The sequence below is a fragment of the Tasmannia lanceolata genome, unplaced genomic scaffold (assembly GCF_043159265.1).
Source record: "Tasmannia lanceolata isolate RefF3 unplaced genomic scaffold, GAP_Taslan_0.1 ptg000003l, whole genome shotgun sequence".
Taxonomy (NCBI): domain Eukaryota; kingdom Viridiplantae; phylum Streptophyta; class Magnoliopsida; order Canellales; family Winteraceae; genus Tasmannia; species Tasmannia lanceolata.
Window position 1 is genome coordinate 34,497,613 of NW_027518680.1, and position 72,089 is coordinate 34,569,701.

The 72,089-nt window shown below is 37.4% G+C and overlaps 2 protein-coding genes across 2 annotated transcripts; both read left to right on the forward strand.

The window, feature by feature from the left end:
• The first annotated feature begins 25,774 nt into the window (after positions 1-25,774).
• On the forward strand, positions 25,775-28,242 carry LOC143869731 (uncharacterized). Its single transcript, XM_077376291.1, has 3 exons — positions 25,775-26,454; positions 26,497-28,155; positions 28,209-28,242. The coding sequence occupies exons 1-3, from the start codon at positions 25,775-25,777 to the stop codon at positions 28,240-28,242; spliced, it is 2,373 nt and encodes a 790-aa protein (XP_077232406.1).
• A 2,320-nt stretch (positions 28,243-30,562) lies between these two features.
• On the forward strand, positions 30,563-58,185 carry LOC143869732 (uncharacterized). The gene is made up of 4 exons (XM_077376292.1): positions 30,563-30,661; positions 30,782-30,902; positions 31,041-31,603; positions 57,952-58,185. Exons 1-4 carry the CDS (start codon positions 30,563-30,565, stop codon positions 58,183-58,185), a joined length of 1,017 nt encoding a protein of 338 aa, XP_077232407.1.
• Positions 58,186-72,089: the final 13,904 nt, after the last annotated feature.

Here is a 72,089-nt window from a genome sequence, read left to right on the forward strand (position 1 = left end):
ATGTTCATGAAGAACAATAGAGAATAATCCAAGGACTTCTAAAGAATGTCAAGTGATGAACACCTCGGACACATGCATTCCAAAATAAACTACTATGACTAGATAGTTTTATCTTAGTCATGAGAGGATATTCATTTTATGCATTTTTGGAATACATCAATTTAACCCATCAAGATTTCTTATGCATTTAATGATAATCATTAAGCACATAAGAATGGGTTGAAGAACAGCTAGGTGCATAGTAATAAACATACTTACTCACCTAAGGCAGAAGAGATGTCTAAGAAAGGATTTGAGTGGATTTTCTTAGACAAGGCTTTTAACACAATCTTGCTAGAAATGATATTCTACCTAAGTTAAATATACTAAGATCGAGCAAATGCCAAAATTGTCCTAAATAGAGTTCAAGAATGAAAGAAATGAACTTGAAAGATCAATTTGAACTCGAGGGCAAAAAGGGTGGTCAATTTTCATGAAAGCACATATATGGTTTTCACATTAAATTTTCTATTGTGGATTTACTTTGTGGATGCTAAGTTCATAAGTGATGTGATTTGCACTTAGATGGGCTTTTAGAAAAGGATATTCAATAAAGCACATATATATAGTCTAAGATAAAATATATCATTGAAATATATTTAGACTATATCAAGAAAAAGATGTGATCATTAAGCTCATGAAAACTAGATACAAAAAGTATTCATTGAATTTAAAGTATCTAGCATGAATGTGAATGATATGAACATTTTGCACAATCCCTAAACTAACTCATTCACTAATTAGTTTAAATGGGATTCTTCGAAACCCAAATCCCTTTGGTTCCATCTAAGTTTTTTTGTGGGAGTGTACCTTTTCTTATCCAAACAAACTTGTTAGATTTCACAATTCTGAGTGTAGAATTGTGATGTCCAAATCTACCACAATGAGTACAATAGTAATGATTGGTAGATAAGGAACAAATAGAATCATAAGACTTAGAAGTATGTCTATCTTTTTCTTCTTGACGTCTTTGATTCTTATTAGAGAGTTTTTCATTTATTTGTTCTTCATTTTCACAAACATATTTATATTTTTTTTAAAGTTCAATGTTTGTGATTTCAAGGCTTTTAATTTATTTCTCAGAGGCCTTGCATCTTCGAAATAAGTCAACATTTTTATTGATAAAAAAATATTCTCAATTGACTTAATTTTTCGTTCATTTTCAAACATCCATTTATTTTTTATTTTAAATTTTCAATTTGAATTTCCAACTCGGAAATTGAATGTTTGAAAGAACTTACTTTTGCAAAATATTTTTGAGAAATCTCTTTTTGACTAGAAATTTTTTCATTAGAAAAGAGACACATATTTTTCTCAAAAGTGTTTTCTAATGAGGACCAAATATCTTTTGCATTGATGCAATTTGAAATATTGTGAAAAATATTTGGAGTTAAACCACAACACAATAAAATCATAGCCTTTGAGTTCAAAGAAAATACTATCATATCACCTTCAGTGCATTTTCTTAAAAAAGAAATTCCCTCTTTAATGACATCTAAAATGTCATTATCTATGGATTTGAGATAGGCTTGCATTTGTGCTTTCCAAGCTTCATAATTCGTTCCATCAAAGAATGGAGGAATTATGATGGGTCGGCCTTTCTCAAAATCCATATGGATTATCATAGATATTTTCTCTTGTAGATTTTTTAGATTTAAAAATCTCTTTAAGAGCCTTAGCTCTGATACCAAATGAAATACAGGTGTGACAATCCAAGAAGGGGGGTGAATTTGTCAATTAGAAATTTTAGGCTTAATTAAGTGGAAGATTAAAAGTTAATCCATTAATTAAGCACTAATTAATCCAACCCTTGTTCAAATAGACAAATTAGTGAAAGCTAGGGTTTAGACATTCTAATCATGCACATTTGCTAACCCTTGTTCAAATAAATATTATAATGCAATTAGGGTTTAAACATTTTAATCAAGTGCATTTACTAACCCTTGTTCCATTAAAAACATAAACAAGTTAGGGTTAGAGATTACCAATCAAGGCACAAGATTTATAGTGGTTCGGCCTATCACAAGACCTACTCCACTCTTCCAAGTTTATCTCCTTGGGATGTCCACTAAAATGTTGAAGCCATACACCCGACTCCTCCATCTCCAAAGGGAACAAACCCTTTCTGCACGAAGCCTTTAGAGGGGACACACCCTCTTACAATGATTCACCTTTCTTAACGGGCCGAATCGGAGACCCTCACCATGTCTTCACCTTTCTTAACGGGCCGAAGAGGAGACCATTGTCTTCACAATTCTTACCAGGCCGAAGAGAAGACCCTCAACAAAGAACAAATGAAAAATGTGAAAAAACTCTCAATGCCTCTTAGATAGGCGGATTACAACATTGTACGCTCACATTCACTTCAAGAGATAAACAAAGTAAAGCCCTATGGAGTGCCTCATGAAAGAATGTAGAAATGAAAGCTCGAAGAGATTTTGCTTTTGATTTTCAAAGTGAAGCTCAAAGAGAAATGGGATTTGATCTTTCTCAAATGTTGAAAAGCTTATTTAGATAGGTTTTAATCATGTATATATAGTGTATATGAAAATATGACCGTTTGGGGTAAAACTGTAAATAACTGGCTTGAAAAAGTCAAGCAGAAAATGCCCCAACGGCTAGTTTGCCCGACCGTAGCGGTCGACCGAGCCACCGCGGTCGTCCGGGGAGGCTAACTTGTTAGCTCAAAAACCTATCCGCGGTCAACCGACCCGTTGCGGTCGTCCGAGAAGCCCAACCTGGATGTTTTCTGGATTTTGAGAAAAGCAATCCGCGGTCGACCGGATTGGTCCGGTCGACCAGCCCAATAAATTCCGAGATGTCCTGGATTTTCAGGTTCCATCCCGCGGTCGACCGGCCCTGAGTAAAATTCCATTTTTAACTTTAAAATCTAGCGATTTTTGGGCCATGGTCTTGGGCTTAAGTCCTAGGTTTTCAAAACACTTTTTTGGGTGTGTTGATGGTTTTCAAAGATATAAAATGTTAAGTATAAAAATCATTTGAAAACCTTTTGAAAGTGCATTTAAACATAAAATCAAGAGGACTCCAAATACAATATAAAAGCTGTAAACCTTGAGTCTTCTTAGAATGTATAAGCTCATTTGTACTTCCTTAGAATTCTTCGGCTTGGGTGAACATCTTAACCTTGTCTTGGCTCTTGTGACTTGTCCTCCAATCTTCAATGAATGTTGAGGTACATTAGGTGTCACCATGGCATGTTCATCTCTAAGCTCCTTCTTGACACTTGCTTAGGGAACTTGTGGAATCTTCATGATGAGCTTCTTGATTTGAACATCTTCAAATGAGGACGTCTTCACTGTAAGTGCAAGCTCTTGATTCCTTTGCTCCTTGATCCACAAGCCATGGGTTGTGAAGAGTTGTGTAATGGCGATTATGACATGAAATTTCTGTATACAACACAACACCTCAAAGCAACACATCAGTCCATAAATGCTAATCAATTAGGTTTTCTAGCATCAAAACAAGAGGTAAGGTGAATGATTAACCTATGGGAACCCTTGGGCCTACAATTACAAACCTTGATAGCTCACCAACACTCCAAGGAAAGATAAAATGTAAAGCCTATGGAGTTCCTCTCGATAAAATATGCAAATGCAAGATCAAAGAGGTTTAGCTTTTGATAGAACGTTTTAGCTCAAGGAAAATGAGTTTTTGATCTTTCTTAGATTATCAAAAGCTGGTTTAGATAGGTTTTAATCATGTATATATAATGTATTTGAAAATACGACTGTTTGGGGGTAAAACTGTAAAAAACTGGGTCGAAAAAGTCAGCCTGCACAAGCCCTAACGGCTAGTTTGCCAGACCGTCGCGGTCGACGGAGTGTGGGACCCGATCCCGCGAGAGGGGTAAGGCGCGAGCCGCACGCTCTCTCTTGGTCTCTTGTACCCACGCGAATGGCGTGTGCTTTTTATTATTGATTTTAATTACCCAACCAAGCAGGCAGCAACCAAGCCATAGGGTGCAAACAAACGTGCAACCGAGTACCCATAAGGGCAAGAGTAAGCCGCCGAGCCTAGCAAGGTGTGATTTAATTCATCTTTTCCGTGAACTTGGGATCACTAAGGCAATCCGAATTCCACCAAAGGCTCTATGGTTCGCAAGTTTCGGCCTTGAATCGCAACCATGAAAGGGAATCGTGCTCTCAACCCTTGTATAATTTAGCACGTAAGTTATAGTATCTTATTGCCTGGCATGTTTCTCAGGATTTCCGTGGACAGTGGACCTCGGAGCCAATAACATACTATAATTTACGCACTCCAATTATGCTGGATTAACACAGAAACCTATATCCTATCAATTTTAAATTACTCCAAACTTTCACAGAATAAAGATATAGATGATTAAAGCTTACGGACAAATTTACATGAATTATCATTAAGATTAGATATCAATTTCTGATTTTTCAAAATTCAAATTAGATTATAGATTAACAAAGCAACCTATAGCATATCAATTTCAAATCAACTTAAAATCTTACAGTATAAATATAATCATGATTTTAGACTACTGTATGACTTTCATGGATTTTTATTATGATTTGATGCCCATTTAAATTCACACAAAAATCAGATAAAACCAAAGAATTACTTAAAAAGCAAACCTAATGGTATCCTAAAATCAAATAAAAATTTCCAGTAGATATATAATAGATTATAGAATTTTTTTATCAAAAGTACAAAACTTAAAAATTAAATCTCCTCCATAAAATTGGTTTTTAAATATAAGAGATCAATTTGTTTCCTACGCGTTAAAACCCGTTTATTAAAATAAATTGTAAAACCTTATCAAATCTTTGCAAAATCAATTGAAAATATTTATCTAACATTCCAGTAACCTAAGTTTTTGGTTTGTAAAGAAAAATTTTAAAAATTTATTAATTTAATAAGAAAAAGAATTATGGCACGTAAAACGGGGAAGTGATTAGAAAACAGTAAAACCCATATTTATTTTAAAATAGTTTTCAATGAAAACTTCCATTTATTATTATCCTTTAATTCTGGAAAGTTTCATCAATTTTTAAAGCCATTTGGTATTTATTAAAAATAGCCAAAATTTAAAATAATTATTAATCCAATTAAATAGACTCCAAAAAATATGAAAATTTTTGGGTGATCTAAAAACCTTGTAAAACGACTGGAAACAAACTTTCACTAAATTTGAAAATGATTTGAAATACGTTTGGCTCCATTCATCAAGAAATAACCATTTTCGGGGTTATTCTTCGAAAAATAGAATAAAAAATAAAACGGCCAAACCGCGGTTGGAAATTAAGTTTGCAGTAGTTTTGTATTTTATATAAAACCCAGAAAATATCATTTTTTAAAAAGAACCATGTTTTCAAACACTTGCTTTGATAATCTAATTTAAATCCATATTGAATAAAAACAAAAGAAAACCATTTTTAAATGGAGGAAAATTAATTTTTGGATCAAATTTTGGATTTTGAAAACTCATAATCTATATTATAACATACTGAAATTTTAAAGAAAAACTCGTTGAGTTGATCCATCAAAATTAAAACCCTAGCATGCTTTTTCTACTTCACAAGGATGAGGAATCCTTACCGTTGATCGCGATCCTCGTCTCTAGGGTTGGTGATCCAAGATATACGGTTTGTCCAACCCTTTTATATGCTAAAAAAGATCCAAAGAACACTCCAGTAATCTTTGATTGTGTGATGCCTTGGAGAAGAAGAAGGAATTCAAGAATTCCTTTTGTGAAGAACACTTGAGAGAGAGATGAACACACTTCAAGAGAGATGAGGTTTTTTTTCTCTTTTTTTTTCTTGGGAGGAGAGAAAAAGGACAAATTTGGATTTTTTTTTGGATCTTTTCTAGGATTGTTTCCTTGGATTTTTATACAAAAAAGCTAGGGTTAAGAGAGAAATAGTAATTTCAAATGTGAGAGCTCCCTTTTTGGCTTGTTTCCAATTTTTCCCTCTTGCTTTCTTTCTTTCTTGTTTCCAAATTTGATTTGATTCCAATCTTAATTTCTTGTCAATCAAGACATGCTATTCTTCATTCCACATTGCTTTTTTGGAAGAAAACATTTTTTAAGCAATCATTCCTCTTTTCCTTCTTTCATTCATTTCTTTTTATTTTTCTTTTAACAAATATGATGTCACCATTGTGACATCATCAAGGTTGGGTGCTCAACTCATGTGGGTTAGCCATGTGGGGCGCCCACCATGATGGTCGACCCATATGGGTGAATCCATATGAGCTTCATCTTTGCGTGCTTTAGCCCAATGGGCCATTTCACACGGGTGTGGACCCCGATCCGAGAGAAGCGGCGGGGGACATGCCCCACGCTACAAAGTCTCACTGGATCATCCACGTGAATGGAGAGCTCTACCAAGGAACTCTCGAAAGAATGTGCCTCTCACAGCATGAGTGGCGATACAAAGGTGAGATACCTCTCGATTCGGGGACTAGCCCAGATTCGAGGCGTACCTTAAACAAAGAAGAGTCGCCATCCAAGGAAAAAAGGCAAATGGGCCCTGGATCCCATACTATGCTCTGTTGCAACGGATAACCAGAGATTATAAAAAGAGGGTTCGTGCCTGGTTACGAATTTGGAAGGTCTAAAGAGCACCTCATCCGCCCAAGTGTAAACACCTGGTCTCTTATGCCATTTACTTAATAATTTTGAAGAGTTTTGGGCGAAAATCATATGAAATGGGAATGAATATCTCCGAGAAGACGTCTATCTAATCATGCATGTCTCGGAGATGAAATCAAAGGCACACAAGATAAAATAAAAGAAACATGTGCCGCCTAAGCATAGCTAGGTTATAAGTGACATGCCTAATGGGTGTCTAAGTTCTGATGAACAAACACATGCATGACACACCAAAAAAGTATAAGGTCTGCACAATAAAGTAAGAAAACACTGCAAAACATAGAAAATGACTCGATACCATACAACCCTAAGACTCTAATCTATACCTAGGCCCGAGTCTTTAGATGATATGATGTTCATCCAAAGAAGCCTACGTATCCCCGCCTCCTCGAGAATCAAGGCAACGTAGTTCTTCGCACCTATTCTAAGCTATGATGCCTAAGACATCTAGACCTCTATCCTAGACTCGATCTAAAAGACCGGACTAGTTCTTAAAGCTTCTTGTGTGATTATTTAAATTCCAATGGATTGTAGATTTTAGGACACCCTATATGCTCTAACTAAATGCAGGTTAGCCCTAAGCTAATGCAGGTGGTTCCTATAATCTATGTGTAGCTAGGCTGTATATCATAGGAAAACAGTAGGATCTATCGCATCTTAGACCTAGTCATCAATTGGCGATGTGGATCGCCAACTGACCGGACGGAGGCGTAAAACTCCTAGCTAGGACTCACTCCTAACTCTAACACAAACAAATAAAACACACAACAAACAAACAACGAACGAGGGAGCAACTCCCGACTCAAAAACTCTCTAACTAGGACAACCTCCTAACTCTAGAGGAAGATCCTTTCGAAAAAACAATATTTTGAAAGATTTTTTGTAATTTTGAAAGATTTAAAATGCTTATTTTTAAAGGTTTGGCTGGACTTGGGATGTGGATCCCAAGCTGCACTACGTACCTCGTGGAAGAGGATCAAGCCAACGTAGTTCGGAATAGATTTCCTAACTACTCCTAATGACTCAAGATTTTTGAGATTTTTTTGTTTTTTAGATGTTTTTATTGTTTTTAAGTATTTTTGACTCAAAGGGGACAAATCCTATCATCATAAGGGGAAGACAGACTCCTGATATCCCGCAAAGGTTGGACAGCATCCTATGCTTTGCGGAGGGAAATGAACAGAATAACAACTCTGCAAGGGTTGGACAGCATCCTATACCTTACAAGAGCGGATAGAAAAAAACACAAGATTTGATGAGAGGTTGGATAAAATCCTAACCCCTATGATGATAGGACCGACTCCTGAAAGAAAAACAGACTCTCTAGCTAAGGACAGACTCCTAGGCTAAGGACTGACTCTGAAAATAGGATTCTAAGAAGGAGGTGCTAATGAGACAAAGCCTGTCTCCTAAAAGAAAAAGAGATAAAGAAGGGTGCTAGTGAGACTATCAAGCTAAGATAAAACTCACAAGTAACAAGGAAAAAGAGACCTTATGCATATTTAGTAAAGGTAAAACATCCAGCCGGGCCGGACAGCTACCTAGCCCTAGGGTGCAACAAATGTGCAACCCAATACCCATAAGGGTAAAGGGTATGTTGCCAAGCCGAGTAGGATGTTCTCCCAAAACCAAATGATGCACAAAGAGGAGGTTTAGCAAGAAAATGAGACTAGGTAAGTCTCTTAGACACAGAGGTAGGATAGAGAAAAATACTAACAAGGAAAAAAGAGACCTTGTGCATATTTGGCAAAGGTAAAACACCCAGCCGGGCCGGACAGCTACCTAGCCCTAGGGTGCAACAAATGTGCAACCCAATACCCATAAGGGTAAGGGGTATGTTGCCAAGCCGGGTAGGGTGTTCTCCCAAAACCAAACGACGCACAAAAAAGAGAGTTTAAGACCTATGAGACTAGAGGTAGTCTTCTAGAGGTTAACTCAGGTTGATTCATTAATGAGACAATGCCTGTCTCCAAAGATTTGGATCTAAAAGACTAGGCAAGTCTTTTGAGAAAATAGAATGCTATTCGGACTGTGCAAGTCCCCTAGAGATGGGCTTGGGCTAGCGCCTTCATCGCCCTTTCAGCGAGAGGGAATTCTAATATCAAAGAATTTTAACAAAATCTATAAGACTGTGTTAGTCTATCAAAAAGAGAAGAAAAGGCTACCAGATAATCGCAAATTTTATTCTAAGAATAAATCAAGTGCTAAGCAAAGAAGAATATACAATCTAATGGCAATCATAAAATGATAAATAACATTAATTAGTCCAGACCAGCCGCTGGATAGCCTAATAAAGTAAAAACAATATCAAAACACTTCAAAACCAACCACAAACCCCAATACGGGGACTCCAATGAAATCAGATGATGCCAAAGTAATCATCTGATATCATATACACATGATAATATTTCTAATCCCGCCTTGAGATCAGACAGTACTCATGTCGATAATATCGAACAGAGTAGTCATCTGATCTCCTTCTTCCTATTAACAATTTATTTAAATAAATAGGAAATGAGTGTAATAAGCTTTGAGATAATCTCACCTGAACAATCCATTTATTTACCGTCTTCAAAACCTAACTCAAAGCTTAGTATAAAAGACAAATAATAAATTTTTAACAAATCATACAAATATTTTTAAGGATATTTTCAATTTATACAAAATTTAATACATAACAGGGCATCAACTTGTGCAGAAAATGTGCTTAAACCAGTGTCTAAACAGAAGACAGAAATGTGTAGAAACTGTGCATAAACCAGTGTCTAAACAGAGGACAAAAATGTGCAGAAAATGTGCGTGAAATGAACCCCAACTATTTTTCCAACAGAGCAGAAATGTGAGCTGATCTAGTGCCAAAATAGTGTAGAAATGTGCTGATCCAGTGACAAAATAGAGCAAAAATGTGAGCTAATATTCAATCCAATGGAGATTGTAAATAACAAGATCTACCAAACATCTTGTTAACCATAGACTAAGAATGCCAGCAGATTTTACCTGAGGTGCAATCTGAGGTGGAATCAAGATCTACTCTGTTAAAACCTTTTGCCGGCATTGCACAAGGTAGCTGACCGAGCTTATTGCTGAAATTACTGATAGAGGCCCCTAAACCGCCACTCCTTCGATCAAATCCAACGAGAAAATGTTCTAGTAACTGGATCTGGTCAGCTATTTGATGTTTGATCGGACTCCTGGTGAATGACCAGAGAAGGTGAATTTTGATGACGGAGAAATTACCAGATTCCGGTGGGTGAATTTTCCAGAAACCATAGCAATTCGCCTAATTCTGACTTAGCTGAATTGAAGTACAGAGACGCCGCAATTCCAAAATCAGTGATGACAAACACAAGTCATAAAAGTAGCCAGATAAAATGAAGGCCAGAGATCAAGATGATAACGGCGGAATTGACAGATCTGACCGGAGAAGGAATGAATTCGCCGGAGATTTAATACCAGAGATAGTAGAATTAGCCAAAACTTGTGAAAATAGATTGAATCTGTGGTGAATCTCCCAAATCATCGGATCGAAAATGAAACTGATGACAAAGCCGTGATGAAGAAAGGAAGCTAGATTCCAGCAATAATCGCCGGTGAAGATGGACCTTTGATCGGAGGATATGATGAAATTGCCGGAGAGGATCGGAAAAAATGGAAAAAGATAAAGGATGGACGAGTGCGGTGGCTAACCGGAGGTGAAGGAGGTGATGTAGAGAAACTTCGGCGGTCGAATTTTATATGAAACTCATCGGAATCTAAGAGATTCCGTTCGAAAAATTAGTTAGGGTTTGGATCTGTGATCGAAGCTTGCTGGAGAAGAAGAAGGAGAAAGAGTCGGCAAATAGCCGGGGCTTGACCGGAGCTATACAGAGCATGATCGGAGTCGCGGAGTTGCCGGAACTCAAGCTCACCGGAGGAGGTGGATTTGCCGGAGAAGATGACTTCGGTTAGGGTTTGAGGTGAAAAAATGGTGGAAAAAGATAAAAGGGATGGATGTTTGGAAGAAGGGAAGAAGAAAGAGCCGGCAACTAGCCGGAGCTATGACCGGAGCTATGCCGAAATCCGGCATATTCGATCGGAGAAGGAGAAGGAGAAGAAAAGAAAAGGGTTTCACAGATCTCGTTCTCTCTCCCTCTGAAACGAAATTTTTTTTTTTTTTTTTTTAGCCTTTGATCCTTTATAAAGGGAAATGAGATATTAATGCTCCCCCCTCTTTGACTTGGGACAACCCCCTCTAGGATAATCCACCCCCCTTTTGCCGGTTTATACTAAGGCATTCCCTCGGCTCGTTTACCAGGCAAATGCGCTCGGATTTCGACGAAAATTTACAGGGACCTAGCTGGGACCTTGACCTAGCTAAGGGCGGAGTTTGGGATCCTAGCTGATTGATTTGGTTGGATTGTTGTTCAAACACGGGAGGCTCAAGGTACGGTCAAAATGGGGTGTCTACAGATGCCCCTCTTTGGCAGAGCATGCTTGTCACGCGAATGTCAAAGCTAAACAGACAACCATTTTGGCCGACCCTGGCCGACCCGAAAAAGGAAGCAAATCAAATTTTGACTTTTATTTTTGAAAATGATATTGACAAAGATAATACGGTGAAATAGCCTTTCGCCGGACTCTGACTCTGCAAACGCCGGTGAGATAGCCTCTCTCCAACTCTTAACTCAGTACATATTGACGAGATAGCCTCTCTTGCAAAATATTAAAGGATAGATTTGATTATGAATGATCTTGAAATTTGAAGAAAAAAAGAATCTGGATGCCGTGTGAAAACGGTCTTGGAATGCTTGAATGCCGTGTGAAAACGGACTTGAATACCTTTGAATGCCGTGTGAAAACGGACTTGAAATACTTGAATGCCGTGTGAAAACGGACTTGAAATACCTTGAATGCCGTGTGAAAACGGACTTGAAATACTTGAATGCCGTGTGAAAACGGACTTGAATACCTTGAATGCCGTGTGAAAACGGACTTGAATACCTTGAATGCCGTGTGAAAACGGACTTGAATACCTTGAATGCCGTGTGAAAACGGACTTGAAATACTTTGAATGCCGTGTGAAAACGGACTTTGAGTGCCATGTGAAAATGGACTTGAATGCCGTGTGAAAACGGACTTGAAATGACTTTGAATGCCGTGTGAAAACGGACTTTGAGTGCCATGTGAAAATGGACTTGAATGCCGTGTGAAAACGGACTTGAATGACTTTGAATGCCGTGTGAAAACGGACTTAGAGTGCCATGTGAAAATGGACTTGAATACCTCGAAAACATTTTTTTTTTTTTTTAAATCTTTCAAATGGTGAAAGAAATGACCAAACTCCAAATCGCGGAGCCATTGGCGAAAACAGCTTTTAAAATCTTTCAAATGGTGGAAGAAATTACCAAACTCCAAATCGCGGAGCCATTGGCAAAAACAGCTTTTAAAATCTTTCAAATGGTGAAAGAAATGACCAAACTCCAAATCACGGAGCCATTGGCGAAAACAGCTTTTAAAATCTTTCAAATGGTGAAAGAAATGACCAAACTCCAAATCGCGGAGCCATTGGCAAAAACATCTTTTAAAATCTTTCAAATGGTGAAAGAAAGGACCAAACTCCAAATCACGGAACCATTGGCGAAAATAGCTTTTAAAATCTTTCAAATGGTGAAAGAAATGACCAGACTCCAAATTGTGGAGCCATTGGCGAAAACAGCTTTTAAAATCTTTCAAATGGTGAAAGAAAGGACCAAACTCCAAATCACGGAGCCATTGGCGAAAACAGCTTTTAAAATCTTTCAAATGGTGAAAGAAATGACCAAACTCCAAATCGTGGAGCCATTGGCGAAAACAGCTTTTAAAATCTTTCAAATGGTGAAAGAAAAGACCAAACTCCAAATCGCGGAGCCATTGGCGAAAACAGCTTTTAAAATCTTTCAAATGGTGAAAGAAAAGACCAAACTCCAAATCGCGGAGCCATTGGCGAAAACAGCTTTTAAAATCTTTCAAATGGTGGAAGAAATTACCAAACTCCAAATCGCGGAGCCATTGGCAAAAACAGCTTTTAAAATCTTTCAAATGGTGAAAGAAATGACCAAACTCCAAATCACGGAGCCATTGGCGAAAACAGCTTTTAAAATCTTTCAAATGGTGAAAGAAATGACCAAACTCCAAATCGCGGAGCCATTGGCAAAAACATCTTTTAAAATCTTTCAAATGGTGAAAGAAAGGACCAAACTCCAAATCACGGAACCATTGGCGAAAATAGCTTTTAAAATCTTTCAAATGGTGAAAGAAATGACCAGACTCCAAATTGTGGAGCCATTGGCGAAAACAGCTTTTAAAATCTTTCAAATGGTGAAAGAAAGGACCAAACTCCAAATCACGGAGCCATTGGCGAAAACAGCTTTTAAAATCTTTCAAATGGTGAAAGAAATGACCAAACTCCAAATCGTGGAGCCATTGGCGAAAACAGCTTTTAAAATCTTTCAAATGGTGAAAGAAAAGACCAAACTCCAAATCGCGGAGCCATTGGCGAAAACAGCTTTTAAAATCTTTCAAATGGTGAAAGAAAAGACCAAACTCCAAATCGCGGAGCCATTGGCGAAAACAGCTTTTAAAATCTTTCAAATGGTGAAAGAAATGACCAAACTCCAAATCACGGAGCCAAAGGCAGAAATATTTTTTAAAATGAAAGGAAAATTCATTGAAATGATTGAAGAAATGACTAACTTTGATCGATTTCACAAGGTGAATAAGTCATTCTTCGCCAAGAATAATTGAAAATGCATGATCTTTGCTGAAGATAAAACTCAAGAAACTTGAAGAAAATTCCAGGTATTGACCTTTCTTTAACAGATAAAAAGCATTATGCTGAGGTTAGAAGGTTGGGGAGCAAATTCTAGACTCCACTGAGGAAATTGATTTTTCTTGGGAAGTTGACTCTTCAGGAGAGTGGACTCGTCTAAGGAGTTTAAAATTTTGGTTCGAGATATACTCTTACATCTCTTATCTCAACTTACTGAAGACATTGACACTGATTGCCTTTTTTGCTTGATATCTTTTATGACGCAAGTCATAAAAGATGCCCCTAGTGTATTGTACTTCCATAACAAGAGTCCCAAGGAAAGTAAAACCAGGATAGGTAAGAAAATTTGGGTTTGTATAGGTTCTTTCTTTGGAATAAAGATGGGATAATGACTAAGCTCAAAGACTTCTCCCTTCATTGACCACTATTTGAGGTTCGCTCTTTCCACCACCTTCTGCTTGAAATTTGACATTTTCAACATTTCTGAACAGGATATTTCTCGCTTTTCTCTGGTACTTAAACCAGGGTCTATTCATTTTTATCAATTCAGAAAGTATACACCCATTCTTCCAGTGCCAGATGACTTAGACCTTGAAGGAAAACGAATATGAATGAGGAACAGACTTTCAAGGACTCTATCAAAGAAGATGTACATTATTCAAGGGACTCGACTCACTTTTGATTCACCCTTAAACCTGATGTGTATTTTTAAATGGTAAGGCTAGCCGCTCTCAGAATAATTTCAAAAACCATGTCAAGAGGCACTAATTTCCTCCATCAGGATTTTTGTCATGGTTATTACCCCCTTTGGATTACTCAGTTTTAATGCCCCTAGTTTAGAAAGGGTGTCAAAGTAAATCTCACTGACACTACTTGGATTCCAAAATCCTGCCCAGTGTAGTGATTGCTTTTTCATTTCTTCGAGTCTCCTCTGCTGGGAACTCCTGATTATTGCATTCCAGGTTTCTGGTTTAGCAAACCATTTGCTTCAGTTTTTTGCCTGGAATTCTCATACTACTCAAACTTCAGAATTCTTCATAATCGAGGAACTCCTTCCATGTCTTATTAGCTCACTTTTTGGAAAGTCTTTGCCTCTGACTGGATTGCCTCTTCAATTTTCAATCCATCAGACCGTTACCCTCATTTTGCATAAGTGTAGACACCCCATTTTGACCGAACCCTAAGAGCCTAGTTTGATTAGAAAATCTTTCAAATAGATGATCTAATATCCCAAATCATACTCTAGTGTGGGTTAAGATCCCAATTAAATCCCTTTAAAATTTCGTCGAAATCCGACGGTTTTTTGCTTCGTCAACGAGCGAAGTAGGTAATGTAGTGTGAGCATAAGGTACCAGAAGGAGTGTGGTTTATCTAGTTTAGGGGTGGTCCAGTTGGTGTATTTGGCAGTAGAGAGGTGTTTCTGGGCAACTAAGGGCCTGAACATTATTTTCTTAATTTTCAGTTATCAATTTTTCATAGACCGCCCATTTTAAGCAAAATACAAATGAAATGACCTGAAAGGAGTGTCTGGAGGCAGAAAAAGGGGGGGCGAAAGATTATTGAGTATACCTATAAATACAGAGGTGCCCTTCTCATTTTAAAAAAAAAAGAGAATTCTTATTTTTCGTTTTTTCCTTTTAGAGAGAGAAAGAGAGAGAAAAGAGAGAGAGAAAGTAGATCTGAAAACCGAAACCCTAAATCGTGTTCTTCTTCTTCTCCGGCAAGGCTCCGATCGGTATCCTCTTGCCATTCATCTTCCTTATTCTTCCGTAGAACCTTAGGCTTTTCTCTATACCTTTTTTGTCAAACCCTGAATCTCAGATTTCTAACTCTTAACCCTAACCTGTGTTTTTTTTCTTTTTCCGATTGTCTTCTCCGACTAGATCTCCGGCCGATTTCTTGTTAGAATTGTCATCTTTGCAATCTGATGATTTTATTTGTTCATCAATTTCAGATTGTATTCAGTTTTTGAATCCAAACCCTAGAGCTATAGATCTGCCTTTGCAAAATCTTTGAGTTAGATGATTTTCCAGATTTCTGTTATTAAAGCCTAGACCTAAACTTTTAAAGTCTAGATCCGATCATTTTTCACCTGAAACCTTAGATCTGTTTTGCTTCTTTTAATTAATCCCTAAGTCTGAGAGATTCTTATATTGTCTTGGAATATCTACACTCGAACCTCACTTTTCGTGCTCAAGAAAGGCATAAGTTTGAGATCAGAGCTTTGTTCAAATGTGAAAGTGAATTTCTAGCTCAAGAAAGAGAACAGTTTGGTGAAAGGTATGTTTATTTTATATAGAGTGTAAGGATTTGTTCGCCTATGAATTGATTATATTTTTTTATTCTTCTGAGCATGATTTCTGCAATTTGATATTTCTTTCTGAGAAACTTATTTTCGGTAGCTGATCTCTACGATTCCTCATCTTTGTTGCAGATTGTGAGAGATGTATAGTAATAAAATTTGTTCTTTAGTTGAGATTTATATGATGAGAGATCCGTGTTATATAATTTCTGTCATCAATTTTATGAGACTCATGAGATCTGTTTGTGATAAGCTATAAATTGTGTATATTTGTCCATAGTTTTTATAAGATTTTTAGAGGTTTAATGCTTTCATATTTTGACCTGACTAGTGGCACGAGTCTCATTGTTTCAATTTTTTTTTTTATGAACTTTTACTTTATATGTCAAAGAAATTTGAGTATTGTATGACTGAATAAAAAAAATAGAGGCAAGTGTTTCATGATCAGATTTTAAGATGATTAATGGTGTTTACTGCTTGAGTTGGTTTTAGAAAGGTTTATCTCAGTTTTGAGCCATAGGCAATATTGTGATGGTTGATTTTATTTTTTTAGCCATGGATTTGATCTACTTTTGGATATGCTGAGATTACATGTGGATTACGATTTCTTTACATTATGCAATTTTAAATTAATTGAAGTAATATTGGGAAATAGAATGCTCATTAAATTGTGATGTACAACTAGAATGATCAGTTTTCCTTTTGAACGATGAACATATGATTTGTTTATAATTTAAAAGATGATTTTTCTGTTTTGAATCTCACATTCTGAAAAATGGTATGGTTATGTACCTTGATTTTTTATAACTCTTAAATAGTTGTCCCTATATTTGATAAAAAAAAAATGTAAATGAGTTTTTTTTTAAGAAAAGGAGAAAGTCAATTGGTAGGTCTTTTGTAATCCGAAAATGTAGGATTAAGGTTAGTAAACATTATGATTCAATATGTTAATGTTGTAATTTTTTTTGCAATATCATTTTTTTCTTTTGCTTTTTATAAGTTTCAGCGTGTATTATTTTTGTATGATTTATTGGACAAAAGCTCTAATTTTTATTCATGGTTGATTGATTGCTCATTATGATCTCTTAGAAATTGCAATAGCTCAAGTGGCTGTTTGAGATTAATTCTTGAAATACGGTTATGTTTGTAGCAGTCCTTTTCTTATTGGTAGGGTTATAGAAATATTTATGCCTGATTCCCTTCCTTAAGTTTGTGTTATGTTCCCATTGTTTTATTAATTACATAAGGTAGTTGTTGCCTCTATACCTTGATCCATTGATGTCAACATAATTATGCTTTGGTTATCATCTTGAATTATGTACGAATGAGCTTTTATTTCTAGTTATATATGAAGATATTTTGTCTCTTTGCAACACCAATAAACTAATGTTTGTAGATTTGATTTAATGACTATTAATGAATTGGTATTTATATTACCTTATGAAAATAATAACAGCCCTTATTTTGTTGAGTAACCGTAGTTATGCCCCAAACAGAACCCTAAATCTACTTGTTATTTAGGTTAAATAATATGTTCAGTTTGTCTTTTGATATGACAATGGTGGCTCTCATGTTATAACATGCACCCTTACATACTTTAGTTACCTAGCTGTCGATACTTAAGGTTTTTATTCCTTGGAGGTTAGTTTAATTATTTTTATCTTTGATTTTTCACAGAATAACATGCGTTCTGTTTTATTTTTGCATAATTTTATCTTTTTGTTTCAATTGTGTTGCTCTGATTGTTATTCCTGAACGGTTATGCCTTCTATTTTGGTGAAATATGTGGTAAGACGCTTGTTGCTTGCGTAATTCAAGTCATTTTTATTTTATTTTATAATAGCTTGTTCTAGCTGGTTCCAATAAATGTGTCTAACGATTTCCCTTCATAGGATGATATCACTCAGTTGGTCTGTTAAAGGTTGAAATGAAAATCATAGTGATTGAATTGTCACAACCTGGAATCTGTTAGCATATAATCTAGAATCTATTAACACATAATCTGGAATCTGTTAGCATACCACCTGGAATTAATTGCCATATGACCTGGAATCTGTTAGCACATAGCCTGGAATCTGTTAGCATACAACCTGGAATTAATTGCCATATAACATGGAATCTGTTAGCACATAGCCTGGAATCTGTTAGCATACAACCTGGAATGAGTTGCCATATAACCTGGAATCTGTTAGCACATAACCTGTTTCAAATACTTTATATTTCTTTTCTACCAAAGCATGAGGAAGGACCTGTCAGTTTCTGTTTTGTGCTAGGAAGGAAACATTGGCATCATTGTACATCATAATATTTCCCCTTCTATGATACAGTTTTTAATGGAAGTTGGCCTGCTATGAATGTTGTGATGAGAGTGTGGCTATCTTCATTACTCATATCCTTGATAATGACAGCCCCCATTTTTTTTTATATATACTCGATGCTAAGAACATCTTTCATTCAGTTTTTTTAGTTTTCAGTAATTGTATTGCCCTACCTTTGCATTTATTCTTGAAACATAAGCTTTAATCTTAGAAATGTAAATTGGAGTGATATATGCAATAGTTTAGATGAGTTTATTTCATTGTGTGTGTACAATTTCGATTCAGTTGTGTCTTTGTAGTCATATGTATGCTCAATTTCAGTTTAAGTATATCTACCTTTTAAGTTTGGAGAGAACTTTACGGCAGGGGATAAACTTGTAGTTATGAGAGCATAGTAAGATCATCATAATTAGCCTCTAATAGCTCAGCTGCGAGTGATATCCCATTTACCATATTTTGGTACCTTAGTTTGTATGGCTGGATTTTATTTTAATCATAGTCCTCATGTCTCGGTGATGAGTTTATAAAAAAAAAATATCTTTCTTTAAAATCTCCATGTATCTCGAATGAATTGATGAAAATTTTATAGTCTTTGTTTCAGTTTTTATGTTGAATCAGCCCTGTTTTGAAATCAGCCCTAGTTTCAGCCTTTGTTTTGAATTAACCCTTGTTTTAACCCTTACCACAACAGCCCAACCCGTATTATGTTGTTGGAATAAAATAATGACCATAGCAGCTGTTATTTTAGTATCGAAACATGAAAATGTCTGTGGCAGTCCACACAGTTTTGTTAATATATCTATGTTTTAGCAGCTGTTATCCCTTCTCACACTATCTGATCTTCATAATCAACCAAAATTATTATCATTATTATTATTAAAGATCTGATAGGGAATTTTGTAGCTGTTTTTATTATAAAAATTAATTATTAGATACCTTCTCTGGGAATTTTCTTGTAAAACTTGAACATGATGTTTAGTTCTTGGCTAATAAATCTCGATGCTCGAAAGATTAGACATTTTAAGGTCCGTGTAAAAAAAAAAAATTTGAAATCGTGAAATGAAGCTCCATATGAGGGGTAGCTTGGAGAATGATATTAACTCATTTACAGGTTCAATGATATTTTGTACTTCATTAGAATATTTTTCTTTTAGAAGTTATGGTTGGAAAAAAGCCTTGATTTATTGAGTAGTATTAGTTCTTTCTTATCTGTTTAATGCAAATGGGTGCAAGATCTATAACAAGTAAAGTTCTGTTGTTGCTATGTAATTTTAGGAATATTTGGATGATCATTTTGAATGATTATTATCATTTTGTCCAAAGTACCTGCCATGATTATGCTTTATTTACCAGTCATGAGGAAATAGACATAAATTATATATATTCTGTGCATAATGGTATGCTCTGTATCCTATTAGTTCACTTCATTTTATGAACTGGTTTATTTCACGAAATGATTCAGTTCATGAACTAGTTCAATTCATAAAGTAGTTTGGGTGTATTTAAAATTATGAATGTTCAATTTTTGTTTTTAGACGTATAAGTAGAATAGATGTATTATTTGGATTCTTTTAATTGGGAACTGTCATAAAATTAATTGATTTTATTTTTATTTTGTAAAACAATACCGTATTGCTTAAGGTATAAAATTGGTTTGTTCTGTATGTTTTGGGTAACACACAAATTGGCTTTGAGGCTTACTTAGTCTTTATTTAAGGAATAGTGCAATGAAATTTATAGTATAAAAATCTGTCATGTTTTAATTGTAACCGAGACATTTAAATGTCATATGGAGATTGTTTCCTTGGGTATTATAAAAACAGTCCATACAATGCACATTTATTAAGTAGCCTATTCGTGTGGGTTATAAAAATTTATTCGGTTTTCTTTAAATATTATACCCAATTCATGGAATCAAGTTTACTTAAGATTCTCAAATTAAATATTTTGGATTTGATTATAGTATTAGGTTGGATTTCTTTTAATAAAGTTCACAAGATTTTTATGATGCAAAGTTTGTTAGACTTTCTTTCAGTATCCCATAATATTACAGGGAATGAATAAATGGGTAAAGTTGCTAATATTGTCTATTTGTGTGATTGGATGGAATTGGACTCACAAATTATTATTATTATTTTTTTAGGTAGTTTACAGAAAAATTATCCAATCTTTTCTAGCTTTTCTTCTTTGTCCCTTGAGATTGATTTAATTTCATTGGTCGCACCTTCCTATGGTTTCCATTTTGCTAGAGATTAGATCCTTCTCATTCATTATCGGGGCAATGAAGGCATTAGCCCAAGCCCATCCTTATAGGACTTACTCAGTCCAAGTAGTGTTCCCCCTCCTTTATATAGTAGACTTGCCTAGTCTTTTAGACGCCCTTTTAGATAGTTAGCTCCCTCATTGCTAGGGCAGTGAAAGAGTCATCTATAGCCCCCATTAGGAGACATACCTTGTCTCGTGAGGCATTTCTCTTTGGGAGTCAAGCCTCATTTAGAACCCATCTTTGTGTCTATAAGACATGCCTTGCCTCATTTGCAGAGCCCCTATTTGGAGACAAGCATTGTCTCATTTAGAGAATTCTCCCTTTAGGAGGCTTACCTAGCCTCATACTCTCCTCCTCTCATAGAGTTATAAGACACTGTTTGTCTTGTCAGGTACCCTTTTTTAGCGTCATTGGTTAGAAGTCTGCCCTTAGGGCTAGAAGCTTATCATCTGTTATTTGTTTAGAGGTTTTACTCCATAGATTAGATATCCTATATTTTGGAGACTGGCTAAGTCTCGTCAGCTTTTGGTCATCTCTTTGAGATTATTTTTCTCATATCGGAATTTTAGTTCCCTCGTTTGTCTTCCTCCCCCCAAGGCTTGAGGGATCCCGTTTCCCTCTTTAATACCTTACCGTGATATGGTGGGTATAGAGGCTCTTCTATCAGATCCCCTTTAGTCGAAAGGGTGTTAACATACTTTTAATCGTCAAAAATATAAAAGCACTTCAAAAACATTTGAAAACATCAAAAACCTTTAAAAAAAAAAACTTAAAGTGTTGAGTTTTATAGTGTATTAGGAAAGTTTGTTTCGAACTACGTTGGCTTGATCCCTTTCAACAGGGTACGTAGTGCAGCTTGGGATCCACATCCCAAGTCCAGCCAAATCTTTAAAAATAAGCATTTTAAATCTTTCAAAATTACAAAAATCTTTCAAAATATTGTTTTCTTCGAAAGGATCTTCCTCTAGAGTTAGGAGCTTGTCCTAGTTAGAGAGTTTTTGAGTCGGGAGTTGCTCCCTCGTTCATCTGTTTGTTTGTTGTGTGTTTTATTTGTTTGTGTTAGAGTTAGGAGTGAGTCCTACCTAGGAGTTCTACACCTCCGTCCGGTCAGTTGGCGATCCACATCGCCAATTGATGACTAGGTCTAAGATGCGATAGATCCTACTGTTTTCTTCAGGATATACAGCCTAGCTACACATAGATTATAGGAACCACCTGCATTAGCTTAGGGCTAACCTGCATTTAGTTAGGGCATATAGGGTGTCCTAAAATCTACAATCCATTGGAATTTAAATAATCACACAAGAAGCTTTAAGAATTAGTCCGGTCTTTTAGATCGAGTCTAGGATAGAGGTCTAGATGTCTTAGGCATCATAGCTTAGAATAGGTGCGAAGAACTACGTTGCCTTGATTCTCGTGGAGGCGGGGATACGTAGGCTTCTTTGGATGAACATCAGATCATCTAAAGACTCGGGCCTAGGTATAGATTAGAGTCTTAGGGTTGTTTGGTATCGAGTCATTTTCTATGTTTTGCAATGTTTTCTTACTTTATTGCGCATACCTTATACTTTTTTTTTTTGTGTGTCATGCATGTGTTTGTTCACCAGAACTTAGACACCCATTAGGCATGTCACTTATAACCTAGTTTTGCTTAGGCGACACTTATTTCATTTCTTTTTATGTGTGATTATAATTCATCTCCGAGACATGCATGATTAGATAGACGTCTTCTCGGAGATATTGATTCTCATTTCATATGACTTTTGCTCAAAACTCTTCAAAATCATTAAATAAATGGCATAAGAGACCAGGTGTTTACACTTGGGCGGATGAGGTGCTCTTTAGACCTTCCAAATTCGTAACCAGGCACGAACCCTCTTTTTATAATCTCTGGTTATCCGTTGCAACAGAGCATAGTATGGGATCCAGGGCCCATTTGCCTTTTTCCTTGGATGGCGACTCTTCTTTGTTTAAGGTACGCCTCGAATCTGAGCTAGTCCCCGAATCGAGAGGTATCTCACCTTTTATATCGCCACTCATACTGTGAGAGGCATTTCTTCTTTCGAGAGTTCCTTGGTAGAGCTCTCCATTCACGTGGATGATCCATAGAGACCAGTGTGGGGCCCGTCCCCCGCCCCTCTCTCGGATCGGGGTCCACAGGCTGGCGACTCTGCTGGGGAGTTCTTGGAACATTGCCTAACTCTGTTAAAATGCCATTTGTTATTAATTTTGAAGAATTTTGAGCTAAAATCATTATAAATTGGAATTCAATCGCTTAGAATCCAGGGGCACCAAATAGGTGTTTAAAACAAGGGATTCACACACTGCACAGCATACATCATTTTGTTCTTTATTTTCTTTTATTGATTTTATTATAATTGGCTCCACGGGATAGAAACAATGCGTGCCACATGGGATGTCATTACCCTGTTGGTGCTGTTGTATCTATTTCCAAGCTATGCGCTCGTGCTGCACCCGTAAACACTCGGTGCACTTGTGTTTACAGCAGCCGATGAGCAATGAAGCATACTATGTATAGCACTCGGTGCACTTGTGTTATACATACTAAGTATGGATCATATGCATAGTACCTGATTGAGTCCGGAGCTCTACTTTCCTTTTACATATATTATGTACATGAGTATATTTGCTACCCTAGTAAAAACCCAATTAGGACTTGCTTGTACCTATATATGTATTTTGTTCATATAGGAGCGAACATGTGTTACTTACACATGTTGGAACCTAGATTTATGAACCTTGTCCTGTGTATAGATTATTGTAACTCACCTTATGTGGTTACAATGCGGTCCTAGTACACTCACATGTCTGTCTTGAGTCAAGTATCTTGACTCTGTTTGGATATATTTAGGGCTGGTGCCCCTGGTTAGGATATATATGTGTATCTATATATATGTATATTTTGATTGTTAGATTAGGGTTCTCCTCTCTCCCTTTAGTTAGGGATCCTTATTCATTTCAGTGGGTTATCTCCACTTATTATCCAGTCTCAGATCTAGTCTATGACTCTTATTTGTCCATTATCATCGTCATGATCTGTTATTTGATCTTTCGGTTATTGGATTAAACCCCGTGTCACATCGTTTTTAGCTATGGTCGAGTTTTCACCATGTTATCTTTTTCTAGTGACACTGTCATTTTGAGGTGTTGGTATTCTTTTCAAGAGTGCTGCACTACTGTTTCTTTTTACCCATATACCCTTTGTAGCACCGTTATGCTGTCAAATTTTACCTAGAACCTTTTGTGGATAGAGTTAGATAACCATGAGCTTATCTTATCATTGCCTCATGAGTTTACTTTACCCTGACCTCCCGGTATAGCCGTTATGCTGCCGGATTTTATCCAAATCATTTTGAGCATGACTGCTAGTCCTTAGAGTCGGTTTGCATTGTTTCGATTCCCATTTTCAGTATCAGTTAGCTTAAAAGTTCACTCTTAATGGGAATCTCTGATTTGATCAATTGCGTTCGCGTTCTTTCGTCAGTGACCCATACATGTCATTGTTGGTCATAATCTATTTTATTATCCTTTTTTGGAGGATAACCATTCTTGTGTTGTATCATAGATTCAATTTGTGCATATATTTGTTGTCTACTTGTTTCGTTTTGAGATCTGGCCGATGGCTTCTTTGTTATCCTCATGACCATGATCTATCATCTTGATCTCCTTGATCGTAAAGTTAATATTCATCGCCAGATTTAGATCCAGCCTATGACCTACTTCTGTCATTCCATGACTGTGTTCTATTTTCTGATCTGTTGATCATTCTGATCATAGATGAAAAATCCATTGTCACCAATCGTATCCTTCCTATATAAATGATTGTCAAATTATTCTTATCATTTGCAAGGTCCTTCTTATTCCTTCATAATCTCTATCTTATCTGAATGTCAGGTTCAATCATGTCGAATAATATGTTGAAGATTTGGATAAGTGAAGTCATCAGAACCCTTCCGCGTGAGCATGAGCGAAGCATGATCGATCGGTTCATAAGCACGTTCAATTACTTGAGCGTATCTGGTATAAATTGGAAATTTCTTCAGGCAGTTGCAAAGCTTTGGGATCCCATTCTTCATGTGTTTCGATTCGGTTCCTTTGAACTTTGCCCAATCTTTGAAGATTGGTGTGCCTTGCTAGAGATCACATCTGAAGGACTCTGGATTCAACCTGCAAACATAAACTCTTCTAATTCCCTTTTTTGCGGGTTATTCAAAAATGATATCGTTGATGCCTTACCTTGCTTCAAAGGCACGCATGTAGAGGTCCATATCCTTATTGAAATTTTTTCTAAAAACACTGACCCTACTAACTCCCGTTTCCAAAGCTGTCGGCGTAGTGCCTTAATCTTTGGAGTTTTTGCTCGCCATATCATTCGTGGCGACCCCCGTGTTGCCCCATTGGCTTTGCTGGGCATAGTAGACCAGATTAACAAAGGAAGAAATCCTATTCCTACTATGTTAGCAGAAACTATCTTAGGATTAGATCGTATTGATCCTTCAAAAGTCCAAAATAGTTTCTATGGGTGTGCTAAACTGCTTTATTTGTGGCTTTGTGAAAAGCTTACTATTCTTAAGCCACAAAACTCCATTAAGTATACCCTTAGGGATCATTCATCATGGCAATCAATGGCCAACCAACCCCAATCCATTGACGAATGGCACCATTGGTTGCAGCATGTAGACCATGACCAACTTCACATGGTGAGTCATTCATGCCTTCAGGTCATTACTAGTACTTACCCATATTCCTTTGTATATCTTATGGGTTTGGAAAAATCAACCTTCTACGCACCCATGCGTTTGCTTTACCAGATTACGGGAAAGCCATATCCTCCCAGAATCGTAACTCCTCCTCTTTGCGAGAAACTTACTCCTGATCTCATCCAGTCTATTGTAACTGCCTGGAGAAACAAAGTCATCAGTCAGAGATTTGCTCTATCGTCTAAGATCGAGCGGAATGATTTTTCAGAAGAACCTGAGGGAAAGAGAGCCCGTATCGAAAGACCTTGAAGACCCTATCATATTTTTTGTCGTATTGATTTCTTCAATTACCATTTGTTTATCTAATTGAAATCAAAGACTGATGTTTTCATCAATTGTAATCCCAAATTTCTTATCAATGAAAGTGTGTTTTCTGTTTCTCTTGTCATTATTTGGTGAGAATAGTTTATCTCAATTATCAAATTTTTAATCTAGTGTTCATATTTCTTCTCAGGATTCTTGACTGAGCAACCATTGCTCCAAAGAAAATTACCTTTCCAAAACCAACCTGGTCCCGTCAGTCTTCTGATTCCAGGCTGAGTAGACAATCTTTGTCGCCTGTTTCATTTACTTCTCCAGCATTACCTGTGTCTCATTTTCAAGAAATACTCTCGCCCATCCAACCCACCCCAGTCTCAATGGCAGATCCCGCTAATCCTATGATAGCTATCCAAGAGATGTTAATAGGCCTTACTCGTGACATGGCAAGTATGAAGGAAGAAATGACTCACATGAAGACCCAGATTAGTGATAAGGCTTCTGCTTCAACAGGAGGACCAACGTTTCATCAACCTCCTCGTGTTGCATCTCCAGAGTTGAATAGACCCACTTTCTCGCCATTAGAAGTTGATATGGATGATGGACAATACGCTGAAGAGTATTGTATCCCTAGGATCAATAAGGAGAAAGAAATGTATGAGAAATTTGAGAGAGAGATGTCTAAGAAGTTCGGGAAGTTGGCTCAAGAGATGGAGCACATGAAAGTCCAGGGACCGAAAAAATTTGACGTCTCCGAATTGATGATGTCCTCTGCAGTGGTTTTACCACATAATTTCAAAGTCCCAGATTACGATAAGTATGACGGGACTGGATGTCCTCGGAACCATGTAAGGTGGTTTATTATCCTCTCACAGCAATATGGCCTGAATCATGAACAGATGGCCCAGCTATTTCCTATTTCTCTGATAGGGATAGCAAAGAAATGGTTCCTAAGACTGAAACCAGATGAGGTCAGGACCATGGAAGATATCTCTGACCAGCTTATTGAACAATTTTCAATGGAGGAGGGGATAGAGGTCACAAAGAGGGACCTCAAACAGTTGAAGCAAGGTCCTCAAGAGACCTTTACCTCATTTATCAGGCGCTGGAGGCGCAAATCTGCTCAGTTAAATCAAAGGTTATCAGAAAAGGATCAGATAAAGTTGGTGGTCAAGAGTCTGTCCACTCAATATTTCCATTTCATGGCGCCCCAGCATTATCCTAATTTCGATCATTTGATTCAGACGGGAACCCAAACTGAGGATGCCATCGGCAAAGGTCTAAGGGCTAGACCATCGTCATCCGAAGTCAGAGAGGGCAAGCGGCCAATGGTTATACAGAAAGAGGTGAATAGTGTGAACTATGTCAGACCAGTGGCAAGAGCAGTAACTGAGGTGTCAAGACCGGCAGAGAGACAGGCGCCTAAGCAATTTGATCCGCTTCCTTATCCCTACCCTGTTATTTTGAAGAAACTAATTAGGGATAAGAAGATAAAGCTTCCTGATATCAGGCCCGTACCAGATCCATTGCCTAAATATTGGAGATTAGATCAATACTGTGAATATCATCGGAATTCGGGTCATTTGACAGAAAGATGCCTGGCTTTGAAGTATGCTATTCAAAAAATGATAGATAATAAAGATTTGGAAGTGGAGCGACCAAGTACTACTCAAAACCCCCTCCCAAATCATCGTGCTATTCCTCCGCCTGTCGTCAATGCTATTTTTGTCAATGAACCTCTTCTTGACCCTTCAAATCTCATTTGTGCTATAACATCCGATAAACCCTATGTGCTGAGGTTGGATGATGAGGAGATCGAAGAATTGGCGAGGGAAAAGCCTTATGTCCTTTCCCTGGCTGATGATGATTTTGCAGAGTCTTCTTCTAGATCTTATATACTTCATTGTGAAGATGTTGAAGAAGAGCAGAGGAACAAAACACCATATGTACTGAGAATCGAGGATGATGATTTGTTGTTCCTTGATGACCAATGTGATGAGCTTCAGCACGTCACAAGGGGTGGTCGTGTATTCAAGCCTCCAGAGTTGAGTGCAGAGAATCCAGCAGAAATAGCAAGGGCTGCAGGAAATCCGAGGTTGAATAGGCCCGTTACAGAAGAGGAGGATGATAATCTGTTAAAACAGTTGAGGAAGACCCAAGCGAATATTTCCATATGGGGCCTACTTATGTCTTCTTCCAAGCACAGGAAAGTAATACTCAAGGAGTTAAATGCTGCACAAGTATCTATTGATGTTACACCTGATGAGTTGGTGAGCCTGGTCACTCCAGCCAGAACATCTAAGGTTTTATCCTTCACAGATGAAGACCTTCCCCCTGAGGGTAAAGACCATACTAAACCTCTCAAAATCACTTTAATTTGTAATAAGAAGAAAGTTCCTGAGGTATTAGTAGACAATGGGTCTGCTCTGAATGTTTGCCCATTGAGCACGGCAACTACCCTTGGATTCGGACCGGAGAATTTTGTCCCCTCTGAGCAAGGCATTCTAGCATACGATGGAACCCGTCGTGATGTCATCGGGACTTTGGTCACCGAAATCCAAATAGGCGGTGAGGAATTTGAAATAGAATTCCAAGTCCTTGATATCAAAGCATCCTTCTTGTTGCTGCTTGGTCGCCCATGGTTGCACAGGGTTGGGGTCATACCATCCACGCTGCATCAGAAGTTGAAATTTGTTCGAAATAACAGGGTGGTTACTGTGAAAGGCGACCCTAATTTGGAAATAGGCCAAATTTCCCAGGAGTTGGTTGTTGGCAAAGCAGATGATATAAGTTTAACTGGCTTTTCTCTGGAAGTGACTGCTATCACCATGGAAGAGGCGATGAATGAAGAGATCTTCTTCCTAAGTAGTACCAATTCCAAAGTTGTCAAGATAATTCGCAAGCAAGGATATATGCCTGGTGCCGGGTTGGGCAAATATCATCAAGGTATGATTGAGTTCCCAATGCTCAAGACCTTCAATGGCTTGTTTGGGTTAGGATACGAACCCACCAAGAAGGAGATCATAGAGATGAAGCGCTACATGTTGAAGTGGGCCGAGTGTCGTCGCCGTGGCTTAGACTTGCCTATGGGACCTCTGAATTTGACAATGAATGGTCATTTTCGCAAGGAGGGAGCAGATGTTCCATTCTGTGGTTTCGCTGAGGCTTGGGTTGATGAGTCGACTGGGCAAAGGTTGCCAGGGTTTGAAATTTTCTTTGACCTCGAGTTACCAAAAAATGAGTTAGTAAGTGTACAGATCGCAGAGATAGAGTCAGAGACAGATTGGGCTGACTGTATGGTGCCAGAATTTCTGAACTCACTTTTTGAGGACGGGTCACAGATGGTAGCTGTTATTGACAAGAGCACAGTAATTCTGAACCCGGCACATCTTATCACCTCGGCGGAGGGACCTTTGACTAACTGGACCTCTCAGGTCCTACCTCAGGTTACCTTTCAGTATGGTCATACTTCTTCAAAAGAGTTAGTAAGGTCTAAGTATGAGTCTGTTTCCGAGTCAGATACAGAGTCTGTCATTTCTAACTCTTCTTTTGATGCAGGTACTGTAGAGGTCAAGTCAACCCTTGGAGTAGGTGATGTGTCTCTTGCTAGTGAGGTCGAGTTTGAAGATATTTCTACTGATGTACTTGATGCTTCTCATGTACATATTTCTGATTATGTTGACACTGATGTCAACATGTCTGTTTCTAAGTTTGTAAATACAATTCCAGAGTCTGTAAAGCCTGATGTGGGCTATTCATCATCTGATGTATTCAATTCATCTTTCAATGAAATAAAGGACTCTTCATTGTACTTTCCTGTTTCAATTTCTTCTACTGAATCTGCTTTAAAACCTGATAATAATAATAATAATCAAGACTCCCCCTCTGATGAGGATGCCGACGAACCTCCCCCTGAAATCAAACATCTGATTCAACAGGAGGGGAGTCGCCGAGCAAAACCACTCGAAGAGGAAGTTGAAACTGTGAATATAGGTGATGAAACTTTGATTCGGGAAATAAAGATTGGCAAAACTTTATCTCCTGAAGAGCGCGAAGAATTAATCGCCTTGCTTAAAGAGTTCAAGGAGGTTTTCGCTTGGTCTTACGATGACATGCCGGGATTGAATGAGGAGATTGTTCAGCATCGATTACCATTAATCCCTGGCATCAAGCCCAAGAAGCAGAAACTCCGAAAACTCAAGACAGAATGGGAGTTGAAAGTTTATGAAGAAGTCAAGAAACTTCTAGAGGTGAAATTCATCCAAGTGGTTGAATACCCCGAGTGGCTCGCTAATGTAGTACCAGTACCCAAAAAGGATGGGAAAGTTCGAATGTGCGTTGATTTTCGGGACCTGAACAAAGCAAGTCCAAAAGATGATTTCCCATTGCCAAACATTGATCTCTTGGTAGATAATACTGCTGGACATGCTCTCTTATCCTTTATGGATGGGTTCTCGGGATATAACCAGATCAAGATGGCACCTGAGGACATGATGAAAACAGCATTCATTACTCAGTGGGGTACATACTGCTACAGAGTAATGCCGTTTGGTTTAAAGAATGCTGGTGCCACTTACCAGAGAGCTGCAACTACTCTTCTTCATGATATGATTCACAAAGAAGTCGAAGTCTATGTAGATGACATGATCGTTAAAGCAAAGACTAGACCAGAGCATACAGTTGCCTTGAGAAAATTCTTTGAGAGAATCAGGAAATATCAGCTTCGCCTGAATCCAAACAAGTGTGTATTTGGAGTTACATCAGGAAAACTCCTTGGATTTATGGTCAGTGAAAGGGGAATTGAGGTGGATCCTCAAAAGATCAAGGCAATCCAGGAAATGGAACCGCCTAAGACAGAAAAGCAGATCAGAGGTTTTCTTGGGAAAGTTCAATACTTGAGAAGGTTCATATCTCATTTGACTATGACATGTGAACCAATTTTCAAGCTTTTGAAGAAGAATTCTTCGAAGAAGTGGAATGATGAATGTCAGGAAGTGTTTGAAAAGGTTAAGCAATGTTTATCTTTGCCTCCTGTTCTATCACCCGTCATTCAGGGCCAACCTTTGTTGATGTATTTGTCGATTACAAACACTGCAATGGGTTGTATGCTTGCTCAGAAAGATCCAGAGTCTAAGCGAGAAAAGCCTATCTATTATATCAGTAAGAAGATGTTGGAATATGAGATAAAGTACTCTGTTCTGGAGAAAACTTGTCTAGCATTGGTTTGGGCTACTCAAAGGCTTAGACACTATTTGTTGTCAAACAAGGTTCTTTTACTTTCACGGATGGATCCGTTGAAGTACTTGTTTGAGAAACCCGCCCTTACTGGAAGAACCGCAAGGTGGTTGTTATTGTTATTTGAGTTTGACATCATTTATGTCACTCAGAAGTCCATCAAAGGACGGGTTATAGCTGAGCAGCTGGCTGATTCTCCTACAGAGGAGAATGTTTTCCTGAAAACTGAGTTTCCTGATGAAGAAATAATGGATATTGAAGAAGAAACTCCAGGTACCAAATGGTTGATGTATTTTGACGGAGCAGTCAATAACCAAGGTCGAGGAGTGGGTGCAGTGTTGATATCTCCAAAGAAAGAGTATATCCCTTTATCCATTAAGTTGCAGTTTGAGTGCACGAACAACATGGCAGAATATGAAGCTTGTATAGCAGGACTCGAGGCAGCTTTAGCTCTTCAAGTTCAAGATATAGATGTGTTTGGGGACTCAATGCTCATTATTTGTCAAACCAATGGGCAATGGAAGACTCGGGAGGATAAATTGATCCCTTATAACGCATATTTGGAATCTCTGGTTAAAAAATTCAAGAATATCACTTTTACTCACTTGTCTAGAACCAGGAACCATTTTGCTGATGCTTTAGCAACTTTGGCTTCGATGCTAGACATCTCTGCAACTATGGAGGTTCAGCCATTAGCTGTCAGATTGCAGTGGGCTCCTGCGCATGTGAATGCGATAGAAATATTGGCAAGATGTCCGGATGGGAAACCCTGGTATACGGATATCAAGAACTTCATTTCTGGCAAGGGTCACCCTCCTGACGCTTCAAGCAAAGAGAGGAAAACTCTTCAGAGGCTAGCTACCAATTTCATCATTTGTGGTGAAGAGCTGTATAGGCGATCTTTTGACGGAATCCAACTCTTATGTGTTGATGAAGACAAAGCTGTGGAGCTTATTGAACAGACTCATGAGGGAGTTTGTGGACCGCATATGAATGGCAAGATGTTATCTAGAAAAATTTTAAGACTTGGATTTTATTGGCTCACAATGGAAGCAGATTGCTTTGCCTTTGTGAAGAAATGCCATAAGTGCCAAGTTTATGCAAATCTTATTCATGTTCCTCCGTCAGAATTGCATTCTTTGACTTCGCCGTGGCCATTTTCAGTATGGGGGATTGATATCATTGGAAAAGTTTATCCGAGGTCTTCAAGCGGGCATGAGTACATTTTAGTCGCGATTGACTATTTTACGAAATGGATTGAAGCTGCTTCGTACGCTTCCATCACTTCGAATACAGTTGCGAAGTTTATCCGCACCAACATTATTTGCAGATACGGAATACCTCATGAGTTGATTTCAGATAATGGGTCGCAATTCAAGAAAGAGGTGTTACACCTGTGTGAAGAATTCAAGATAAGACACCACAAGTCATCTCCTTACAGACCTCAAACAAATGGTGCTGTAGAGGCAGCGAACAAGAATATCAAAGTCATTATCAGTAAGATGACTGAGACTTATAAAGACTGGTCGAATAAACTCCCTTATGCCTTGTGGGCTTATCGGACATCGATCAGATCCTCTACAGGTGTAACTCCATATTCTCTAGTGTATGGAATGGAAGCAGTCCTCCCTGTTGAAGTGAGAATCTCGTCCCTAAGAGTTATGATGGAAGCGAATCTGTCAGAGTCTGAGTGGGCAAGAGCTAGACATCAGGAATTGCAGATGATTGACGAAAAGAGGTTGAGAGCCTTGTATCACATCCAAGGGTATCAAAGGAGAATCGAAAGAGCCTTTAACAAGAAGGTCAAGGTTCGAGATTTGAAGCCAGGAGATATCGTCTTAAAGTCCTATAGGGCACCAGTATTTGATCCTCGAGGGAAATTCAGGCCAAATTGGTCTGGTCCTTACATCGTCGATGAGGTCCTGCCTGGAAAAGCCGTAAGACTCCTCGATGAAAGTGGAGAAAAATTAAATGAACCTACGAACCTGGATCAATTAAAGAAGTATTATGCTTAATTACACCAGAAAGCCATCTTTGATCGATTTGAGCTTTGAGCCAACAACCTATATGTTTAAAACCATTTGCAAACCCTTTGGGCCAATAAAAAATAATACTCCATTTCTTTGACAAACTCAAACCAGGGGCATCTTTTATGACTTGCGTCATAAAAGATATTGAACTTGAACTACATTATGACCTGATCCCTTTTTAAGGGTATATAGGTAGCCTGATTAATTCAGGATCGGTCATATCTTTCGTAACATTTTGAAAATAAAAATTTTTGAAACCCCAAATGGGCGAACTACGCAAACCTGATTCCCATTTCTTCAGGGATACGTAGGCAGTCTGGAAGGTCCAGATTCGGTTTAAAATACATGCAATCAAACCAAGGTTTATCCTGCTTGAATCTAAGCCTACCTTAAAGTCTTTCTGGTGTATTTTAGGCCCAGGATTGTAGAGAAACAGAAAGAAAGAAAAATGATGGAGTCTTAGACCCGCTAGACTGAAAACCCGCAAGGGCGGTCTAGGCAAAAGTTAGGGTCATTCACCCGCTGAGCTGGAAACCCGAAAGGGCGGCTTAGGCAAAAATCAGGGTGCTGAGCCTGCTGGATGGAAAATCTGCAAGGGCAGACAGTCCAGGCAAAATATAAGGCATACAGTCCGCCAAATCGAAAACCTAGAAAGGCGATTTGGTCATGGCAGTGACTTCATGCAGAGAGGACAGAGCTTTGAAGAGCCAGTTAGACTTTCATTTTCTTTGGCATCATTCTAATGTTTGAGTAAGCACCAGCAAAGCTTCCTTTGGTACTTTATGAGTTAAGGAGATTGAAACTAAGCAATCTAAAGGGATAATAACCATAACAGAAATACCGAAAAAGGAATGAAACACCTTTAAACACGGTAACCAAAAGAATCTAAGAGTGGTAGACTTTTACCATCTTGAAATATTTTATCAGGCTAAGAAGCAGATTCGGTCTCTCTTAGTGTTCATGTCTTGTGTTTTTGTCAAAGTCCTCGTTTGTCGCTTGTCAAAGTCTTTATTTTGTCGAGTCGAGGTCAAGTTTTGAGGTCTTGTTTAGTCAATGCCCTCCCAAAGCCGGGGTGGTAAAAGGGAGGGAAAGAAGAGAATCCGTGCCTTTTGTTTATAATGTAAAGCAAAGCAGAATTCAGAATGTGGCAGGCTCTTAAAACCCGTCTGAAGTATCAGTGGTTGGCAGAAATGAAGAAAGTTTCTGAGCAAAACCAGTTTCTTGTACATGAGAAAATTTTGTAAATCCAAGTGTTCATGAGAAAAACTTTGTAATCCCAAGAGTTTATTAATGAAAGCTTTCTGTTTATCCTTTTGATCCCTTTATTGTTGCTCTCCAATGAATTTTGTCATGGAAATAATCATACTAGGGGCATCTTTTATGACTTGCGTCATAAAAGATATCAATCAAACAATGATATTTGAGATGGCAATTCTCATCAAATAAAGAATAGAGGAACTTGAATACATTCTTCTGGTTCAAGCTCTTCAATCAAATTGTTTTCTTTCTGAGTCAAGTTTTCAGAAAATCTTTACTCCCAGCGGAGTCTAGAATTCATTCCTGCAATTTTCAAAATTCCAGCAGACTTCTTTTCCATTATTTTAATGATCAATACTCGAAAATTTCTTCATCCTTGCTTGAGTTTTCTCTTCAGCACAGATCGTGCATTTTCAATCATTCTCAGGCAGAAATGATTTATTCATCTGGTGAAATCGATCAAAGTTGGTCGTTTCTTCAATCATTTCAATGAATTTTATTTTTGCCAATGGCTCCGTGATTTGGAGTTTGGCATTTTTTCTTTTATCATCTTATAAATGTTTGCCAATGGCTCCGTAATTTAGAGATTGGACTTTTCTTTTATCATTTGAAAGATTTAAAAATGTGTTTTCGTCAATGGCTCCGTGATTTGGAGTTTGGCATTTTCTTATATCATTTTGTAAATGTTTTCGCCAATGGCTCTGTGATTTGGAGATTGGTCTTTTCTTTCACCATTTGAAAGGTTTTTTAAAAAAAAAAATGTGTCTTTGCCAATGGCTCCGTGATTTGGAGATTGGTAGTTTCTTTCACTATTTGAAAGGTTTAAAAAAAAAATATTTTTGCCAATGGCTCCGTGATTTGAAGTTTGGTTCTTTTCTCTCACCATTTGAGAAAGTTTCAAAAGGAAATCGCCAATGGCTCCGTGTTTTGGAGTTTGATATTTTCTTTCATCATGTTGTATATATTTTCTCCAATGGCTCTATGATTTAGAGTCTGGTAATTTCTCTCATCATTTGAAAATGATTTCTTCTTAAAGGAATTTCCAGTGAAGCAGCTCCGTATGTTTGGAGTCTGGGATTTTCTTTACTCATGAAGAGTTTTTAGAAGTAAGAAACTACCAGTGAAATTGAGCTCCGTATATTTGGAGTCTGGTCTTTTCTTCTTCGCCCGTGACATTTAGCAGTGAAATGCCAAATTTTGGCCTGTCTAATTGTCACTTCGCAATGTACCGCTACCTAACGAGTTAGGAGTCAGGTATATCTGCGTGGATTTATATGGAACCCTTTTCGCCGGACCATATCAATCTTGGATGACCCGCTACCTTGAAAGAGAGGAGTCAGGATTATCTGGATGGCTAAACAGACGAATTTTCAGCAATGGTCTGTGTAGTTATCGCCCTTCTGTTTTGAGCTAGTTTTGACAACTGACCAAGCAATATTTAGTCTGATTGTTAAAACTTGCTCATCCCTTTAAATGATATCATTTTTGGCAATTGACCAAGTGATATTTGGTCTGATTGTCCGCAAAAACCCTTATTCATCGATACAATTGTGTGTTTGAAATACGATTTTATTCTTTAAGTGTTTCGTTTCATGTTTTGTTAAAATTTTGGTTTCCAGTATAAAAAAAAGTGTTTTGTGTTTGTTTGTTTTCAAAAAAAAGGTTTTTTTTGTTGATCGATATAGTCTATTGAGTTCGAGTATTAGAGAGAAGATATCTCATTTTAGATGACAAGAGTCGGTGAGAGGCTATCTCCCTATTGTTAGTAGAGTTTTATTCTTGAGAAAAAGTCATTTTGATATTTTTACCTTTGTGATTACCATTTTGAATCGAAAACCCAAAAATTTGCTCTCGGGTCGATCAAAATGTGTTGTCTGTTCAGCTTTGACATTCGCGCGTTACACACGCTCTGTCAAAGAGGGGCATCTGTAGACACCCCATTTTGACCGAACCCTAAGAGCCTAGTTTGATTAGAAAATCTTTCAAATAGATGATCTAATATCCCAAATCATACTCTAGTGTGGGTTAAGATCCCAATTAAATCCCTTTAAAATTTCGTCGAAATCCGACGGTTTTTTGCTTCGTCAACGAGCGAAGTAGGTAATGTAGTGTGAGCATAAGGTACCAGAAGGAGTGTGGTTTATCTAGTTTAGGGGTGGTCCAGTTGGTGTATTTGGCAGTAGAGAGGTGTTTCTGGGCAACTAAGGGCCTGAACATTATTTTCTTAATTTTCAGTTATCAATTTTTCATAGACCGCCCATTTTAAGCAAAATACAAATGAAATGACCTGAAAGGAGTGTCTGGAGGCAGAAAAAGGGGGGGCGAAAGATTATTGAGTATACCTATAAATACAGAGGTGCCCTTCTCATTTTAAAAAAAAAAGAGAATTCTTATTTTTCGTTTTTTCCTTTTAGAGAGAGAAAGAGAGAGAAAAGAGAGAGAGAAAGTAGATCTGAAAACCGAAACCCTAAATCGTGTTCTTCTTCTTCTCCGGCAAGGCTCCGATCGGTATCCTCTTGCCATTCATCTTCCTTATTCTTCCGTAGAACCTTAGGCTTTTCTCTATACCTTTTTTGTCAAACCCTGAATCTCAGATTTCTAACTCTTAACCCTAACCTGTGTTTTTTTTCTTTTTCCGATTGTCTTCTCCGACTAGATCTCCGGCCGATTTCTTGTTAGAATTGTCATCTTTGCAATCTGATGATTTTATTTGTTCATCAATTTCAGATTGTATTCAGTTTTTGAATCCAAACCCTAGAGCTATAGATCTGCCTTTGCAAAATCTTTGAGTTAGATGATTTTCCAGATTTCTGTTATTAAAGCCTAGACCTAAACTTTTAAAGTCTAGATCCGATCATTTTTCACCTGAAACCTTAGATCTGTTTTGCTTCTTTTAATTAATCCCTAAGTCTGAGAGATTCTTATATTGTCTTGGAATATCTACACTCGAACCTCACTTTTCGTGCTCAAGAAAGGCATAAGTTTGAGATCAGAGCTTTGTTCAAATGTGAAAGTGAATTTCTAGCTCAAGAAAGAGAACAGTTTGGTGAAAGGTATGTTTATTTTATATAGAGTGTAAGGATTTGTTCGCCTATGAATTGATTATATTTTTTTATTCTTCTGAGCATGATTTCTGCAATTTGATATTTCTTTCTGAGAAACTTATTTTCGGTAGCTGATCTCTACGATTCCTCATCTTTGTTGCAGATTGTGAGAGATGTATAGTAATAAAATTTGTTCTTTAGTTGAGATTTATATGATGAGAGATCCGTGTTATATAATTTCTGTCATCAATTTTATGAGACTCATGAGATCTGTTTGTGATAAGCTATAAATTGTGTATATTTGTCCATAGTTTTTATAAGATTTTTAGAGGTTTAATGCTTTCATATTTTGACCTGACTAGTGGCACGAGTCTCATTGTTTCAATTTTTTTTTTTATGAACTTTTACTTTATATGTCAAAGAAATTTGAGTATTGTATGACTGAATAAAAAAAATAGAGGCAAGTGTTTCATGATCAGATTTTAAGATGATTAATGGTGTTTACTGCTTGAGTTGGTTTTAGAAAGGTTTATCTCAGTTTTGAGCCATAGGCAATATTGTGATGGTTGATTTTATTTTTTTAGCCATGGATTTGATCTACTTTTGGATATGCTGAGATTACATGTGGATTACGATTTCTTTACATTATGCAATTTTAAATTAATTGAAGTAATATTGGGAAATAGAATGCTCATTAAATTGTGATGTACAACTAGAATGATCAGTTTTCCTTTTGAACGATGAACATATGATTTGTTTATAATTTAAAAGATGATTTTTCTGTTTTGAATCTCACATTCTGAAAAATGGTATGGTTATGTACCTTGATTTTTTATAACTCTTAAATAGTTGTCCCTATATTTGATAAAAAAAAAATGTAAATGAGTTTTTTTTTAAGAAAAGGAGAAAGTCAATTGGTAGGTCTTTTGTAATCCGAAAATGTAGGATTAAGGTTAGTAAACATTATGATTCAATATGTTAATGTTGTAATTTTTTTTGCAATATCATTTTTTTCTTTTGCTTTTTATAAGTTTCAGCGTGTATTATTTTTGTATGATTTATTGGACAAAAGCTCTAATTTTTATTCATGGTTGATTGATTGCTCATTATGATCTCTTAGAAATTGCAATAGCTCAGGTGGCTGTTTGAGATTAATTCTTGAAATACGGTTATGTTTGTAGCAGTCCTTTTCTTATTGGTAGGGTTATAGAAATATTTATGCCTGATTCCCTTCCTTAAGTTTGTGTTATGTTCCCATTGTTTTATTAATTAGATAAGGTAGTTGTTGCCTCTATACCTTGATCCATTGATGTCAACATAATTATGCTTTGGTTATCATCTTGAATTATGTACGAATGAGCTTTTATTTCTAGTTATATATGAAGATATTTTGTCTCTTTGCAACACCAATAAACTAATGTTTGTAGATTTGATTTAATGACTATTAATGAATTGGTATTTATATTACCTTATGAAAATAATAACAGCCCTTATTTTGTTGAGTAACCGTAGTTATGCCCCAAACAGAACCCTAAATCTACTTGTTATTTAGGTTAAATAATATGTTCAGTTTGTCTTTTGATATGACAATGGTGGCTCTCATGTTATAACATGCACCCTTACATACTTTAGTTACCTAGCTGTCGATACTTAAGGTTTTTATTCCTTGGAGGTTAGTTTAATTATTTTTATCTTTGATTTTTCACAGAATAACATGCGTTCTGTTTTATTTTTGCATAATTTTATCTTTTTGTTTCAATTGTGTTGCTCTGATTGTTATTCCTGAACGGTTATGCCTTCTATTTTGGTGAAATATGTGGTAAGACGCTTGTTGCTTGCGTAATTCAAGTCATTTTTATTTTATTTTATAATAGCTTGTTCTAGCTGGTTCCAATAAATGTGTCTAACGATTTCCCTTCATAGGATGATATCACTCAGTTGGTCTGTTAAAGGTTGAAATGAAAATCATAGTGATTGAATTGTCACAACCTGGAATCTGTTAGCATATAATCTAGAATCTATTAACACATAATCTGGAATCTGTTAGCATACCACCTGGAATTAATTGCCATATGACCTGGAATCTGTTAGCACATAGCCTGGAATCTGTTAGCATACAACCTGGAATTAATTGCCATATAACATGGAATCTGTTAGCACATAGCCTGGAATCTGTTAGCATACAACCTGGAATGAGTTGCCATATAACCTGGAATCTGTTAGCACATAACCTGTTTCAAATACTTTATATTTCTTTTCTACCAAAGCATGAGGAAGGACCTGTCAGTTTCTGTTTTGTGCTAGGAAGGAAACATTGGCATCATTGTACATCATAATATTTCCCCTTCTATGATACAGTTTTTAATGGAAGTTGGCCTGCTATGAATGTTGTGATGAGAGTGTGGCTATCTTCATTACTCATATCCTTGATAATGACAGCCCCCATTTTTTTTTATATATACTCGATGCTAAGAACATCTTTCATTCAGTTTTTTTAGTTTTCAGTAATTGTATTGCCCTACCTTTGCATTTATTCTTGAAACATAAGCTTTAATCTTAGAAATGTAAATTGGAGTGATATATGCAATAGTTTAGATGAGTTTATTTCATTGTGTGTGTACAATTTCGATTCAGTTGTGTCTTTGTAGTCATATGTATGCTCAATTTCAGTTTAAGTATATCTACCTTTTAAGTTTGTAGAGAACTTTACGGCAGGGGATAAACTTGTAGTTATGAGAGCATAGTAAGATCATCATAATTAGCCTCTAATAGCTCAGCTGCGAGTGATATCCCATTTACCATATTTTGGTACCTTAGTTTGTATGGCTGGATTTTATTTTAATCATAGTCCTCATGTCTCGGTGATGAGTTTATAAAAAAAAAATATCTTTCTTTAAAATCTCCATGTATCTCGAATGAATTGATGAAAATTTTATAGTCTTTGTTTCAGTTTTTATGTTGAATCAGCCCTGTTTTGAAATCAGCCCTAGTTTCAGCCTTTGTTTTGAATTAACCCTTGTTTTAACCCTTACCACAACAGCCCAACCCGTATTATGTTGTTGGAATAAAATAATGACCATAGCAGCTGTTATTTTAGTATCGAAACATGAAAATGTCTGTGGCAGTCCACACAGTTTTGTTAATATATCTATGTTTTAGCAGCTGTTATCCCTTCTCACACTATCTGATCTTCATAATCAACCAAAATTATTATCATTATTATTATTAAAGATCTGATAGGGAATTTTGTAGCTGTTTTTATTATAAAAATTAATTATTAGATACCTTCTCTGGGAATTTTCTTGTAAAACTTGAACATGATGTTTAGTTCTTGGCTAATAAATCTCGATGCTCGAAAGATTAGACATTTTAAGGTCCGTGTAAAAAAAAAAAAATTTGAAATCGTGAAATGAAGCTCCATATGAGGGGTAGCTTGGAGAATGATATTAACTCATTTACAGGTTCAATGATATTTTGTACTTCATTAGAATATTTTTCTTTTAGAAGTTATGGTTGGAAAAAAGCCTTGATTTATTGAGTAGTATTAGTTCTTTCTTATCTGTTTAATGCAAATGGGTGCAAGATCTATAACAAGTAAAGTTCTGTTGTTGCTATGTAATTTTAGGAATATTTGGATGATCATTTTGAATGATTATTATCATTTTGTCCAAAGTACCTGCCATGATTATGCTTTATTTACCAGTCATGAGGAAATAGACATAAATTATATATATTCTGTGCATAATGGTATGCTCTGTATCCTATTAGTTCACTTCATTTTATGAACTGGTTTATTTCACGAAATGATTCAGTTCATGAACTAGTTCAATTCATAAAGTAGTTTGGGTGTATTTAAAATTATGAATGTTCAATTTTTGTTTTTAGACGTATAAGTAGAAAAGATGTATTATTTGGATTCTTTTAATTGGGAACTGTCATAAAATTAATTGATTTTATTTTTATTTTGTAAAACAATACCGTATTGCTTAAGGTATAAAATTGGTTTGTTCTGTATGTTTTGGGTAACACACAAATTGGCTTTGAGGCTTACTTAGTCTTTATTTAAGGAATAGTGCAATGAAATTTATAGTATAAAAATCTGTCATGTTTTAATTGTAACCGAGACATTTAAATGTCATATGGAGATTGTTTCCTTGGGTATTATAAAAACAGTCCATACAATGCACATTTATTAAGTAGCCTGTTCGTGTGGGTTATAAAAATTTATTCGGTTTTCTTTAAATATTATACCCAATTCATGGAATCAAGTTTACTTAAGATTCTCAAATTAAATATTTTGGATTTGATTATAGTATTAGGTTGGATTTCTTTTAATAAAGTTCACAAGATTTTTATGATGCAAAGTTTGTTAGACTTTCTTTCAGTATCCCATAATATTACAGGGAATGAATAAATGGGTAAAGTTGCTAATATTGTCTATTTGTGTGATTGGATGGAATTGGACTCACAAATTATTATTATTATTTTTTTAGGTAGTTTACAGAAAAATTATCCAATCTTTTCTAGCTTTTCTTCTTTGTCCCTTGAGATTGATTTAATTTCATTGGTCGCACCTTCCTATGGTTTCCATTTTGCTAGAGATTAGATCCTTCTCATTCATTATCGGGGCAATGAAGGCATTAGCCCAAGCCCATCCTTATAGGACTTACTCAGTCCAAGTAGTGTTCCCCCTCCTTTATATAGTAGACTTGCCTAGTCTTTTAGACGCCCTTTTAGATAGTTAGCTCCCTCATTGCTAGGGCAGTGAAAGAGTCATCTATAGCCCCCATTAGGAGACATACCTTGTCTCGTGAGGCATTTCTCTTTGGGAGTCAAGCCTCATTTAGAACCCATCTTTGTGTCTATAAGACATGCCTTGCCTCATTTGCAGAGCCCCTATTTGGAGACAAGCCTTGTCTCATTTAGAGAATTCTCCCTTTAGGAGGCTTACCTAGCCTCATACTCTCCTCCTCTCATAGAGTTATAAGACACTGTTTGTCTTGTCAGGTACCCTTTTTTAGCGTCATTGGTTAGAAGTCTGCCCTTAGGGCTAGAAGCTTATCATCTGTTATTTGTTTAGAGGTTTTACTCCATAGATTAGATATCCTATATTTTGGAGACTGGCTAAGTCTCGTCAGCTTTTGGTCATCTCTTTGAGATTATTTTTCTCATATCGGAATTTTAGTTCCCTCGTTTGTCTTCCTCCCCCCAAGGCTTGAGGGATCCCGTTTCCCTCTTTAATACCTTACCGTGATATGGTGGGTATAGAGGCTCTTCTATCAGATCCCCTTTAGTCGAAAGGGTGTTAACATACTTTTAATCGTCAAAAATATAAAAGCACTTCAAAAACATTTGAAAACATCAAAAACCTTTAAAAAAAAAAACTTAAAGTGTTGAGTTTTATAGTGTATTAGGAAAGTTTGTTTCGAACTACGTTGGCTTGATCCCTTTCAACAGGGTACGTAGTGCAGCTTGGGATCCACATCCCAAGTCCAGCCAAATCTTTAAAAATAAGCATTTTAAATCTTTCAAAATTACAAAAATCTTTCAAAATATTGTTTTCTTCGAAAGGATCTTCCTCTAGAGTTAGGAGCTTGTCCTAGTTAGAGAGTTTTTGAGTCGGGAGTTGCTCCCTCGTTCATCTGTTTGTTTGTTGTGTGTTTTATTTGTTTGTGTTAGAGTTAGGAGTGAGTCCTACCTAGGAGTTCTACACCTCCGTCCGGTCAGTTGGCGATCCACATCGCCAATTGATGACTAGGTCTAAGATGCGATAGATCCTACTGTTTTCTTCAGGATATATAGCCTAGCTACACATAGATTATAGGAACCACCTGCATTAGCTTAGGGCTAACCTGCATTTAGTTAGGGCATATAGGGTGTCCTAAAATCTACAATCCATTGGAATTTAAATAATCACACAAGAAGCTTTAAGAATTAGTCCGGTCTTTTAGATCGAGTCTAGGATAGAGGTCTAGATGTCTTAGGCATCATAGCTTAGAATAGGTGCGAAGAACTACGTTGCCTTGATTCTCGTGGAGGCGGGGATACGTAGGCTTCTTTGGATGAACATCAGATCATCTAAAGACTCGGGCCTAGGTATAGATTAGAGTCTTAGGGTTGTTTGGTATCGAGTCATTTTCTATGTTTTGCAATGTTTTCTTACTTTATTGCGCATACCTTATACTTTTTTTTTTTGTGTGTCATGCATGTGTTTGTTCACCAGAACTTAGACACCCATTAGGCATGTCACTTATAACCTAGTTTTGCTTAGGCGACACTTATTTCATTTCTTTTTATGTGTGATTATAATTCATCTCCGAGACATGCATGATTAGATAGACGTCTTCTCGGAGATATTGATTCTCATTTCATATGACTTTTGCTCAAAACTCTTCAAAATCATTAAATAAATGGCATAAGAGACCAGGTGTTTACACTTGGGCGGATGAGGTGCTCTTTAGACCTTCCAAATTCGTAACCAGGCACGAACCCTCTTTTTATAATCTCTGGTTATCCGTTGCAACAGAGCATAGTATGGGATCCAGGGCCCATTTGCCTTTTTCCTTGGATGGCGACTCTTCTTTGTTTAAGGTACGCCTCGAATCTGAGCTAGTCCCCGAATCGAGAGGTATCTCACCTTTTATATCGCCACTCATACTGTGAGAGGCATTTCTTCTTTCGAGAGTTCCTTGGTAGAGCTCTCCATTCACGTGGATGATCCATAGAGACCAGTGTGGGGCCCGTCCCCCGCCCCTCTCTCGGATCGGGGTCCACAATAAGCCGGCTCCTTTGATTATAGACTTAGCAAGTACATGACTTTATCTAGGCCGCCCTTTCGGGTTTTCAACCTAGTGGGTCTTCAGACTCTCGTTCTTTTCATTTCTTTCTGTTTTTGTTTTCAATTGCCTTGAACCTTTGCTCGTTTCACCAGAAGAACTTTATAGGTAGGCTCGGGTTCAAAAGGGTTGGATATCGGAAGTTCAAACGATTTGGACCGAATCTGGTCTTGCCAGACTACCTACGTACCCCAAAAATGGAGGATCAGATCCGCGTAGTTCGCTTTGGGGTTTAACAAAGAATGGTTTAGCTTTTTAGCTTCAAAATTTTGGAAGGGGAATGATTTAGCTTTTATCCCCAAGGTTTTGACCGAACCTGAATTGATCAGGTTGCCTACGTACCCCCGAAGAGTTGGGGATCATGTCATGACGTAGTTCAGGTGCATAAATGCCCCTGGTTTATAATGTGGTTGAAAGAATTATTTGGTTTTAAAACGTTGGCTCAAAGGGCTCACAAAGGATTTTTTTTTAAACATTGGGATTTTGGCTATAAAGGCTCAAACGTCCAAAGATGGCCTCCTGATGTTTTGATGTACAAGCTTTTGAGGAATAAGGTTCAAGACTTTGATTTTTTTTTTTCGAGAGTTTGGCGATATTTGCAAGCAAGACTTCAACCACGGTGCTCCACTTAAACTTGTGCGCTTCTCGAATATCTTGAATGCTCAAGATTATATCGCTCTCGATAATCTCCAAATGTCGGAGACAATTCTGATATTCAATCTATCTCATAGACTCCATCACTTGGGTCTTTGATTTTTCTAAGGAGTTGTCTAAGGGACACATTCCCGTCTCCTTCTTATCTTTTTCTCATGCCTTTCTTTCTTTTGAATATTCTCTTTCTTTTGGACATAAGAATTGTCCTTACTATCTGAATACAATGACTTGAAATCCCACCAGGATGTACAACCCTAGTGTTCTTCTTGGGGATCAAGTTCTATGAATACAACTTTGCATCTGAAAACCTTCTCTCAATGTTCTCATCAGCTTCACTTGATGTCTGATGCTTCACTCTCTTGAATTTTTGCTTTTGACTAAATGTCTAAAGCTGATGGAGTCTTGCTTTTCATCACAACAAGGCATTCACCCGGTTTATCCTTATAGGATCAAGCAAGACTACCTCAAACCCCCTCTAAATAGGTTTATCAATTCCTCGTTTTCCTCGGGAGATAAAGTTTTGCCAATCAGTCTTTCCCGAGTTTCGGATTTCAATACTACTATCAACAGCTTTGATTTCTTCTTTGAGTGGCTATGCTCGACGCTCTTCCTCTCGTTTGATCATGTTTCAGATCTCGAGGGGAATTTCGTCTGCATTCTCATCCGAAGAGGGTGTCTTTAGTTTTAGTTTAAACATTAGATCTAAGAGTGAATCATAGAACATCAAAGATACAAAATGAACAACTTTATTGAATTGAAGACTCTGAAGTACATCAGTAACTTTTTTTTTCGACACGCCTCAATGAGCTCTACATCGAACTTGACAAAGGATGGAAGCAACAAACTGTGAATGAACACGACTGACAAACATGACACACACATTTCTTTCTTTTGTTTGACATTGACAAAATAAGACTTACCAACTTTGAGAGAAGAAAATTGGTGTACACTCAACGAAAGACAAACTTAACAAAACAGGACACTTCTTCGATGGTAAATGAACTGGCATTGAAAGGTTATGGGTGGCACTCCTTCCTCCATGATGTCCATAACTAGGGTTTCAACCCTGGTGTAGGTTCTGTTGACCTGGCTGGGTGAAATGAAAGGAAACTGGTTCAACAAATGGGTGAAATCAATTAGGTCTGACTCCTGTCATGGAAATGAGAAACACTAATTTTAGTGTGAGACAATCTCGTTGAATGTTATACACAAGTTGAAACAAGAGATAATACAAACACATCTCTCCCATGGGTAAGAACCAACAGCATAACAATTGGAAGAATGATTATGGTAAGATAAACACATGACTCATCAACAATCCCAAAAGATGGTGATCACATTGAAAATGTGTTGGGTAAAAATTGTCAGCATGACGGCCACACAAAAGGGACCCCACAAGTCATCTCAAGGGTATATGAATAATCTCTGTAGTATAGAACTCCCAGCAAGGATACTTGCACTCAAATGATTGTGGCAAGATAGGCTCATGAGTGAAAAACAGAATATGGTCATCGGAGGGATGTGAGGGACTGACCATGAATGACGACATTTAGAGATGGGTTGAATTTGCAACCAAAAGATCGAAGGATAGATCGTGACCATAAGAATGATGATTAGAAGCCATCGATCTGATCATAATCTAAAAGAATGAATAGATAGGGATAATTGATTAGATTAAGAATGAAAACCTAACTAAGAGGTAAACCCTAATCTAATAATGTAAAACATGGATCAATTTTAAGACCAATAGATCAAGGAATAGATAATGGATAAAGAACCAATAATCTAATGACAATCCACAGAATGGATAAAATAGAAAGGATTGATTAGATTACGAAGGAGAACCTAACTAAGAGGTAAACCCTAATCTAATAATGCACATATAGGATCAATGATACAAGGTATGAACCAGATCTATGATCGAAAGATCAGAACAAAGACCATGGTCATAACGATGACAAATAGAAGTCATCGACCAAATCTAAATCTCAAAGAAAATGACTGATTGGATTAGATAAGAAACATTACATAGGAGTAAGCCCTAATCTAATAATCAATAAATAGGTATATACATATATATCCTAACCAGGGGCACCAGCCCTAACCTGATCTAGCAGAGCCAAGAAAATCTTGACTCAAAAGTGTCTGTGAGTGTATTAGATAACGCGGCGGGTAATCACGGTGTGACTTGCCCTTCTACACTACATGGGTAGGCTGACTTCCATCCTAGGCTCACATATGCTGGTCGCACATGTTCGTCCTATATGAGTACATATATATAGTGTCCTAGCAAGGGTTCCCTAATTTTGGTTCTAAAGGGATCAACTAATATATATATATACATAATATAATGAAATAAAAGTAAGGCCCGGGCATTTCTGCAGGGTACTATGCTTATGACCATACCCTTGATGTATAACGCCAGCACACCCAGCATTATACAGAGTAAGTTCATTGCTCATCGGCTACTGTAGAACACCAGCACACCCAGTGTCTACGTCTGCAGCTCTGGCGCATAGCTTGGAAATAGATACAATAGCACCAGCAGGGTAATGACATCCCATCTGGCACGCACTGTATCTATCCCGTGGAGCCCATAATAATAAAATCAATAAAAGAAAAAAATGAAAATAAAATGATGCATGTGGTGCAGTGTGTGATTCCATTGTTTTAAACACCTATTTGGTGCCCCTGGATTCTAAACGATTAAATTCTCATTTCACATGATTTTAGCCCAAAAATTCTTCAAAGTTAGTAACAAATGGCATTTTAACAGAGTTAGGCAGTATCTCGAAAGAAATCCCCAGCAGAGTCGCCAGCCTGTGGACCCCGATCCGAGAGAAGCGGCGGGGGACATGCCCCACGCTACGAAGTCTCACTGGATCATCCACGTGAATGGAGAGCTCTACCAAGGAACTCTCGAAAGAATGTGCCTCTCACAGCATGAGTGGCGATACAAAGGTGAGATACCTCTCGATTCGGGGACTGGCCCAGATTCGAGGCGTACCTTAAACAAAGAAGAGTCGCCATCCAAGGAAAAAAGGCAAATGGGCCCTGGATCCCATACTATGCTCTGTTGCAACGGATAACCAGAGATTATAAAAAGAGGGTTCGTGCCTGGTTACGAATTTGGAAGGTCTAAAGAGCACCTCATCCGCCCAAGTGTAAACACCTGGTCTCTTATGCCATTTACTTAATAATTTTGTAGAGTTTTGGGCGAAAATCATATGAAATGGGAATGAATATCTCCGAGAAGACGTCTATCTAATCATGCATGTCTCGGAGATGAAATCAAAGGCACACAAGATAAAATAAAAGAAACATGTGCCGCCTAAGCATAGCTAGGTTATAAGTGACATGCCTAATGGGTGTCTAAGTTCTGATGAACAAACACATGCATGACACACCAAAAAAGTATAAGGTCTGCACAATAAAGTAAGAAAACACTGCAAAACATAGAAAATGACTCGATACCATACAACCCTAAGACTCTAATCTATACCTAGGCCCGAGTCTTTAGATGATATGATCTTCATCCAAAGAAGCCTACGTATCCCCGCCTCCTCGAGAATCAAGGCAACGTAGTTCTTCGCACCTATTCTAAGCTATGATGCCTAAGACATCTAGACCTCTATCCTAGACTCGATCTAAAAGACCGGACTAGTTCTTAAAGCTTCTTGTGTGATTATTTAAATTCCAATGGATTGTAGATTTTAGGACACCCTATATGCTCTAACTAAATGCAGGTTAGCCCTAAGCTAATGCAGGTGGTTCCTATAATCTATGTGTAGCTAGGCTGTATATCCTAGGAAAACAGTAGGATCTATCGCATCTTAGACCTAGTCATCAATTGGCGATGTGGATCGCCAACTGACCGGACGGAGGCGTAAAACTCCTAGCTAGGACTCACTCCTAACTCTAACACAAACAAATAAAACACACAACAAACAAACAACGAACGAGGGAGCAACTCCCGACTCAAAAACTCTCTAACTAGGACAACCTCCTAACTCTAGAGGAAGATCCTTTCGAAAAAACAATATTTTGAAAGATTTTTTGTAATTTTGAAAGATTTAAAATGCTTATTTTTAAAGGTTTGGCTGGACTTGGGCTGTGGATCCCAAGCTGCACTACGTACCTCGTGGAAGAGGATCAAGCCAACGTAGTTCGGAATAGATTTCCTAACTACTCCTAATGATTCAAGATTTTTGAGATTTTTTTGTTTTTTAGATGTTTTTATTGTTTTTAAGTATTTTTGACTCAAAGGGGACAAATCCTATCATCATAAGGGGAAGACAGACTCCTGATATCCCGCAAAGGTTGGACAGCATCCTATGCTTTGCGGAGGGAAATGAACAGAATAACAACTCTGCAAGGGTTGGACAGCATCCTATACCTTACAAGAGCGGATAGAAAAAAACACAAGATTTGATGAGAGGTTGGATAAAATCCTAACCCCTATGATGATAGGACCGACTCCTGAAAGAAAAACAGACTCTCTAGCTAAGGACAGACTCCTAGGCTAAGGACTGACTCTGAAAATAGGATTCTAAGAAGGAGGTGCTAATGAGACAAAGCCTGTCTCCTAAAAGAAAAAGAGATAAAGAAGGGTGCTAGTGAGACTATCAAGCTAAGATAAAACTCACAAGTAACAAGGAAAAAGAGACCTTATGCATATTTAGTAAAGGTAAAACATCCAGCCGGGCCGGACAGCTACCTAGCCCTAGGGTGCAACAAATGTGCAACCCAATACCCATAAGGGTAAGGGGTATGTTGCCAAGCCGAGTAGGATGTTCTCCCAAAACCAAATGATGCACAAAGAGGAGGTTTAGCAAGAAAATGAGACTAGGTAAGTCTCTTAGACACAGAGGTAGGATAGAGAAAAATACTAACAAGGAAAAAAGAGACCTTGTGCATATTTGGCAAAGGTAAAACACCCAGCTGGGCCGGACAGCTACCTAGCCCTAGGGTGCAACAAATGTGCAACCCAATACCCATAAGGGTAAGGGGTATGTTGCCAAGCCGGGTAGGGTGTTCTCCCAAAACCAAACGACGCACAAAAAAGAGAGTTTAAGACCTATGAGATTAGAGGTAGTCTTCTAGAGGTTAACTCAGGTTGATTCATTAATGAGACAATGCCTGTCTCCAAAGATTTGGATCTAAAAGACTAGGCAAGTCTTTTGAGAAAATAGAATGCTATTCGGACTGTGCAAGTCCCCTAGAGATGGGCTTGGGCTAGCGCCTTCATCGCCCTTTCAGCGAGAGGGAATTCTAATATCAAAGAATTTTAACAAAATCTATAAGACTGTGTTAGTCTATCAAAAAGAGAAGAAAAGGCTACCAGATAATCGCAAATTTTATTCTAAGAATAAATCAAGTGCTAAGCAAAGAAGAATATACAATCTAATGGCAATCATAAAATGATAAATAACATTAATTAGTCCAGACCAGCCGCTGGATAGCCTAATAAAGTAAAAACAATATCAAAACACTTCAAAACCAACCACAAACCCCAATACGGGGACTCCAATGAAATCAGATGATGCCAAAGTAATCATCTGATATCATATACACATGATAATATTTCTAATCCCGCCTTGAGATCAGACAGTACTCATGTCGATAATATCGAACAGAGTAGTCATCTGATCTCCTTCTTCCTATTAACAATTTATTTAAATAAATAGGAAATGAGTGTAATAAGCTTTGAGATAATCTCACCTGAACAATGCATTTATTTACCGTCTTCAAAACCTAACTCAAAGCTTAGTATAAAAGACAAATAATAAATTTTTAACAAATCATACAAATATTTTTAAGGATATTTTCAATTTATACAAAATTTAATACATAACAGGGCATCAACTTGTGCAGAAAATGTGCTTAAACCAGTGTCTAAACAGAAGACAGAAATGTGTAGAAACTGTGCATAAACCAGTGTCTAAACAGAGGACAAAAATGTGCAGAAAATGTGCGTGAAATGAACCCCAACTATTTTTCCAACAGAGCAGAAATGTGAGCTGATCTAGTGCCAAAATAGTGTAGAAATGTGCTGATCCAGTGACAAAATAGAGCAAAAATGTGAGCTAATATTCAATCAAATGGAGATTGTAAATAACAAGATCTACCAAACATCTTGTTAACCATAGACTAAGAATGCCAGCAGATTTTACCTGAGGTGCAATCTGAGGTGGAATCAAGATCTACTCTGTTAAAACCTTTTGCCGGCATTGCACAAGGTAGCTGACCGAGCTTATTGCTGAAATTACTGATAGAGGCCCCTAAACCGCCACTCCTTCGATCAAATCCAACGAGAAAATGTTCTAGTAACTGGATCTGGTCAGCTATTTGATGTTTGATCGGACTCCTGGTGAATGACCAGAGAAGGTGAATTTTGATGACGGAGAAATTACCAGATTCCGGTGGGTGAATTTTCCAGAAACCATAGCAATTCGCCTAATTCTGACTTAGCTGAATTGAAGTACAGAGACGCCGCAATTCCAAAATCAGTGATGACAAACACAAGTCATAAAAGTAGCCAGATAAAATGAAGGCCAGAGATCAAGATGATAACGGCGGAATTGACAGATCTGACCGGAGAAGGAATGAATTCGCCGGAGATTTAATACCAGAGATAGTAGAATTAGCCAAAACTTGTGAAAATAGATTGAATCTGTGGTGAATCTCCCAAATCATCGGATCGAAAATGAAACTGATGACAAAGCCGTGATGAAGAAAGGAAGCTAGATTCCAGCAATAATCGCCGGTGAAGATGGACCTTTGATCGGAGGATATGATGAAATTGCCGGAGAGGATCGGAAAAAATGGAAAAAGATAAAGGATGGACGAGTGCGGTGGCTAACCGGAGGTGAAGGAGGTGATGTAGAGAAACTTCGGCGGTCGAATTTTATATGAAACTCATCGGAATCTAAGAGATTCCGTTCGAAAAATTAGTTAGGGTTTGGATCTGTGATCGAAGCTTGCTGGAGAAGAAGAAGGAGAAAGAGTCGGCAAATAGCCGGGGCTTGACCGGAGCTATACAGAGCATGATCGGAGTCGCGGAGTTGCCGGAACTCAAGCTCACCGGAGGAGGTGGATTTGCCGGAGAAGATGACTTCGGTTAGGGTTTGAGGTGAAAAAATGGTGGAAAAAGATAAAAGGGATGGATGTTTGGAAGAAGGGAAGAAGAAAGAGCCGGCAACTAGCCGGAGCTATGACCGGAGCTATGCCGAAATCCGGCATATTCGATCGGAGAAGGAGAAGGAGAAGAAAAGAAAAGGGTTTCACAGATCTCGTTCTCTCTCCCTCTGAAACGAAAAAAAATTTTTTTTTTTTTTAGCCTTCGATCCTTTATAAAGGGAAATGAGATATTAATGCTCCCCCCTCTTTGACTTGGGACAACCCCCTCTAGGATAATCCACCCCCCTTTTGCCGGTTTATACTAAGGCATTCCCTCGGCTCGTTTACCAGGCAAATGCGCTCGGATTTCGACGAAAATTTACAGGGACCTAGCTGGGACCTTGACCTAGCTAAGGGCGGAGTTTGGGATCCTAGCTGATTGATTTGGTTGGATTTTTGTTCAAACACGGGAGGCTCAAGGTACGGTCAAAATGGGGTGTCTACAACGGGTTTCGGCTTTTTCCGTAAAAATTCAATAAAATCTTTCTAAATTCAACATTCTATATATGGACCCAACCCATTGACATTTATGGTGCATCCCTCTCACATGATCGGACCATCTTTTTTTAAAAATAACTTTTCGGACCAAAATGCCCCTATTTGACTGTCAGACATCCAAATGCGATCAAAATACCCTCAAATTGGTTCACCCGTAAAGGGAAAAATTAAAAATGGAAAGTCTTTGTAGTCAAACTTCAAAAGTAGAAACTTTTAAAATTGGGTCCTTTCGGTGAGCAATATTAAACAGGATCATTTGGTATCCCCTAAAAATACCCAAAATGCCCTCAACACTTAGAATTTCCAAATTAAGCGAAACCACTGAGAAATTCTAAATTTAACAGGTTTTCCAAAATTCAGAAAATCATTTATAATCTATCAGACATATTTCGGGGATTAAAGAATTACACAGGAAAAGACCAAATTACCCCGATGTGCTAAAATTTGGCGAGACTATGGAAAACCCTGAGAAATTCTAAAAATAGCAAATTTCCGATAATTTATGAACGGACTCAAGATTTCTTAGACACAACTTAGGGACCAAATATGATATATTGGAAATGTCTAAAATACCCCCGAAGTGCAAGACTAAGAGAAAATCTTGAGAGATCTAAATTTAGCAGGTTTCCCAAATCTTACGAAATTACTCCTAATCCATCAGTTGTACCATCGAGATGGTTTTGGATATATGAGAAATGATTGAAACATCCATAAGATGATGAAAATGTGGAAGCCCCATGAGTTTCTAAAAATAGCAGCTTTTTCAAAATTCATGTAATCGCTCAAGATCTCTCGGACACAGCTCGGGGTTCAAACGGGATACATCAAGAATGACCAAAATACCCCTGTAGTGCAAAATGGGCAAAAATGAGGGAAACCCTGAAAATTCTAAAAATAGCAGGTTTTTTCACTTGCTTGGAAACTTGATTTTACATCTTCCGGAGGCCAAAGGAACCCCCTAGAGACCTTCAGGATTGCGAATCAACTTCAATACTTCCATAATGAGGTGAAATATACCCTAAAATGCATGGATGCCTAATCTAATGCTGCATGCGGACCCAAGACTCGATGATACTGTCGAATCTTTCGCCTTTTAAAGCGTAGCAAAATGGGGGTGTCTACAGATGCCCCTTTTTGGTAGAGATGACGTAGTCATCGAATACCAAAGCAAAAGTGACAGAGCCATTTTGCGCAGCTTTAATCAACAAAGGACTCTAGACAAAATGCAACCTAGACGCAAATATATACTACCTAATGCAAGACCCTAAATGAAGTCCTAGAATTGGAATGTAATAAAAATCATTTTTATTCTTGCTACCATGAGCTGGTAGTTCAGAATAAATGGAGAAATGAATTCAATCTAAGAAAGAAAATCACGCAACTTAGAATGAAAAATAATCCCGATGCGGCGCCGTTCACAAACGGGCAATGAGAGAATGAGATATCATTTTTGAATGGATTCTGAAGAGAAGGAACAAAGATCGTTCTCAAACGATTTTTAGAAGAAAATGAGACACCGTTCACAGGCGGGCTCAAGGAAGATAAGAGGCATTCCCAAATGGACTCGGACAATGAGGCACCGTTCACAAACGGCCTCAAGGAGGATAGGAGACCATTCACAAATGGACTCAGAAAATGAGACACCGTTCACAAACGGGCTCAAGGAGGACATAAGATCATTCACAAATGGAATCAGAAAATGAGACACCATTCACAAACGGGCTCAAGGAGAATAAGAGACGATTCATAAATAGACTCGAAAAATGAGACACCGTTGACAAACGGGCTCAAAGAGGATATGAGGCCATTCACAAATGGACTCGAAAAATGAGACACCATTCATAAACGGGCTCAAAGAGAATAAGAGACTATTCACAAATGGACTCGGAAAATGAGACACCGTTCACAAACGGGCTCAAGGAGGATATGAGACTGTTCACAAATGGACTCAGAAAATGAGACACCGTTCACAAACAGGCTCAAGGAGAACATGAGACCATTCACAAATGGACTCAGAAAATGAGATATCGTTCACAAACGGGCTCAAAAAGGATATGAGGCCATTCACAAATGGACTCAAAAAATGAGACTGTTCACAAACGGGCTCAAAGAGGATAGAGGCCATTCACAAATAGACTCGAAAAATGAGACACCGTTCACAAACGGGCTCAAAGAGGATAAGAGACCATTCACAAATGGACTCGGAAAATGAGACACCGTTCACAACGGGCTCAAGGAGGATAAGAGACCATTCACAAATGGACTCGGAAAATGAGACACCGTTCACAAACGGGCTCAAGGAGGACATAAGACCATTCACAAATGGACTCAGAAAAGATGAAACACCATATTTATACGGATTCCAAGGAAATGAGACATCATATTTGTATGATGCTCAAAGAGAATAAGAGACCATTTTCGAATGGACTTAGAGAAAATGAAATTCTGTATTTATACGGATTCCAAGGAAATGAGACATCATATTTGTAGAATGCTCAAAGAGAATAAGAGACCATTTTCGAATGGACTCAGAGAAAATGAAACATCGTATTTATACGGATTCCAAGGAAATGAGACATCGTATTTATATGATGCTCAAAAAGAATAAGAGACCATTTCCGAATGGACTCAGAGAAAATGAAACACCGTATTTATACGGATTCCAAGGAAATGAGACATCGTATTTATATGATGCTTAAAGAGAATAAGAGACCATTTTCGAATGGACTCAGAGAGAATGAAATACCGTATTTATACGGATTCCAAAGAAATGATACCGTAATTGTACGGACTCGGAAGGAACATGACACCGTAATTATACGGACCCTGAAGGGAATGAGACACTATAGTTATACAGCCTCAAAGGGAATATGACACCGTAGTCATACAGGCCTAAAAGGATAAGAGTCCATAGTCATATGGACTCAAAGAGAATGAGACACCGTAGTTGTTCGGGTTCAAAAGAGATAAGACAACTTTGGTTGAGATGAATTAATGAATTCGACAATGAAGAATTTGTAGATTTTTCATGAACTTGAATTTTAGGTAAACTCGAATTTGATGAATTTTAGATGCTTGAAATTGGTGTAGGATGAAATCGGGGACAATAGAAATCGTGCCCGATGAAGATATAGGAAACTAAGACTTTGACGAATGACGAGGCGACAAACCTTAGGAAGTATGCAACATGATTAACGAGAATGGTTTAGGAACGCTATCAGGAAGCTTCAACATGATTTTTTTTTTCGTAAAGAGATTGTCTGTCTTTTCTTCTGGGGATTTTGATAACTGAAACCTTGATCTAACTACCTGTTATTGGTAATTTAGAACAACGGCTCTCTTGGATACTGAAAATTGGGAAGTGACATTTTTCCTTTGACAGGTGTTTAGATAAACACTTCTTGACCAGGATAATATTCAACTGCCCGCAAGGAAATTAAAAATTTTAAGGGTTCGTCTTTCTGAGAAACTGGCCCAATCATCATCACATATGAAATCCTCCATGCCCCAGGTGCCTTTCTGGGGCATGGTCCTCTTATGGAAACTCCACTTCCCGAAGTTTCTACTTCGGAATGCTTCTGAGCTGATCTTCTTTAAAATGAAGCTCTTTGACTAGATTCTCAAAATCTTTTCTTTAGGACTAACTTGGCGCAGGTACAATCGCAGGGAGCTAATGACACCGGGCCTATTTCACCGAGACAGTTGCATCATTTGGACACAAGGACGACGGCTGACTCTTCTTAAAGAGGAAATTTGGATAAAGGACACTATTCAAAGGATTGAGAAACTCTGAAAGAGTGAACTTAGAATGACAAAGATTGACTAACTACACTGACAGACACAGTGATGCTTCTGACTTAGTTAACGTTTTGTTTTGTAAGTCTATCTTTTCAAAGAGTAGTTTCTCAATTAATAAACACTGGACTTCTTCCTTAAAACAGTAATGCCTCAAGGATTTGGTTACCATTCCTAGGATTGTTTGGTTTCAATGCCCCCAATTTCTAGGATGACACTTGAACTCGCTTGAACTTATTTTTTATCTTCAGTCTTGATACCGGCTGTAGCCTTCTTAAAATGATTCTCTTACGTGACCAAGTCATCTCTTCAGGGTTTTTAACTTGGCGGACCGTGCTAGCCTTAACTTTTGCCTGAACCCCCTTTCTAGGTTTTCGATCCAGCAGGCTATCTCCTTAGCTTTTGCCTAAGCCGCCCTTTCGGGTTTTCAACTTAGCAGGGGAATGATCTTAAATTTTGCCTAGACCGGCTTTTCAGGTTTTCAGTCTAGTAGATCTTCAAACTCCGTTCTTTTTCTTATTCATCATATTTTTTTTTTAGTAATAGATCTTTCATTCTGAACATCTGAAGGACTTTATAGGTAGGATAGGGATTTTCAAAGAATGGCTTACGGTTTGAACAAAGATTTCGACCGAACCTGTGAACAGGTTGCCTACGTATCCCAGGGTAGGAATCAGGTCGTGTGTAGTTCAGGGCGAATGCCCCTAGTTTGAAGATAAATTGTTTGAAGGTTAATTGATTTTTCTTTTTTTCTTTCTTTCTGGAATGATTGACTTCTCTTCTTTTGGAACTTGTCCCTCTTTTTTTTCTGGAACGATTGAATTTCTTCTTTTTTTGAATCGACCGAACTCGGTTTAATCGAGCAGCCTACGTACCCCAGTGTAGGGATCAGGTCTCGCGTAGTTCGGGGCGGATGCCCTTAGTTTGATGGGTTTTCAAGAAAATTTCATTCATGCTCAAATGGTTTGCAAACCGGTATTTGTTTTGACATTGGGTTATGATTCTGGGATTTGTTCGGCCAAAGGAGGCCTTCCAATGTTCAGGTTTGGAATTAATCTAGGTTGATGAGTTCTCTTCATTATTATTTCTCTTTTTTTTTTCGGAGTTTGACGGCATTTCCAGGTAAGAGATAATGAATCTTCTTCTTTCAAGATTCTAATATGTGCTTTCGACTTTCATAGAGCGAAACTTGTTCTTTGACATCCTCCATCTATAGATTTGTAACTCTTGATATTTGATGATCACTTTTCAATGCTTGCTCTTAAACTTCTTATCTTGAATTTGTTGGCTTCATATTATGAATTTGAGAACCAAGGTCATTGATTGGAAATATGAAAGTTGTTTCCACTCTATGCCCCTTGTATAGCATATGTCTCTCACTTTCTCCATTCTCTTGAGCTTTCTATCTATGTCTTGCCCCTGGTATCGGTTGTAGCGTTTCTAGACAATCTTCTTATTCTTGAAATAAGTTTATCAATTCTTCACACTCTTCAGAGGGTAATGTACTTTTAATCGGCATTCACTGAATCAAAGTTTCAGTGCCAATGTTTATCACTTTAGTTTTATCTTTAAGAGGCCAAGCTTGACGCTCCTCTTGTTTGCGCATATGCTACAAACTAAGGGGAGTTTCGTCGGCATTTCTTTCCTCATTCGAGACGGGAGTCTTATTTTTATTGTTATGAAAGTTAGAAGCAAACACACTAGAATGTATGAAGAAGCAAGATTTATTGAATGGAAAGAAATTATATCATTATTGGACTCATCCTGAACAAGCTCAAGATTTACATTATCAGAAACGGACTCACTTGGACAAGGCACTGACAGTGACTTAACTGACATGACCGAAATAAAAATTTATTCAAATTTCAGAAGACAAAACTAGATGACTAGACTCAATAAAAATAGCAGATGGACTAAGACTCTAACACTTGCGACTATCTGGTGTTGAAGGCTCGGCGAAGGCTGGTTCGTTCTGAATCATCATCATGGCTGATACTTTTAATTTTGGATTCTTCCTGTTCTACTGCAGCTAGACCTGAGCTTCTCAAACTTCAATGTGTCTAAGCCTTATCTGGCGATGGTGCGGCATGGTTCCACAGAACATTTGGCGTTTGCTGGAATGATAGCTTGCGCTCATCAATCAATTTTTGGATCACATGTCTCAAAGTTATACACTGATCGGTGGTGTGCCCAGATCTTCGGTGAAAGTCACAGTGTTCATCTGCCTTCCACGTCCTGGGGAGTGGATTGGGAGGATCCCTAATACGAGGTAAATAGATATCGCCTGAAGCCAACCCTTGTTGCAATATAACAGATGGTGGAAGCGGGAGGGGGCGAATTGCCTATCGGGCTTTTGCTGAGGTGTAGGTCTTGGTTGATCATATTCGATTACCATAGGCTCCTATGACCAGTTAATCCCCTTTTCCCTTTTCTTAAACCCTTTCAGGATACCAGATTGTGGGATAGGCAAATCAGTGAATTTTCTGCTCTGTTTTGAAGTTGGCTTCTCTTCCTTACAGACTAGAGTCTCAAGAGGTTTTTCGCAATTTTGGGCAATACTGCCTTGGGCAGTGACATCTTCAGTCATAATATCCATGTTGATGAAGTGCTCAGAACTTTGACATTGACAACAATGGGTGGACATATAATGTATCTGATTCTTCACTTGACTGACTTCGCCAACTACCATGGCTGTCTACAGAGAGAGGTTCATGAAGAATTTCTCCATCTTTATGAACGCATCATTTTGAGACGATTTCAATGCATCATAGAGGCTATTATTTTTGTCCTTAGAAGCAATAGTGGCTGGGCCAAGTTTCTCATCCAGCCGAGCCTTAATGTATTGATTCTCTTCCTTAAGTTCTTTCGTCTGTTGGACAAGCAGAGCCAGGGTTTCTGTGACATGGAAGAATTGGAAATTTTCCATAGAATCTGCCATAGGTAGGAAAAAGTGGATAGAGAGACTTTCAACACAAATGGCGAGTTAAATTTTCTCACTTAATCCAGAATAAGTTCAAACCCAAGAAATTTTCCAAGATTCTCAGTGATGACCAATCCTGACATAGAAACAATAAACACGAGATGTAAGCTTGACATTCAGGGAATTTTTCTTTTCTATGATTGATATGATAATTATGATACGACTAGTTAAGGAATGGGAGATAAAAGGATGGTTCCTCAAAATAAATAAACATAACAATGATGACATGATAACACATGGGGATGCCTCTGGTTTAAGGATTATCGGAATGAACTCTAAAGGAATTTAGAAGATGAAATAGACAAGAGGGGGGTGAATTGGTTTTAACACTAAATTATGCCTTTTTAAATTTAAGTATTGAACCTAATTTGAATTTTCTTCTCTTGATTAGATTTTGGTTAGTTCAAATAAGATCAAAACAAAATGAAATGCCAAACCAAAATCAAGAATGAAAGAGCAAGAAAAAAGAAGGAACACACCGATATAGAGTGGTTCGGGCAAAGCCCTACTCCACTCTTCTTAAGATCGTCCTTAAGGATTTCCACTATGTGAGACCTCCACGATGCCCGGCTTCGAGGCGATTACACTTCCAAGGGATATTAAATAAGGATGCCCGTAACACCTTTACACCGACTCTCCTTCTTCGCCGAGTTCTAAGCGATACTCCATAGGGTTTTAAGATAGGATGCCCTAGCCACCTTTACAATAATAGAAGATGAAGATTTGCTTGGCTTCTCTTGAAAGCTTGATGTACAATGTTGTCCCATTGATTGCTCTCCAATATAGGTTGCAAGTGAAAGCTCTAAATCCAAACTCAATAGATCTGCAAGTGCAAGGCAAGTTTGGGGAGAAAATAAATTCTTAAGCTCAAATGGGTTGCAAGTTTGTTTGAATGCTTAAGGAGGTTTTTCCAAAAATTCAAGAGAGGAAAATAATCCTCTTGAATGTGTATATATAGCCTCTCAAGAAAATATGACCGTTTGGAATTATAAAAATCAAAAACCAATTTTTAATTCAAAAGCTAACGGCTCTTTTCTCAGCTGTTGCGACGTTCTCGGAGTTCCGAGAACCATTCTTGGAGTTCCGAGACAAATTCTCGGAGTTCCGAGAGAACGGCCAGAAGAAGGAAAATTCTACTGGACAATTTATCGGAGTTCCGAGAGAATGACCAGAAGTTGTAAAAAACTACTGGACCATTTCTCGGAGTTCCGAGGGAACTCTCGGAGTTCTGAGCTCGGAGCTCCGAGAAGCCTAAAATAAGCAGATTTTTATCTTTTTATTGCTTATTTGATTTTGGGCTTTCGGAACTCAATTCCTAAGATAATTTGGAATGTTTATGAGGGTCCCAACATGTTGGTCCACCACATAACCATTCACTAAACCATTTAAGTTCTTTAGTGTTTTTTGAAAACTCTTTTTGAAAAACATTGCCTTGACTTATAAATCTAAAGAGAAAGGATGTACAATGAAATCTATGTAACCTTCAACTTCTCTTTAGCCTTCGTCTTCAATTGATCTTCTATTTTGTATATGCTTGCTTGAGAGATGATGTGAGCTTCACTTAGCTCCTTTTGACTCTTGTGTGGTACATCTTCAAGCATGACCATGTGGAGTGTTGGTTTCTTTAATGATCAACCTATCTTAACACAACACTTTAAGGGAAATTGATTTTCAAGAACATAAGAATCATCAAAACAAGATAGGAGAGTAGACCCTTGGGCTTACAATCTTCCCCTTTTTTATGATGACAAACAAAATTGATTATGAAGTGTGTGTGGAGTGACATAATAGGCAAGTGAATGCAGGAACTCCCCCTCAATATATGCACACTGATAAATGATAAAAAGTAAAAGCATATAGTGCATATAGGCAATTGAATAAATAATCAATTTCAAACTTCTCTCCCTTTTGTCATCGACAGAAAGGGCAAACTAAAATGTATAGCAATTAAGAGTGAATGAAGATTGAGTTAGGTACTCCCCCTAAATCAATGCTTATGGTATAAAATATGTAGCCAAGTAATGTACATATACTTGTTTATGATCGAGATGTTGACATATTGTCAAATTGTTAGGTATTTTAATTAAGGTTAAGGTATCTCTCCATCTTAGAGAACTAAGAAGGCTAAGAGTACCAATTGAGTGATTTTTAATATTAATGTTTGACATCTCATTCATGCAGATACTACCAAACAAGGATGATATGTATATACCTTTATAGATAAGCTGGTGAGAGGCACAAAGTATTTATTTGGCAATTTCTTTGACTTGATATGCACTCCAAATGTTTAAGGCACTTCGGATATAACATATTCTATCATCACTAAGGGGTTTTGTAAAGATATCAGCCAATTGTTTCTCAGTGTTGATATATTTTAAGCAAATATCCCATTTTTGTGAGTGATCTCTAATGAAGTGGTGCCTAATCTCAATATTTTTTGTTCTAGAGTGTTGCATGGGGTTCTTTGTCAAGCTTATAGCACTAGTATTGTCACATTGGATGAGAATATTTCCATTTTAATTCCATAGTCCATCAATGTGCTTTTCATCCATAGGACTTGTGCACAGCAAGCTCCAGCTGCCACATATTCTGCTTCTGTTGTGGACAGAGCTACTGAATTTTGTTTCTTGCTAAACCAAGAAACAAGTGATTTGCCCAAGAATTGACAAGTCCCACTAGTGCTTTTCCTATCCACTCTACATCCAGTGAAGTCTGCATCTGAATATCCAATGAGAGTGAAGGCAGTAGATCTTTCATACCATAGTCCCAGACTTTGGGTTCCTCTTAAGTACTTGAAGATTTTCTTGACTGCCGATAGGTGAGACTCCTTTAGATCCGATTGAAATCGAGCACAGAGATAGTCAGTAAACATAATGTCTGGTCTGCTGGCTGTCAAATAGAGTAAACTACCTATCATACCCCTATACATCTTTTGGTCCACCGATTTGCCAAATTCATCATTTTCTAGCTTAGCAGTTGTACTCATGGGAATTCTTGATATCTTACTGCTATCCATGCCATACTTCTTTAATAACTCCTTTGTATATTTTTCTTGATTTATAAATATCTCATTTTGGTATTATTTAATTTGGAGTCCTAAGAAGTAGGTTAACTCACACATCATGCTTATTTCAAATACATTTTTCATTAGAGTTGCAAATTCATCATACATTTTTTGATTTGTTGAGCCACAGATGGTGTCATCCACATAAATCTGGACAAGGAGGATATCTTGATTTTCTCTTTTGATAAATAATATTTTATCCACCTTTCCCATCTCAAAACTTTTTTCCAATAGAAATGTGCAAAGCCTCTCATACCAAGCTCTAGGAGCTTGCTTTAAGCCATATAAAGCTTTATCAAGCCTGAAGACATGATTTGGATGTTTGTAGTCTTCAAAACCTGGAGGTTGCTCAACATACACTTCCTCTTGGATATAGCCATTTAGGAAGGCACTTTTGACATCCATTTGATATAGTTTAAATCATTTATGAGATGCATATGCCAAGAGTATCCTAATAGCTTCCATACGGGCAACAGGAGCAAATGTCTGATCATAGTCTATTCCTTTCTCCTGGTTGTACCCTTGGGCTACAAGCCTAGCTTTATTTCTAGTGATAATTCCATTTTCATCCATTTTGTTTCTATACACCCATCTCGTGCCAATGACTGGATGATCACTAGGCCTAGGCACTGGTCTCCACACCTTGTTCCTTTCGAATTGACTCAACTCTTCTTGCATAGCCATCAACCAATATTCATCATTTTCGGCTTCCTTGATGGACTTAGGTTCTAATTCGGATAGGAACGCCACGTTATTACTCACACTACGATAGTATGATCTAGTTCTTACCGGCGATGTGGCATCACCTAAGATTTGGGATTCAGGATGATCTCCCAATATTCTCCTATCCCTAGGCAATGAGTCATCATCTACATTCTCAACTTCCTCACTAAGTAATGTATTACTTCTAGATGCATGGGGAGGAGCATTTGTCTTAGGTAAGAGATGTTCAATAGGTTCATCCTCATCATGTGGCATTTCTTGAGGTGTTGGCTCTCTCTCATCAAATGTCACATACATGGATTCTTCTACAACTAGGATTCTTCTATTAAATACTCTATATGCCTTGCTATGTGTAGAATATCCTAAGAATATGCCATCATCCGACTTCTTATCAAATTTGTGTAAGTTATCTTTAATGTTCAAGATATAGCATTTATAACCAAACACTCTAAAATAGCTTATATTTGGTTTCAAGTTTTTTCAAAGCTCATAAGGTGTTTTCTTAGAAATTGGCCTCATATATAGCCTATTTATAATATAGCAGGCGGTGCAAACCGCCTCCGCCCAAAAGTATCTAGGGAGATCATTCTCATGCAACATAGTTCTAGCCATTTCTTGGAGGGTTCGGTTCTTTCTTTCTACAACCCCATTTTGTTGAGGTGTCCTTGGTGCCGAAAAATTATGTTTGATGCCATTTTCATTACAGTAAGTGTCAAAGTGTACATTTTCAAATTCCGTTCCATGATCACTCCTAATGTAAGATATGACAATACCTTTTTCATTTTGGATTTGATTACACAACTTAAGAAAATTTTCATATGTTTCATCTTTATGTGCTAAAAATATGACCCATGTAAATCGTGAGTAGTCATCCACAACTACAAACCGTACCTCTTTCCACCTAGGCTACTTGTCTTCATTGGTCCAAAAAGATTCATATGAAGTAGTTGCAAGGGGTAGGTGGTTGAAATCATATTTTTAGGGACAAATGAGCTCTTCAATTGTTTGCCTAATTGACAAGTTCTACAAATGTGATCTTTGGTGTATTTGAACTTAGGCAATCCTCTAACAATGTCTTTTGAGGAGAGGGTCGAAATGAAATCCATTCCGGCATGACCCAACCTCCTATGCCACAACCAAGAATCTTCACTGATGGCATTAAGACAAGTCACATTTTGGAGTCTAAGATCATCTAATCCAATAGTGTAAATGTTATTGTCTCTAGAACCTATGAGTTTTACTTTTCCATCTATCTTATTTTTAACAATGCATTTGTCAGGGTTGAAGACTACTTCAAAACCATTGTCACACAATTGACTAATGCTAATAAGATTATGGGATAAGCCATCAACATAAAGTACATCATGTATGGGAGAGGTAGAGTTACATATGGTGCCTTCTCCTTTGACTTTTCCTTTCTTATCATCTCCAAAGGTAACATCTCCACCATCCTTGAGTGATAGGGATGCAAATTGAGTGAGATCTCCTGTCATGTGTCTAGAGCATCCACTATCAAGGTACCATGTGTTCTTCTTGTTATGGCTTTTAAGGCATACCTACATATGAATAGGCAAGTGAGATCCTTTAGGTACCCAAATCTTTCTAATCTTGCCAAGTTCATTTATTTTCACTTTAGAGTTCAATTTGATTTTATCTTGTTTAGCATACATGCAAGCAATCTTATAATGTCCTTCTAGACCACAATAAAAATAAGTTTTAGTACCACTAGAAGAAGCCTTTATGAATTTATTTTTATAGTTTGATATTGTAGTATTCCATTTATGTCCAAGTCCACTTTTATCATGTGACAATCTTTGAATATTAACAAGCCTGTCCAATTTTAGTGAACTATGTTCAAATTTTTCAAAAAGGTTTCTTTAGTTCATCATGTTAATGAGATAGTTTACTATTTTCATGCTTTAGCTTGTTGTTTTCAATAGATAGTTCTTGTCGATTTTTATTTAAAATCTTTATGGTAGCACTTAAATTATGAATTTCAACTTTATATTTTTCATTTTCATCATCTAAAAATTCATGATCCTTTTTTAACCAACCAAATTCTTTTGTCATATTAGAAAGAGAATTTTCGAGTAATACATTTTTATCAAATTCAATTTCAAGTTCATCATGTGCATTTTGCAAGGAATCAAGAAATTCTTTTAAAATAATGACATCATTTAAAGAATTTACCTCTTTATTGTCATTTGTTGAGGCCATGAAGCAAACATTGTTTGCTATCAAGCAATCTTCTCCATCATTTGGTTCACCTTCACTTTCATTTTCCTCATCCCATATGGCGGTCATTCCTTTCTTGCCTTCTCTTCTCTTGAAACGATTATTTGAGGTAGGCTCATTGTTGAGTGGACAATCCGGGCGAATGTGTCCGAGTTTCTTGCATCCATAGCATCGGGATTGAGATGATCCGTCACCGAGCTCTTCTTTCTTCTTGAATGGAGGATTGGTCCTTCTATTTCTCATGCCTCCCATATTCCTTTGCAAGAACTTGATCCTTCTTGTTATGAGGGCTACTTCATCTTCCATGTCTTCCTTTGCCTCTTCGTTATCACCTACATTGCAAGCAAAAGCAACACCTTTTTCTTTTTCAATTTCGGGTGCTTTTGTTTTGAAGATCATCTCATGCGTTATCAAGGACCCTATTAGTTCATCTAGGTTTAAAGTGTTCATGTCCTTGGCTTCAGTGATTGCGGAGGTTTTGGATTCTCATGACAAAGGTAGGGATCTAAGGATTTTGGTCACTAAATCCCTATTTGAAATTATTTTCCAAGTCCCCTTAGTCCATTTACAAGGTTAGTGAATCTAGTATACATGTCGGCAATAGTTTCATCGGGTGTCATTTGAAAGAGTTCATATTGCCTAAATAGATTATTCATTTTATATTCTTTAACTTGGTTGGTTCCCTCATGAGTGACTTCTAAGGTGTCCCAAATTTTCTTAGCCGAATTCAAGTTTGACACTCTAATGAATTCTCCGGGTGATAAAGCACAAATTAGAGAATTCATGGCTTTGGCATTGTAGTTTGAGGCTTGTTGTTCGACTTCGGTCCAATCATTTAGATTTCTAGTGGGTAATGTATATCCATTATGAATGGCTCTCCACATTTAGTAATCTTAGGTTAAAAAGATTTTCATTTTGGTTTTCCAAAATCCATAATTGGTTCCATCAAAATAGGGTGGCCTAGTGTTTGAGTAACCTTCATGGTGTTGAGGGTAGTTTGCCATTTTTTGGAATCTTTTCTCTAGACCGGTTAGGGTTTTAAATTAAGTAGAGACGAGGCTTTGATACCAATTGAAATAAACAAGAGGGGGGGTGAATTGGTTTTAACACTAAATTATGCCTTTTTAAATTTAAGTATTGAACCTAATTTGAATTTTCTTCTCTTGATTAGATTTTCGTTAGTTCAAATAAGATCAAAACAAAATGAAATGCCAAACCAAAATCAAGAATGAAAGAGCAAGAAAAAAGAAAGAACACACCGATACATAGTGGTTCGGGCAAAGCCCTACTCCACTCTTCTTAAGATCGTCCTTAAGGATTTCCACTATGTGAGACCTCCACGATGCCCGGCTCCGAGGCGATTACACTTCCACGGGATATTAAATGAGGATGCCCTTAACACCTTTACACCGACTCTCCTTCTTCGTCGAGTTCTAAGTGATACTCCCTAGGGTATTAAGATAGGATGCCCTAGCCACCTTTACAATAATAGAAGATGAAGATTTGCTTGGCTTCTCTTGAAAGCTTGATGCACAATGTTGTCCCTTTGATTGCTCTCCAATATAGGTTGCAAGTGAAAGCTCTAAATCCAAACTCAATAGATTTGCAAGTGCAAGGCAAGTTTGAGGAGAAAACAAATTCTTAAGCTCAAATGGGTTGCAAGTTTGTTTGAATGCTTAAGGAGGTTTTTCCAAAAATTCAAGAGAAGAAAATAATCCTCTTGAATGTGTATATATAGCCTCTCAAGAAAATATGACCGTTTGGAATTATAAAAATCAAAAACCAATTTTTAATTCAAAAGCTAACGGCTCTTTTCTCAGCTGTCGCGACGTTCTCGGAGCTCCGAGAAATTCTCGGAGTTCCGAGACAAATTCTCGGAGTTCCGAGAGAACGGCCAGAAGAAGGAAAATTCTACTGGACCATTTCTCGGAGTTCCGAGAGAATGACCAGAAGTTGTAAAAAACTACTGGACCATTTCTCGGAGTTCCGAGCTCGGAGCTCCGAGAAAAATCTCGGAGTTCCGAGAAGCCTAAAATAAGCAGATTTTTATCTTTTTATTGCTTAAATGATTTTGGGCTTTTGGAACTCAATTCCTAAGATAATTTGGAATGTTTATGAGGGTCCCAACATGTTGGTCCACCACATAACCATTCACTAAACCATTTAAGTTCTTAAGTGTTTTTTGAAAACTCTTTTTGAAAAACCTTGCCTTGACTTATAAATCTAAAGAGAAATGATGTACAATGAAATCTATGTAACCTTCAACTTCTCTTTAGCCTTCGTCTTCAATTGATCTTCCATTTTGTATATGCTTGCTTGAGAGATGATGTGAGCTTCACTTAGCTCATTTTGACTCTTGTGTGGTACATCTTCAAGCATGACCATGTGGAGTGTTGGTTTCTTTAATGATCAACCTATCTTAACACAACACTTCAAGGCAAATTGATATTCAAGAACATAATCAATTATGTTTAGAATCATCAAAACAAGATAGGAGAGTAGACCCTTGGGCTTACAGAAGATGATCTTGAAAAAGGTTCCCCCTAGAGTCAGAAGGAATTGACCTTAAGCTAGGGATGCAATGATCTTAAGAGAAAGATAATCTAGGCTAAACAATCTGAATATGTAAACTACATCCCAGATGTATGAAGTGCCCTAGGGAAAGCCTAAGCGATAGGTCACACGACCTATAATGACGCAAGCATGACTAGGCCATTGAGAGAGAGAAATCAGGATATCATAATCATATGATTTAGCAAGATCGTACAAGATAGATCTGAGAGATAGATCGAGAGGAAGCTATCCTATGAAATCTTTGGAATGATGGGATTTATATCCTAATCCCAAAGGAAAAGTTTTTTAATCTTCTTACATTTTAACAAGTGCTACCTGAAGGCATCAATCCTAATCCTGATCTAGCGGAGTGGAGAAAGAATCTCGAATCTTGACTTTGTTTGTGTATCTAAGGACCGATCGCAGCCATTGGAAGATGGACAACTGCCTAATCTAGACAAAAATGGGTAGGATATCCTAAACTAGGCTCACACACATGGTGCACGTGTAATCGTATACTATATGCATGTGTGGGGTAATTTAGGGGTAAGGCCAAGAGTTCCCTTAGCGCGAATCCATGCTCAATATACTGTACCAGTATCCGACGTATCAGTACGTGAACAAGAGATCCGTTTACGCACCATAAAGGTACTAGGCTAAGAGTGAAATGTTTCTCTAGCACAGAGGCACCGGGTGATGAAATCCCAGTCAACCATGCTAGATAACACTCTGGGTTCCTAAAATAGGACGTATGTGCATGTGAGATGCAACTGATGTAAGTGTATGCAATAAGTTTGCGCAATCTATGATGCCTTCAGGTTTTGTTAGATTAAATTTGAGTAAAATGTGATGAGAAAATAAAACATACAAACTAATCTAACAGGTATAAGATATAAGATAGAGTGTTTTATGAGCCAGTTAAATTAAATTCAAATGAGTTCTCCTTTGAAGCTTTAATGAAGTTAGGTGGTCCCCTGCAGAGTCGCCAAACTGTGGGACCCGATCCCGCGAGAGGGGTGAGGCGCGAGCCGCACGCTCTCTCTTGGTCTCTCGTACCCACGCGATTGGCGTGTGCTCTTTTATTATTGATTTTAATTCATCTTTTATATGAACTTGGGATCACTAAAGCAATCCGAATTCCACACAAAAGAGAGTGATAGAGTCGCCACCTAGATGTGGGATCTAGGACCCATAATTAACCAGAAATCTAGACTCGTTACCTGGTTACAAGAATGGAAGGTATGGAGAGTTATCCACCACATGCACCATTCCTGCCCGATAATCGGTCTTCAATTTCAAAAGTTAACTCTTTTGAATTTCTTTTAAATGGCTCATTTAACTCTATGTTAGTGTACTAACTACGTCACATGCATCCTATGATCTAATTTCAATGAAGATCCTAAATGTGTATCTTGATTTCTTAATTTGTTTGAATTCAATCTAAGTGAAAGTTCTCCTAAAATTCTAATTTCATGGAAGGTCCTAAATGATTTAATTAAGAATTTACAAGAAAATTAATATACAAAATCCCACAATTTGTTGAGGAGCCGACTCGTGATTGGTATGCCATCAGACATCCAAGCTGCCTACGTACCCAAGCCTCACTGGGATCAGAGTCGACGTAGTTCGGTGCACCTAAGCTAAGCTACTTATGCCTAACTCAACTAAGATACCGATCTAGACTGGATTGACTGTTCAACAGTTTTAAGAGAAGTTATTTAATTCAAGTTGAAGATTTTATTATCCTAGAATTTCATCTAAGATGCTATATGATCCTATCTAAGTGCAAGTTGTCCCTTAGACTAATGCAGGTTAACCTACATCCTAGGTAACTAGGCTTGTCCTAGGAAAAATTTGGGTGACTAGTGTAACTAGACCTATGGCACGATTGCTATCCATAGCAAACGTCCGTGATGAGGCTAGACTCCTAACTCTAGGACTCCCTAAAACCTAAGACTCCCTAAGACCTAGGACACGACCTGACATAAGTGTTCCTAAGTTGGGCTCTAATGGTTCTTATATCGGAAACCATAATCCAATGGTTCCGAAAGACATGAGATAAATTGATTCAAGTTCTTGAAGTTAATTAATTTCAGATTTCAAGGATTTTTGGTTTCTGGACATTTAAGGAATACCAAAGGTTCCAGGGTTCTCCAATTTCGGCCTCGAATGGCATCCAAGGAAGGGAATCGTGCGCTCTTTCCTTGTGTAATTTAATACTTAGGTTATAGCACCTTATTACCTGGCATATCTCAGGATTTCCGTGGACAGTAACCTCGGAGCCAATAACATGCTATAGCTTAAATATTCAAATTGTCAAAGATCGGTTGCAATTGGGATACGATTATGGATGCACTGGCCATTTTACCAGGGAAATCTAAAGATCCTAATATTTCTGTTTCAATGGATTAAAGAATTAATATGTAACAAAAATTTAAGGTTCTTTAGAAATTTTGATAATGATTTTTAATTAATTTCAATTTTGAGTGGATTTTATCAATTTTAAACCGCATGAGTGATTTTACAAGTGAATTTATTGTAAATGAATTCGAAATAGATTGAAATTTCTACAGCAGCAAGATGAGAATGTATGTAGCTTACTGAAAAAGTTTTGCAGATTTTTACTTTAAGCTCCTATTTAATTTTGATTTAACAATAATATGACCAGATTGTTAAAATAACACAGAAACTACTAGAAATAGAAATCTAAATTCATTAAAATTTCTACAGAAATAAGATATCGGTAAAAATAGCATGCTGTGAGATTTGTATGAATTTTAAAAACCATTTAGTACCAATTTCGGATTTTTCAATTTTAAGACGAGATTATGGATTTACACTACAACCCTTAGGAACAAAAATCCAAATGACTTGAAAATTTTACAACAGCAAGAAATATGAAATATAAGACTACTGTAAAACGTTTGAGAATTTTAATTGTGATCTGATGTCAGTAAAAATTCTCACAAAATCTGATAATTTTCAAAGAAAACATTAAATAATATATCAAAAAAAATCCAAAAATTCTCAAACATTCATGGTAGAATATATCAGTATCATATTATTGTTTCACGAAATTTCATTAATTTTGGAATCTGTTTAGTATATATTTTATTTTTCTTCGTCAAAAAGATGTTTTTGAAGAGTTTTCTATTTTTAAAACACGATTTTTGAGAAAATTACGACTCCGGAAAATGCCCTTTAACCTTTTTCTGATGTGATGAACACAAGAAAAATTTGAAATTCCACAAAACAAATCATACTGAGATAGCTATTTTTTCAACTTTTGTAATTTCTCAGCCATTATTTTAAATGAAATTTCACTCTTCACTCAAAATTTCAAAATCCTTTGATTCAATGTCCGATCCGATCCGATGGTTATTTTAATTTATTTAAATAGATCAGTGTATTAAATTTTGGGACGAATCGGAATTGAAACACTCATGTAGATCATGATTTTGAGCACACACATATAATATCGAATTAAATTCAATTAAATGCTAAAAACCATGTAAAAATATATAAAGAATACCAAATAATCCTGGAAAAATCTGAGAATAATGCACCTACCTGTGATGGAGATCCTCGCCGAATCCAAAAGCCGAAAATTTCAAAAAATCTCGCCGACGCTCGATCCTTCGTCCTTTCTTCCCTTTCTTTCTTTGCTTTTTTTTTATTTCCACCACGTTGATCGCGCTCCTTGTCTTTAGGGTGCGTAGATCCGAGGTATACGCTTTGTCGCACCCTTTTAATGATGAAGAAGACCCAAAGAACACTCCAATAATTCTTGATTGTATGATGCCTTGGAGAAGAAGAAGGAATTCTTGAATTCCTTTTTTGAAGAACACTTGAGAGAGAGATCACACTTCAAGGGAGAAAAGAAAAAAAAATTCTTGGGAAGAGAGAGAAAATGGACGAATTTGGATTTTGTCCCCCTTTTCTGGATTGTTTGCTTTGATTTTTATATAAAAAAAAGTTAGGGTTAAGAGAGAAATAGCAATTTACAATGTGAGAGCTCCCTTTTTGGCTTGTTTCCAATTTTTTCCTCTTGCTTCCTTTCTTTCTTGTTTCCAAATTGGATTTGATTCCAATCTTAATTTCTTGTCAATCAAGACATGTTATTCTCATTCCACATTGCTTCTTTGGAAGAAAACCTTTTTAAGCAATCATTCATCTTTTCCTTCTTTCCTTCTTTTCATTTTTTATTCTTTTTATTTTTCTTTTAACAAATATGATGTCACCATTGTGACATCATCAAGGTGGGTGCTCAACTCATGTGGGTCAACCATGTGGGCCGCCCACCATGGTGGTTGACCCATATGGGTGAACCCACATGAGCTCCATCTTTGCGTGCTTTAGCCCAATGGGCCATTTCACACGGGTTTCGGGTTTTTCCGTAAAAAATCAATAAAATCTTTCTAAATTCAACATTCTATAAATGGACCCAACCCATTTGACATTTATGGTGCATCCCTCACACATGATAGGACCATCTTTTTTGGGAAATAACTTTTCGGACCAAAATGCCCTTACTTGACTGTTAGACATCCAAATGCGACCAAAATACCCTCAGATTGGTTCACCCCTAAAGGGAAAAATTAAAAATGGAAAG

Bases quoted from the DNA above. Each gene is read 5' to 3' on its own strand.
- LOC143869731 (XM_077376291.1), top strand. From the start codon at position 25,775: ATGGCAGATCCCGCTAATCCTATGATAGCTATCCAAGAGATGTTAATA. The intron at 26,455-26,496 runs GTTGAAGCAAGG...CTCATTTATCAG, and splicing joins ACAAAGAGGGACCTCAAACA to GCGCTGGAGGCGCAAATCTG. The intron at 28,156-28,208 runs GTTGGTTGTTGG...TTTCTCTGGAAG, and splicing joins ATAGGCCAAATTTCCCAGGA to TGACTGCTATCACCATGGAA.
- LOC143869732 (XM_077376292.1), top strand. From the start codon at position 30,563: ATGTTGGAATATGAGATAAAGTACTCTGTTCTGGAGAAAACTTGTCTA. The intron at 30,903-31,040 runs GTACCAAATGGT...ACAACATGGCAG, and splicing joins TATTGAAGAAGAAACTCCAG to AATATGAAGCTTGTATAGCA. The intron at 31,604-57,951 runs GTTTGTGGACCG...GTTCTACTGCAG, and splicing joins TTGAACAGACTCATGAGGGA to CTAGACCTGAGCTTCTCAAA.